Source organism: Aegilops tauschii, chromosome 1 (genome assembly GCF_002575655.3).
Source record: "Aegilops tauschii subsp. strangulata cultivar AL8/78 chromosome 1, Aet v6.0, whole genome shotgun sequence".
Lineage (NCBI taxonomy): Eukaryota > Viridiplantae > Streptophyta > Magnoliopsida > Poales > Poaceae > Aegilops > Aegilops tauschii.
The window spans coordinates 8,647,010-8,719,098 of NC_053035.3; the positions used below are offsets into that span (position 1 = coordinate 8,647,010).

At 43.3% G+C, this 72,089-nt stretch overlaps 4 protein-coding genes and 1 pseudogene across 4 annotated transcripts; 4 read left to right on the forward strand and 1 right to left on the reverse strand.

Annotated features, from left to right (window-relative positions):
- Positions 1-1,296: 1,296 nt before the first annotated feature.
- LOC109780915 (UPF0481 protein At3g47200-like) lies at positions 1,297-3,397 on the forward strand. The gene has a single exon (XM_020339505.4). The coding sequence runs from the start codon at positions 1,353-1,355 to the stop codon at positions 2,877-2,879; it is 1,527 nt and encodes a 508-aa protein (XP_020195094.1). The 5' UTR covers positions 1,297-1,352; the 3' UTR covers positions 2,880-3,397.
- A 594-nt stretch (positions 3,398-3,991) lies between these two features.
- Positions 3,992-4,519, forward strand: LOC141026616 (uncharacterized). The gene is made up of 2 exons (XM_073503440.1): positions 3,992-4,066; positions 4,187-4,519. The coding sequence occupies exons 1-2, from the start codon at positions 3,992-3,994 to the stop codon at positions 4,517-4,519; spliced, it is 408 nt and encodes a 135-aa protein (XP_073359541.1).
- Positions 4,520-14,402: 9,883 nt separating this feature from the next.
- On the forward strand, positions 14,403-15,672 carry LOC120966806 (uncharacterized). The gene is made up of 2 exons (XM_040393352.3): positions 14,403-15,181; positions 15,289-15,672. The coding sequence occupies exons 1-2, from the start codon at positions 14,503-14,505 to the stop codon at positions 15,333-15,335; spliced, it is 726 nt and encodes a 241-aa protein (XP_040249286.1). The 5' UTR covers positions 14,403-14,502; the 3' UTR covers positions 15,336-15,672.
- Positions 15,673-27,363: 11,691 nt separating this feature from the next.
- Positions 27,364-28,968, forward strand: LOC109780916 (UPF0481 protein At3g47200-like). The gene has a single exon (XM_020339506.2). It carries the CDS (start codon positions 27,377-27,379, stop codon positions 28,850-28,852), a length of 1,476 nt encoding a protein of 491 aa, XP_020195095.1. The 5' UTR covers positions 27,364-27,376; the 3' UTR covers positions 28,853-28,968.
- Positions 28,969-56,059: 27,091 nt separating this feature from the next.
- Positions 56,060-59,539, reverse strand: LOC109780917 (wall-associated receptor kinase 2-like; annotated as a pseudogene).
- Between the last annotated feature and the right edge of the window lie 12,550 nt (positions 59,540-72,089).

Sequence of the window (72,089 nt, forward strand, 5' to 3'; positions counted from 1 at the left end):
CTTTGGGATGCGGAAGACGGACATAAAGTAGGTAAGAAGAGAGTCGAGGACCGCTGAGATAAGAATGAGCCGATCGCCTCTGTCCAAAAGCTTGGCTCCAGTTGGACATTGATTGAAACAGGATTTTTTATATATACAATATCATAGTTGAAACAGTTATTTATATAATATGGCACATCGAAACCCAGGTTAATTGTTCATGAATTCTAGAGTAATCAAATGCTCCCCACTTTAGGACTTGGTAAACGAGACATATGAGTATTTTACAAACATGCATGCACGAAGTAAGAAAACTAATAATTTTATCCACGTGAAAAATAATGTGAATGTTTTTATTAGGCAGCAAGACAAATGCTTGCAATACTGTTCCTGTAATCGTATCAGTAGTAGTACACTACCTATTTTTTCAGTGATGTATAGTTTCCTTGGTAAGGTAACTTATATCGATGTTGGTTCTCAAAAGGACAAATTGAAAATCTATGTTGGTTCTCAAAAGGACAATTTGGGAAATGTCCCGTGTAAATATCTGGCTATGTAGGAAGGATGCGACTGCCCAACTCATTCCACCAGTCAGCAGGATGCCTTGATAAGGAAAACGGACGGCATCTAATTGTCGACGGCTTCAAACATGATTATTGGTCGCTAGTGATAAAAGCACAGCTTGTTCTAGCAAGTATAACCATACAATATATCATATGATAACCATTCGTACCATATATATATCACATCAATCAAACAACCATATTATATGGAACTCAGCTGATCTAGAGCATCAAATTTGGCTAGTTTCCAGAGACGTCACACCAACCGGACGCAATATTTAGTGGTTTCTTCCTAGTACATCCAAATTTTATCTCTTGAAAAGACAAACACAATTTGAATATAGCTGGTTGTCACATGCATGCCAGATCAATCAGCTAACTATATTATATAGCATCAAATGAGGATGGTCTCTGATGCTCTCTTGACAAAAGATGCTTAAGCTTCTAGAGTTAGAGCATGTGAAGACACCGACCGTGGCAACGTAGGACCGAGGTACATTGACCAATAAATAATACCATCAAGCAACACCATTTGCAGACAAAATTACCAATTTGCGCATCGATATATTCTGGACCCCGGCCGAGCCATGTGTGTACTGCATAGATAGATTCCGAGACACACATGCATCCAGCAGCCGGGAAATTGTCCGGCATGGGCGACGTGGCTAGCTGGTTGGTCTATAATAAGAGGAGCTACAAGGCCGTGTGCTTCTTTGTTCATCAGCAGTTCATTCATCTCTGCCACTCAGCTGTGTTTGTATTTAGGTAGGTAGCTAGTCCACTCCTTGGGTACTCTTGGGCAGCCGGGCGATGAGCATGGAACCATCGTCATGGGTGGTACCTTGCTACTCGGGCTGGTCCATGGAAGAAGCAGCTGCGTGGAGTAGTGAAGATAGGATTAGCTTCCAAACATCCTTGCCTAGCCATAGTGATAGCGGAATGCAGCTGCAGGTGGTTGAGTATGCAGCCCCAGCCACAGCCACACACAATACCTGCAGTGATCCGATCCAGGTGTTTGAGGAAGCAGCGCGAGTGTTCAATGATGACTACTTCCTCATTATGGAAAATAAGATGCACAGGTTCCCTCCGAGCCTGGTAGATGTCGGCACACGGTACAGGGAGCCGGTGACTGTGGCCATCGGTCCTTACCACCATGGTAAATCCGGCCTGCTGGAGGCAGAGCAGGTAAAGCATGCGGCTGCCAACCAATGCATCAGGGACTCAAGCGGCTCGCTCCAGGAGATGTACACTAAGGTCTCCTCCGTCTCAGACGTCGCCCGCAGACTCTACCACCACGATGGTGTGGTGATATTCGGCCACCACGACGACTTTGTGCCTATGATGTTCCTTGATGCTTGCTTCTTGGTGCAGTTCATGCTTAGTTATGTGGACGACTACGTCGAAGGCATGGATATGGCGCTGAACAGGTATTTCTGCGCCAACTTCGAGCGCATCTCCACCGACATCATGATGCTTGAGAACCAGATCCCGTGGGTGGTGGTTGATGCCATCTTCCACTTCATGCATCTAGCGCCCTCGCCCTGGCCTTGGGAGGACTTCGTCGCTGCGATGAGAAGCGGCCTGAACAACCGAATTGATCCTGGTGTTGACCAAGGCATCGTCGTAGTTCCTACCTATGAACCTCCGCATCTCCTCGCCCTTGTCCGGTACTACATCGTGGGGAACAACGACGACATCAAAGTCGATCGCCCCACCGCTCCGGGCGGAGACAAGCCTATGTCATTATCCATCAGCGTCGCCGAGCTTGCCGACGTCGGTATCACACTCGTACCCGAGACAGAAAAGACAGGGTTAGTTCACATGACCCTCCAAAAGAAAAGGTTAGTGGACATGGGCCTCGGCGGGAAAAAGTTTGGCTTCTTGTTTGGCGATCTCCGCGTGCCACCCCTGTTCCCAACCGACGCAAATGCGACTTGGCTCGTCAACATGGCGGCCTTCGAGTTATGCAAGACCCCAAACTTCGACGATGTTAATGATGAAGAATCCGCTGTCTGCTCCTACCTCCACCTCTTCGCCATGCTGCTGGACCAGAAGGAACACGTGCATGACCTGCGGAAAAGTAAGGTCATCGAAGGAGGAGGACTCACCAGCCAGGAGACACTCGACCTGTTCACTGGCATTGGCAAGAACATGCGCCTAGGAAAGTGCTACATCGACATAATGATAGATATTGAGAACTTCAAGGACAGAATGTCATGGGGGCTCACATCTTACCTCTTCCTTGACAAGCACTGGCCTAAAATCGTGGCGGTGGTCACGGTCATTGGTGCAATTATCGGCATCTTGTCGTCGCTCCAAGCTCTCAAGCCAAGCTAAGACATACCGGACCTGATTGTACTAGCATTAGCTTGCATGTTCTACTTGTATGCCTCTTACTATTCACATTGTAAAATTCCTTGTATCCCAATCCTACTTCAAGTGAAAATCATTGTATCTGTATGTATCACGACAAGCTGCGTCAAGCAATCTGCATGAATTATTTGCAAGCAAGTAGACGTAGTTTGATATGTCGGTGCTCGAGCATTAACTAGCCGCCAGGCCCTAATTAAATAACCACTTGATACATATAGTAGTATAATCTAACGATTTAATAGGTTATAATATGGTTTGTGTTATATTAACTCTTGTCGCGAGTGAGATCCATCTGGCTACTAATTAAACCAAACGTATAAACGACCGAGGTGATAAACTTAGTTCGTTCGGCAATATTAGATGCCACTCGTATTCCATATATACGGTAACACAGTGGTAAAATAGGAATCACTATTTGTCAAGTTTTGGAGCATCTACAGCCGAGCACCCAAGCCCGCCTCAAACATCTGGGCAACCAGCAAGGTCACTGACCGGTAAAAAAAAAAACAAACCGAGACGGGCGCCTCAAGCGAGCCTCGAACGCCCGCGTTGACCAACACTCCTCATATCCATCCCAAATGTAGGACGGATATGAGGGTGCCCGGGCGCGTCCGCCACGTTGAACCCAACAGGCCTACCCCACAACAACTTACACTAAATTCACCCCTCGATCTACCAGATCCATTTGCTCTCCTCTCCATTCTTCCTCCTCTGCACCGGACTTGTCGCAGCTCCGCCGCCACCCTTTGCTCCGCAGCCGTTTGAGCCTCTGCGTCGTCAGCACTAGCATAACAGCCCTCTTTCCCGTGCTTGCCGACGCAGACATCATAGTCAGCCCGGGTGCCACCGCGGTATGTCCGGCAACTACCGGGCTGCCCCTTGCGCTCTATGTGTTTGACACATTGTACGGCCCAGTTTTTTGACTTATTCGTAGGAAAAGCGATGAATTCTGATACTTTGTCGGACGAGGAGTATGGACCAAATGAGCTTAATAAATCATTGAAGATGAGTTATTTGATTCGTCGGATTCGGATGAAGAAGTGGACATGATCATGCCCATGAATATGCAGGCGGAAATGGACCAGCAGGTGGAGCATATTCTCAACTTTAAGGGCTCAATCGAAAGAAGAAGAGTGGTCATTTGGGATAGGGTCTCCAAAGCACGGCTACTGTACAAGGACTACTTTGCTCTGGACCCAACTTTACCGGATGATCCATAGTTTCATTGTTGTTTTCCTATGCGCAATCCATAATTTTTGCACATTGTGAAGGGAGTGGAGGCAGACCATGACTACTTCAAGCTCACAAGGGATTATTGTGTCCAAATTTCTTTCTGTGCTAAGCATAACTGCACGGTTGTTCTGAGGATGCTTTCACTTGGTACTATCGTAGATGCCGTTGGTGAGATGGTCCGGATGGGGGAGAGTACATGCCTGAAGACTACTGTGAAGTTTGCCAGTGCCGTGCTGCAGGTGTTGGGAGCAGAGTATCCGAGAGAACCAAATGTGCAGGACATAGAAAAATTGTTGGCTATTGGAGATGCGAGAGGGTTTTCAGAAATGTTTGGATCAATTGATTGCATGCATTGGCAATGGAAGAACTGACCCAAAAATTTGTGGGGAATGCATCATGGTCATATGAAAAAGGCCACCATCATACTGGAAGAAGTGACATCACATGACTTATTGATTTGGCATGCTTTCTTTGAAATGTCGGATTCTCACAACGATATCAACATGCTTCAACGATCTCCCATGTTTAGGAGGCTTTGCAATGGGGAATCACCACCGTGCAACTACACTGTCAATGATCGTGACTGCAACATGGGATACTATCTTGCTGATGACATCTATCCTCAGTAGGAAGCATTTGTGAAGACCATATCCGAGCCACGCAGTAACAAACAAAGCCACTTTGCAGGAAGCAACAATGAAGGATGTGGAGAGGGTATTCGGAGTGCATCAAGCTCGTAGAGGAATTGTTCGTGGAGCTGTAATGATGTGGGAATCGGAAACTTTTGTGGCGGCTGATGACATGTTGTGTTATTTTGCACAATTTAATTGTTGAGGATGAGAGAGATGGTGTTGTTCAAACCAATGATTTTTAACTGCTTGGAGAACAAGTTCAAATCCTAGAAGATCAAGATGCAAATCAGCTTATGAACTTTCTGTTGATGCATCCGAATTTTTGAGATCATCAGGTGCATATGAAGGTACTCAGTGATCTTGTGGAGCATATGTGGGCCCAGAATGAAAACCAAAGAGCTAATGTTTGAGTTGTGCACTTAAAAATAAAATTTATGTAAGTACTATGTATTTTCATTACCAAAATTTATTACTTACGTACGACATTAGCGTGCATGATGGATGTGCATGGATTTGCATGTATTTGAGGGTCCAGATTTGAGGTATGTGGCTTCCGGCACAAGATATGAGGGGTGGTCCGGATGCATCGCGGGCGTGCCCGGGCGCATCCGCAGATGTATAGGGGGCCGAATTTGCCATGTCTGGCTATAGATGCTCTTAGATCGTAGTTACCCAAAAACCAATATCATATTAAACTGATTTGAATTAAAAATCTACTGGTACACAATTTGTACTAACATATGCATATGTACTATGAATTTCTTTGGTCAAACTTTATGCAATTTGACTTCTCCAAATCAAAATATAAAATCTAATGAAAACAAAGGGGTTGCTTCTTTTGAAATGAGGCATGAAGGAAACATAAATGCAAAGAAATGTAGATGAAACCTTAGGAGGATATGCACCATTACTATACTAATGGGTGTGTCTAGGGCACATCTAGATGTGCTTAGTTATGGCACATCTAGCTAAGTGAGTGTATCAAGTATAAAGAGGAAAAGAAAATATCCATACGAATCTCAACGTAAGATCAATAACATAGGACTTAGATGTACAATACTTATGGCACATCGAGATGTGCTTTATCCAAACCTTATACTAATTATAGATTCTAAAGAAAATCCCTCGTTAATAAAAAAGGAAAAATCCTAGCCATCTATCTTCTATGGGATCATATTATAACGGTCTAAGTTAATAAAAAATAGCTCGAGCAATTTATTTTTTGGTTGTTTTTCCCATTTAAGAGGTGGACGAGCTGCGCTGTTGAATAAAAATGTAAGTTTTCTTTAAAGGAGGGAAAAAACTATGTAGACAAATTAAATAAAAAGAAGAAGAAAAAGAGAAGAAACAGGATAAAATGTCGATGGGTATTTTGGTTGGCGGTAAAGGGGCAAGACATGTCGGCTAGCTAGATTTGAAGCCTAATTTATTTTCAAGGAGAAACACATTTTTAATTAAATAAAATATGATCAAAGCATATATAGTCTGAAAAATACCTACTCCCTCCGTCTAGGTGTGCAAGTCACATTAAGAAGAGCACCGCGACCTAGGTGGATTGAGATTGGACGAGAAGGAGCACGGCAAGCAGGGAATCTTCCAATCACAGCGCTGGTTTAAAACGGAAATAAACTCAACATTGAATACGTGAGTGCATGCAAAACCGCCATCAATCTCTTGCCTAATCAAAGTCCAGCAGCGATGCATGCACTGGCTGGCACCTCCTCTTCCCCCTGCACTTATTCTACGTGGGTAGTAGTACGAGGCTGGGAGAGGAACGAGAAAGAAATTTAATGCAATGCGCCGAGGACTTTTGGGAATATCTGATTTTCGTAAAATGACTTTACACACCTAGACGGAGGGAGTAGTCAATCCCTCAAGGTGCATAATGAATACATTTTTTTAATATAAATATTTCCAAATCCCGACTTTTGATTTCAAGAGGTGCATTAATGGAAAATAGGCTCCAAACCAAATTCTGAATTATGTCAAAAAAGCAATAAAATACCATAGGCAATAAAAAATAAATACGAAAGTTCCTTCCAGCATATTATCAAAAGTTCAAAGTCTGAAGAGATGAAATGTTGTTAGGCGAAGTTCTTTTATGGATTCTATCACATAGGCAATAAAAATTAAAGAATTCGAATTTTCAAGAAATATTGCAATAACATATCTGGTACAGAAACACAAAAAAAAATTCCAAAAAGGAAAGTAATATAAAATTATGAGTGTGTAATTTAGGAACTAAGGTACAAAAAATTTCGTTATATGTTTTCAAATCTTGAGCTAGGATTTAACATATTACACATGAAAAATAAAATCTGAAGTATAAACTAGCCCGTACGAATATACAGGTTTATGACTAGTCAGATAAATTTCGGAGGTTCAGTTTTACCACACGAATCACTTTCTTTGTGCTCATGTTAATATTTTGAAATTTCTCTGGTATTTTTACCTAATCCATTTAGTCCTATTACTATGATCAGGAAAACGTCACCATACTTGATTCTTTTTTGAATAGAGTACTGACACAGACGCTCATACATATGCACATACACTCATCCCTATAAACGCACGCACGCACGCAGTCGCTACCCATATGAGCATTTCGGAGTCACAAACGCCTTCGTAGTCGATGAGAACGTCTCCTCTCACTAAACGCACATCGCCAGAAGGCCTGAAATAAATTCAGGAAAATGCAAGCCCCATGTCAAGTCTGGAACATGAACTCTAGTGGGTAGGGGATACCACTATCCTCCTAACCATCTAACCACGGGTTGGTTCGTGACCGTACTATATTCAAATCACATCTTCACACGACAAGATAAAGTAGTGCACTCCCTGGTTCCCACATAAACAAAGATCAGTATCTTCCGAGAAAACATAAGAAAAGCTAGAACTTTGAACAGATGGAAATACATTGACATATCAAGGAAGAAGAAGCCGACAATGTAAATAAACTTATAAGATGCACTTATCAAAATTACTAGATTATAAATAGAAACCCAATGCTATACACAGTTCACTAGATTTGAACAAATGAAGACTGTTCCTGTAATCATGCCAGTAGTAGTATATTACCTAAGTTTTCAATGATGTGTTTTCTTTTTGTGAAGGTAACATCTGTTTATGGTATGCACTTCTACATATGTCGGTTCTCAAAAGGAGAATTTGGATATGTCACATATAATTTTGCAAATGTCCAGTGTATCTGCAGGACTAGCTAGGTACGAAGAAGCAATTGTTTACCTGGTGCCGCCAGAGGGCAGGATGATTTTGAAAAGGAAAACAGCCGGCATCTAATTTCCATTGCTTGAAACATGATTACTTGCGATGAGTGACAAAAGAACAGCTCGCTCTTGGAAGTATAACCATACAATATATGATATGGAAGCCATTCATAACATATATGTATACCTCATCGATCCAACAACCATACTATATGGAACCTGAGCTGATCTAGAGCCTCAAATTTGGCTGGTTTCCAGAAAAGTCACACCAACCGGACGCGATCGATAGCTGGCCGTCACATGCCTATTCAATCAGGTAACCATATTACATAGCATCAAATGAGGTTGTTCCAAAGTTGCTGCCCTATTTTGATTCATTATAAAGTTACTAGAGTAGAACATGTGAAGACGAAACTTGAACATCTAAACGACCAGCCAGCCTGTTTGGCGTATGTGGCGGCCAGGAGCTAGCTAAGGTATAATGGACCGGGTGTGAAGTGTGATTAGTTATTATTTCAGTTGTCATTACTTGCTTGGTTTGACGCTAGCTCCACGCTCATGGTAGTTGGTAATCATGCAAGGTCCATGCTAGCTCCATCCACCCACACCCCAGCCACAAATGCCCGTTTGGGGTTGGTCCATTAAGATGAACAGGAATAAAGTCATGGCAGTGATCTCGGTGTCATTGTTGCATTTGTCAGCATCTTATCGTCGCTCGAAGCTCTCAAGACATGCTATGATGTACCGGACCGGATTGTACATGCATGCATGTTCTACTTGTACACCTTATTATTCTCATTGTAAAATTCCTTGCATCTCAATCCTAATTCAAGTGAAATTTGTATCTAGAGCACGACAAGCTGCATCAAGCAATTATCATGAATTATTTGCAAGCAAGTAGATGTAGTATGATATTGTGGGTACTCGAGCATTAATTAATCGCCATGCCCTAATTAAACAACCACTGGGTAGGAGTAGTACTATAGTCCAACGGGTTAATAGGATATAATATGGTTGGTGTATAGTGAGAGGCAGCTAGCTTAGTACGACCAACAGAACCTGCATGCATCTGGACCAACGTATAAACAACCGAGGTGATAAACTTATGACGCGTTTGGTTCCGAGAAAATAGCGCGGTCTCCGATTGCAGCGTTTCCTGAAACGGTAGCGGGCGTTTGTTTCGCGTACGATGTTTTCCGTCGCTGCGCTTTCCGATACTCCGTTTCGTAAAGTTGAAACCGCCCGAACCGAAGTGAATCAGAAAACGGCACTCTCAACCCGAACCAAACAAAGGCTGTCTTAGGTAAAAACGATTGGAAACGGTGCTTTCCGATACGAGAAAACGAATATATTACGGGAGCTGAACCAAACGCGTCGTTAGTTCGTCGGGCAATGTTAGATGCCAGTGGTACTCCATATATATCTGTGATGGGCCAGGTGTTTTTATGGCTTAAATCAACATTTTACTTACTCCTATTTTAATCTAACATTTAGATACCCTATTTAACCATATCATACACTGAGTCCAGTGACCTATAAAAAACCAAATCGGAAACTGGGAGGAATCGAAAATGTAAGCAGTGGTGTGGCGCACTAGTACCTCTTGATCTTGGACGTGGGGCGATGGTCGGGGATCAGCTCTCGGCCGGACGCAGTTGCTGCTGCTGGTACTTGGTTGGGGTGACCTGTACATGCTTGCCGCCGTTGGTAGCGGATGGGGGCGGGCCTGGGGGAGGCGGCTGGCGTCATCGTCGGTTGCGGTGGGACGAGAACTGGCGATCAACGGCTTGGACGGAACCCGAGTGCGTAAAAGGCCCCCCATTTCCCTTTGATTTTCCCATTTTATTTTTAGGCAATGGAATTCTATCGCTTAATTACAATTGGGGGCTTACAACACTATCAAATGTCAGCTTTCAACTAAGAAAAATGAAGTGTCTGGCCCCCTCCCCTCCCCTCCCCTCGCGTCGTCCTCCCCGGGGCGACCCGAGGGCCCCTAGTGTTTCCCTAGGCGCCGCTCCCTCCACCCCTCCTCCCCTGCCATCACCCGAGGGAGTCGTCGGGCTTCGCCTGGGCGACTGCTGATGACGGTGGCGGCGGGGCTTCGTCGCTTCGCTCGCTTGCGTCGGACCCCGGAAGCCGGGCGACGGCCCGGTTGGTGAGGCGGCGTCGTCCTTCGGCTGGCGGCGCGCGCGGGAGGTGCGGGCCGGATCCCTCGGCTGCTCGGGCAGCGAGGTCCTGGCGGGCAGTGGTCGCGGCGCGGCGAGGTTCTCCTTCCTCTGCTCCAGATCTGAAGGACCGGTTCTCCCTCTCTTTGCTCTCCCTTGCTGGATTCGCCTGATTCCGGGCCTCGGATCCCCGGATCCTGTGCCGGCGGGGTGCTCCCTGAGCTGGTGGTGCTGGACGAGCCCGGGGGAAACCCCTGTTGGTATTCCCAACACGGCGGTGGCGGCGCCCCTTTTGCGTCGGTCTGCTCGTTGGAGTCGCAGCCGTGGGCTCCCATCCACACCCCGGCCATGCCTCCCGGGCGAAAGCTCAAATCCCGACGTGGGATGGGCGGCGGCGGCGCCTGGTGCGTTGTGTCCTCCTTGGAGGCGCCGTCTGGGGAAGGTTGGTGCTTTTGGGGCGTGTAGCAGCTGCAGGTGGGCGCCTGGCGTCTGTAGAGTCGATGGCGTATATATTCGGTGCAGGTTTCAGATCCAGCCACAAGTTGCTCAGTGGCGGTGTTTTGCAATGCCCCGGCGGGTCGGCGCCCTCGAGACAGGGCGGAAGGGGATCGGGTTCCCCTTCCTGGCAGCAGCAGCGCCGTTGGTGCCGATTCGGCTGGTTCTTGAGTTCCTCGGACCTAATCTTCGCCATGGGGCTTGACAGCTTCTTCCTTTCGGCGACTCTCCCGGCGGCTTACCCTCTTCCATCGGTTCCCTACGGCGTCTGCATCGCAGCCTCCGTGTGTGTGCTCCGGCGTGATGTTGGTTGTGATCCATGGCTGGCCCGGACTTGAGGCCAACCTTGCTTTAGCTCTCGGGTGAGCGTCTCTACACTTTGACGGTTCGGCGCCTTCGAGCCTAGGCGAGGGGAAGGGTTCCCCTTCGGTGTTAGAGAAAGCATGTGTTATGTCATCTCCAGTTCCTGGTTTCAGTCATGTGCCCGACCTATTCTAGCAGCTGCAGATCCTCGTGGCTTCTTCCGTAGTCGTTCAGGGCCTTTGTGTAGTGGGCTTATCCTCAATTAGCTGCACTTCAATGTAATTTTCCGTTCGCTGGTTGTAGGTGTAGCGTTGTAAGCTATTCTGGTTTCTCCCTTGTATCTTTAGCCGTTGCTTTGTTCGTGGTCTGCTCTTGTACTCCTGGCCAGTTGATGGCTTTGTTAATTCAAAGTCGGGCTTCTCTGGAGCCTCCGTTCCAAAAAAAAGTGTCTAGTAATATTACGGTGCCTACTACACGACTCCTTTTCACCTTCGTCTTATAAAATTTTCATAAGCATCTTGAAGGAGGAGGGGGGGGGGGGGGGGGGGGGCAAAGCTCGAAGCGTGTGTTGGTCATGATAACCTTGTCACAACAAAGCCTACGGTGCAGCTCCTACTTGCCTCGGCCTCGTTAAATTTTCATAAACATCGATGGGGGTTATAGGTAGAAACACATGTTGGTCGTAATAACCTCGTGGCAACGGTGCCTATGGCGTGGCTCTTGCTCGCCTATGTCTTGTTAACATCATCTTTTTCAAGAACTAGCAAAGTGGCCCGCTCTTCGCGCGGGCTAGTATTGAATATAGTTTGGCTGAAATAAGTTCGTATTTACCAATTCTTTGGGCTGTTCGTTGATTTTAAGGATATAAGAGTTACCCCCTTTAATGTTTTGGGGAAATATCTGTATGGTATGTTGTCGTTGAATTTTTTTAGTGCTATGTGCTCAAATATACGAGTTTGCCTAATGCCGTTGAAGTGACGTGCATATCATGTGTGGCTGGCTTGACATTCCTGTTTAGACGTATTAAATGTTCTTATTTTTAGTATATAATGTTTCCCTCAGAAGTATCATATGCACCAAATTCGAGACAATATGGGTGATTTTGTAACAATTATATCTTTTTGTTTATTCCCACGAGGTTTATGTTAGCATGGATTCATTTTTTAAAAAGGTTGCATCACCAAAAATACATAATTTACGCTTTAAATAAATACATGCTCTATACTTTTTTTCCCTAGATGATATACATTAATCATAGGTGTTTTTTTTGTAACTCCGGCGGCAACAACCTTGCGACCAAGATCGAGGAAGTTGGTGGATCACAGGCTTGTACGTCCGGTGGCAACAACCTGGGTGCCAGGATTTATGAAGCTAGTGGATCGGAGGCTCGGACATGGAGTAAGAATAGTGGCCGGGAGAAGAGTTTTTTTTACCCCGGAGAAGGAGATCGGGAATTGATACCTCGAACATAGATTTTGTTTCTATAAAAAGGGATCAGGAGTTGATAGTTTTCTTCGTAGCTAGGCGGCAGCAAAGAATTGGATCCTGAAGCAAGACCGGCAGCGCTAGTGCAAAGACTCATTGTGAGACTGATTAAGACGGTCGCTACGTGAGGTCAAGGACGCAGGGGACGGTGGCTGCGTGTGTTTTTTGTTTTCTTAGGGACGGTGGCTGTGATCTATATTGTAGGACTGAGCCACACACATGTGTCTATGTTTTCTGAAGGATAGCGACAGTTTCTTTCTCTTTTTAGGATGGAACAATTTTTTTTTTCCTTTTTGAGATAGAGCGCTCTTATATAGATCTAACAATCCATTAATTACGTATGTACATGCTAAGGATAGCTCTTTTTTTCTTTTTGAGATGAAACATACGTACATGCTAAGGATAGCTGCAGTTGTTTTTTTGAGATGGAGCGCTATTAGATCTAATCCATTAATTACGTTTTTTAAGTTATGGGTCCACCAAATCAACGACCAGATGTTTCAATTTACTGTGGCCCGGTTGATGCGTGGGCTAGATTGTCCATTTGTCAACATGTGTCTAACTAAGTTATATTGCTACCCCCCCCCCCCCCCCCCCCCTCCCCTAATGATTGAAAAAAAAGAAGTTATATTGCTACCTTGCTTCTTTTATTGATATTGCGTGCAATGCAAATATTCGACAGTTAGAAATTGAATGCTTATTGAAGCATACACATTAGCCACTGAACACAAATATTAGTTTTAATATATTATACTTTTTGGTCTTGAATACTTCCTGACTTGTTAGTCATAATTAACTCACTACAATGATAATGAACTAAATTTCTCGTTGGTCTTTTGAGCACACACGCGTCTCACACAAATTACATAATTTTTTCCTTTCCTGATGTATCAAATATTTTGTTGCATTGCAACATTGGGAAGTTTTGTAGATGGCTGCAAAGTTAAAGGTGCCTCTCATGTGTTACTTATATCATGATTATTTTCCATAGATGGATGCAAAGATAAAGATGCCTACAAAGTTAAATGTGCAAAAGTTTAAGTATTTTTCATTAGGGCAATGCATTTGAGATGAGAATCCATTATTAATCGGGCGCAGATGCCGGGCCGCCATGGCCGGCGCTCCTCCAGCCGCCGTGGTGCCACCGCTCTCTTCGCGAGCGTGAGATGCGGGGGGGGGGGGGGGGTCGGGGGAACTGAACTAGGGTTCTGGATCGGGCGGCTGTTTTGTTCCGATCGGGAGCGATACGGACCGTATGATTCAATCGAACGGCTGTAAGCGACACGCGGCTCCCAGCCGGGCCGTCGGGTGTTTAACGGGCCATATCCGGCCGCGGGCTTTAGCCCAGGTAGTTTCAGTCCAGCCAAAAAAGAAATTTACGCTACTGGACTGAGCTGCATTTCGGACAGCCGTTGGATTTTTGGGCCAAAATCACTGTCGCGATTTTCTGGTTTTCCAGTGCGTTTAAGTTAATAGTTATTATGTTTTTGCACCGTTTAAAACAGAAAATGCCTAAAAATATAATGAACACATTATTATTCTGGGTAAAATTGAACCAACGAGATATTTTATTCAGGATTTATTATGTGTTTTGCATGATGAACTTATTTAAGCATCAAATAATGATATTGTTTTTTATGTTGATGCTTAAATTGATAATGACATGACTCTAATTTTATTTCGGACCAACGTTGTTTTATTATTATGAGTCATCACTTATGATATTTTAATTCCATGTTTTTTCTGCCCAACGGTGTTTTGACATGGAGTTGAAATTAAATCCTTGGCATGTTTGTTCATTTACCAACGTAAATTTAGAATCATGCAAGTTTAGTTATGAATTTTTATGATAATTTCAGCTTCCGCTCCATTCCGGTCCGACACGATCGAACCACTTACGGGGAGTAACTTCCCTCGTTGGAAGTCCCAAGTCGAATTATGTTTAGGTTGTAATGAGTTTGACTGTGCCTTGAGGGAAGAAAAACCTGTGACACCTGTGGCAGGTGCTACAGGGTATGCAGAACTCAAGAAAGACTATGATGTTAAGATGGAAAAGTGGAACAAGTCCAACCATATTGCGCTTCTCATCATGAAAGCGACAATATCGCCGGACATTTCTGAAGCACTCCCTAAGAAAGACACTGCTAAAGAATTCCTCACTGAAATGGAGGAGCAATTTAAAGGCTCCGACAAAGTGTATGCTCATGAGCTTTTTGCTAAGCTTCTTCAGAAATACACTATTGATGGAAACGTTAGGCAACACATATTGAGGGTGGTAAATGCTTACACCAAACTTAAGGCTTTGGAGTGTTCTTTAAGTGAAGCCCTTCTTGTCATAATTATTCTTGAGTCTCTTCTAGAAGAGTTTGAACAATTTAAGGTCAACTATAACTCTCTAAAGGAAAAATGGCAACTCTCTGAGATGACCGCAAGGATCGTCCAGGAGGAAGAGAGGATCATGAGGCAGAAGAAAGACCATGTTTTTCATGTTGGCTCTCACAAGAGAAAGCATGACAGGCAAGGTTTTCCCAAGCCTCAGAAAAAGCAAGTCAAGAAAGAAGGCACTAAGCCATTCAACCCTAAGGCATTCAAGGGTAAAGAAGCCGGCAGTTCTTCTTCTGCTCCTAGCAGCTCCACTGTTGGAGAAAATGCTTGTAACTTCTGCAAAGAGGAGGGACACTATCAAAGGGACTGCCCAGGCTTTCTAAAATGGATGAACAAAAGAGGTATTGATGAAATTACTTTTGTAGATGAATCTCTTTATGTCGATTTTTCTATAAAGTCATGGTGGATTGATTCAGGGGCAACCACTCACGTTGCTAACTCTATGCAGGGATTCGATACGATCCAAACTATAAGAGGAGGAACAAGAAAGCTTAAGGTTGCGAATGGAGTTGAGGCCGATGTTGAAGCTGTGGGATCTCTCACGTTGGAGCTACACACTGGCCACACTCTTAGATTGAATAATGTTATTTATGTGCCTACCTTAAGTAGTAATTTGATTTCAGTTTCTCGTTTAGATGATGATATGTATGAGTGCCATTTTGGCTAGAAACAATTTGCTTTGATCAAATGTAATAAGAATGTAGGCATCGGTGTTAGACGAGGCCAACTATACATCTTATCTCTTAATAATGATTCAATTATGCATGTGAGTGATGAAATTAATGTTGAGAAGAAATGGAAAGGAGTTAGTAATTCTTCGAAATTGTGGCATTGTCGTTTGGGCCACATTTTGAGGGGGAGAATGGAGCGCTTAGTAAAAATGAAATACTCCTCCCATTAGACTTCTCAGATGCAGACAAATGTGTCGACTGCAATAAAGGAAAATTCGCAAAAACAATTAAGAAAGGAGCAGTAAGAGCCACATGGGTTTTAGAATTAATTCACACCGACATATGTGGACCCCTTAATGTTAAGTCTGTAGATGGTTTTGATTCATTCATTACATTCACGGACGAATTTTCCAGCTATGGATATATTTATCCCATACGTGACCGCAGGGAAGCTTTGGAGAAATTCAAAGTCTATAAAGCGGAGGTTGAAAATCAAATGAACGCAAAAATCAAAGTTGTACGGTCTGATCGCGGGGGAGAGTATTATGGTAGGCATGCTCCTTATGGGCAGATTCCTGGACCTTTTGCCAAGTTATTATCTGAAAATGGAATCATTGCTCAATACTCAATGCCTGGTGAACCACAACAAAATGGTGTGGCCGAGCGTCGCAACCACACCCTTACAGATATGGTGCGAAGCATGCTTAGTCACTCGAGTTTACCAGTAAGCCTTTGGATAGAGGCATTAAAGACAGCTGCACACATACTAAATCTTGCTCCAACTAAGTCAGCACCGAACACACCTTACGAGATGTGGGCGGGAAAGAAACCGAGCTTGAATTACTTACGGGTGTGGGGTTGCCCTGCTGAAGCTAAAGTTTTCAATCCACAACTTAAGAAATTGGATCCAAAAACAGTTAGTTTTTTTTGTTGGATACCCTCATAGGGGAAAGGGATATCGTTTTTGTTGTCCAAGTCACACCACCAAATTTGTGGAGACTAGACAAGCGGTATTTTTTGAGGATAATGAGGTCACAAATTTAAGGGAGATCGATCTTGAGGAGAAGCGGGTTTGTGTGCCATCCCCGACTATCCAAGAGATTGTTTTTCCAATACGAAGAAATGTGACATCTAATGATCCTGAATCTCACGGTTCAGTCTCTCAGTCGAATGGTGATCCAGAAACTAATAATGAGAATCCAAACACAAATGAGGATCTCCAAGAAAATAATGAAAATGATGATGTTCCACCACCACCTCTGCCCATGGGTAGACCACGGCGTGAGAGGAAGAAAGCCATATCAGATGATTATATCACTTTTCTAATGGAGGACATGAATGATATGGGAAAGGTGGAGGATCCAACCTCCTATAAGGAAGCCATTAAAAGCGAAAATTTGTCCAAATGGTTGGTTGCCATGGAAGACGAGTTGAAATCTATGGGCTCAAACGACGCACGGGACTTAGTAGAAGTTCCCGATGGAGCTAAGAAAGTAGGCTGCAAGTGGGTCTACAAAACCAAGTATGATTCTAAAGGGAATGTCGAACGGTTCAAGGCAAGGCTAGTGGCAAAAGGGTATACACAGAGAGAAGGCATTGATTATAAGCAAACCTTCTCTCCTGTGTCAACCAAGGATTCTTTCAGAATCATAATGGCATTAGCAGCTCGTTACGACCTAGAACTACACCAAATGGATGTTAAAACGGCATTTCTAAATGGTGACTTAGAAGAAAATGTTTACATGGCTCAGCCAGAAGGCTTTGTTGTGGAAGGGAAGGAACATTTAGCATGTCGTCTATAGAAATCAATTTATGGCTTGAAGCAAGCTTCAAGAGAGTGGTACCTCAAGTTTGATAAAATTATCAAAACTTTTGGTTTCACCGAAAATGTTGTGGACAACTGCATATACGTTAAGTTTAAAGGCAGTAGGTTCACATTTTTAGTCCTATACGTTGATGATATATTGTTGGCATGTAGCGATAAGGATGCGCTGCATGAGACCAAGAATTTTCTGTCATCTAGTTTTGAGATGAAAGATCTTGGTGAAGCCTCATATGTCCTGGGCATCGAGATTCATCGAGATAGGTCCAGAGGAACGTTAGGACTATCTCAAAAAGCATACTTTGAGAGAGTACTGAAAAAATTCAATATGCATAAGTGCTCACCCTCACCTGCTCCTATAGTTAAGGGCGATAAGTTTGGGACATTTCAATGCCCGAGGAACCAATATGAAACTGATCAGATGAAGTCGGTTCCTTATGCTTCAGCTGTCAGAAACATCATGTATGCTTAAGTGTGTACACGCCCAGATTTTTGTTCTGTAACCGGGATGCTTGGCAGATGCCAATCAAATCCAAGACCGGACCACTGGAAGGCCGCAAAGAAAGTCTTGCGTTATATGCAAGGAACTAAGGATTTCATGCTTACATATAAAATAACTGATAACCTAGAAATTGTTGGTTATTCAGACTCTGATTTTGCCGGGTGTGTGGATAGTAAGAGATCCACGTCAGGTTATATATTCACACTCACGGGAGGAGCTATATCGTGGAAAAGCTCCAAACAAACATTAACTGCTGGATCTACGATGCAAGCAGAATTTGTAGCATGTTATGAGGCCACCGGGCAGGCTGTATGGCTAAAGAATTTTATTCCCGGACTTAAAGTGGTTGACAGCATATCTAAACCAATTTTATTGTACTGCGATAATGAACCAGCAGTTTTCTATACGAGTAACAACAGGTCAAGTAATGCTGCCAGGCACATTGACATAAAGTATCGTGTTTTGAAAGATAGAATCCAGGATCAAACAGTTGATGTTAAACACATAAGAACGAAGCATATGCTTGCGGATCCGCTAACAAAAGGCTTACCACCCAGTATTTTTCGTGAGCATGTTGCCGGCATGGGACTACTGGAAGCCTTATGATTCTGGAATAAGAGGACCATTAAAATAAACCACTCCCCAATTAGCAAAATGTTGTCCATTTCGAAATAGGAGGGTGTGCTATAAGTGTTGAGGTTCTATAGCGTTTCGAGCTGTAGTAACACCTCAGTTTGGTACATCATTCCTATGCAGAATGGGCGAATAAAGTTAAGCCTAATGATCAAGGGGGAGAATGTTGGTTTTGATCTGACGGCTTAAACAGGCCAGTTAGATCTATTAGTCTAACAGAAAAAAATGAAGGGATAACGAAGTGAAGGGGTCCACGTACCAACGTACGTGAGCCTTGATCAGAACTAACACGCCCTGATCGGGGGCGCCCAAAAACCAACTCAGGTTTTGGGTCCCCTGTCGCTAGCGCCATATTAAAAAGGATACGGGGGAGAGCTGGCCACCTGCGAGATCACAATTCACGTAAGGTTTACTCTTCTCCCGATATTCTCTCACCCCATCCGATTAGGGGGAGTGCTGCAGCGACGGGAAGGCCTAAGCCAGCCGCCGCCACTGTCCCTGGGCAGTGCCGGTGGCGTCCTGAAGGAATCAGGACGTCGAGGAGAACCTCTACCTCGACTACATCACCCCTGCATCAAGCCTGCACCAAGCAGGCGATCATGTCCACTGCCGTGACATGTAATGATCCCCTAAACCCTTCTCTATTCATGCTTTTAGGTGATCTATATGCAATCAGTTCCTGCTAATGGTATCCCAGAGATGCATAATTAATCCAACAAACTATACTGCAGGTACTTGATTGTAATTGATGATATATGGCATATGTCAACATGGAATTTTTTTTGGAATGCATTTTTGTCAAGAGTAGTCGTGGCAGTAGAGTAATGAGCACAACACGCAAGTATGATCTAGCAAAATCATGCTGCTCTTATGACACGAATCTTGTCTACAAAATCAAACCACTTAAAGCTATACTTTGACCTTCCACTCCATCTAAGAAGTTGCCTACTGTACTTGAATCCAAAGGAAGAAGCTAGTACATAGATGGATTTCTGAGTGTTTTATCCATGACAAAGACGGAAAGATCTTGTTGAATTAGGAGATACATATTTCCATGAGCTTGTTAACGGAATTTTAATACATCCGGTGACCTTAAGTTACAATGGTAACATATCATGTTGGGTTGGGGGAGGGGGACAATTGCCTCCCCCCCCCCCCCCCCCCCCTCGCAGCCATAGCATAATTGGTGAAGAATTTGTATAGATGCTTAAATTAAGGAGAGTGCAGTCATTTAACATGTCTGAAAAAAGAACTCCTCTACATTGTTAAACAATAAAGCAATGGTAGATCATAAGATGCCGACTCTCTCTAAAGGAAATGAGGATCAAGGAATTGTCAAGCAATTGGACTTATCAGATGCTTGGACACTTAGTGTCTTTATGCCTACCAATCAACCGCCTTCCCTTGTGAAGTCAGATGCTTTGCATGCGGTAGGCCTTAGCTGTTGTGAAGGATTGGGAAATCATCATGTCAAAGATATTAGAAGACTTATTCAGTTGAGACACATGAACATAGATGAGATGCTTGCTACAGATTCCACAAATTTCTCCGTGCTACTTAAATCAGTTAGTCAGCTAAAAATCTGGTAACATTTCAGTGAAGGAGAAAAAAGCCCGTAGTAAACAAGCCCACTAGCGGCCATATATTGGCAACGTAGCCTCCAACCTAATCTCCTGAGATGCATCTTTCGTCCATGATTGGCCTGCAGTTGGTTGGATTAGATGCTGCTGCAGCCGCCGTGTGCCCTTGCCGCCATCTGCCTTTGATCTCCTTGCCCTAAGTACTGCTCATGATCTGATTCATACGGCCACTCGGTGGCTCGACAACGCAACAGACTTCGCTGTTTCTGCCGACGAATTAGCAGGTTAACACATCATACTATGCCTAATCTCTCTCAATTCTCATCTCGTATCAGTGTTGAAATTATACATTAGATTTTAGTTGTTTTGCTTTGAGATTTGAAATTCTATCAAGAATTCATATTTTGTACGTGTCCCAAAAATTATCCTGATCCAAATTATCTTGTACCAGTTCTTATTTATGATGCAAAATTTTCCTATCTCGACTGTATACAGTATAGCTAATTATGAAATTGAAATTCCTCAATTACGAAGAGAAAAAAAGCCCTGCCAAATACCATTAAATTTAATTTGGTTTCTAAACCCGTTCCTTCTGAAATTAAATTCCTCAACTATGAAGCCAAACACCTTTAAGAACAATTATTTGCTAAGCTGGTTGCTTCGAATTTTCAGCATACTAAAATTGTTAAGGAGGCTGATGTGCAAGTTCTCAACCTGTTCTCTATAATTATCACTGGATTTTTTTTCTACTATGTAATTGTCATGATTTTTTTCTACTTCGCTTGGCCCCCCTATACCTAAATCCTGACTCCACCCTGAGCTCGACTAACTCTTCATCTATCCTTGCAAAAAACAAAAAAAGTGCATGTTTCCCAATCAAACAGTACGTTGCAAAATCGCCATCCTTTTAAACGATAGAAGCGTATGCCACTGACGAATTTACATGTTGATATTCATGCGTAATTTTCTTTCTTACCTCCCAAATGAAAATGAATTTTAACTTCATTTTTCACATCTTTATCATGTTTCTATCGTACCATTTTCTTTTGAGAAAAAAATAAAAACCTTCAAACGTGTTTTTTGTGAAACTTTAAGTGTAATTGATTTCACCGGATACTTAATTTCTCATAGAAAATCACTCCACAGCAATATAGTTGTGAAATAAAAAGCACATGCTTCTGGTTCAAAATAGATAGAGTAATTTTCTTGCGAGGTGAAAAATGGAAACATTTGTGGTATCACCCTAGAAAAAATATATTGCCATACAAGAATTGCTTAGTTGAGAAATCTACAGGCTGGCTTCCAGCTACAAGCATGACATATTGCATATTCTAATCTGTTACATGTTATAAGTAGGAACCAAGTATATGAATAAAAGAGAGAAAATACTAGATGGCTAGTTTATTAGAAGGATTTTCAGAGTAGCCACACAATTATTAGATGTGTGTTTCATCAATTTACAAAGAAGTTAGCACATGGTAGGAAAAGTGGACGTACAATCCCGCCAGCGTGTTCAAATCCTCATGTACACGAATTTATCTTATGATATAATAATTATTCTTAAAAAAACACATATTGTCTGCAGCTAAAGAAATCTGATGATTATTGTAGATCACAAAATTAGAGGAAGATATGTATCACGACAGGATGATCGGTGGGGTGGACACAAACACTTATCATTCTACTCCTATCATTGTGGTTGCACAAGACGAAATGTGAAGATTTTTCTATCCAGATGTTGCTTTCATGATCAAATCACTAACCACATTATTGCAAATCATGTGCGCTTGCCATCTATTTTCTGTTTTGCAAAAGTTGACTTGCAAGGCTTGTTTGGCCTTCGTATCGCCTTCCTTTATCTTTTACGCCAATACTTTTGATCTATCAAGCCTTCTCTTACACATCATGTTTTCCTGTTAAGATTGATGCCAAGAAAATGACCCTGCAAAACCAACATGAAAACAACCATGATGACTGGCATAATTTTGTATTCCAAAAGTAAAAAAAAATCATGGATATATCTCACATCAACCTATGTTCTGATGGACCTTGTGTCATATCCCATTGAACCGACGTGCCCACACATCACCTTGTTTCACGTCCGGTAGGCACCAGTGACTGCAAGATCAACCTTATCGGCCACTGCCATCGCCACCACCGGAGACATGGCCATGGACAAACAAAGATACTAACTGAAAAAACCTAGACTATTGCACAGATGCGGGACAAGATCTCAGGGTTCCCCTTCCCACTGCCGCCGTTAGAGCAGCCCCCAGAGGTGAGGGAACCCCGGTGATCTCGGGCCGCCTTCTCTTTTCTCCTTCTTTAGGAAGGTTAATTGTCCATGGACACATCAAATATGAACTGCATCACATGTCACATGTAAAACATGAATTGCATTACATTTCCCGGTTGGCATCACATTGCAAACATGTTTTTCCTGTAGTAATGTCACATAATGTTAATATCCATAAAAATGTAAATATCACGGACTTTCTCCTTTCACCTAATGAGAGAGTTTTGTAGAGCAGATTTCCATAGCTGGCCATCAGATAGATTTTGGATCACCTATCCAGGCTGAGCCATTTGTGGGCCGTGATGGACTACATAGATTAATTCGGAGACACACATCCAGCTGGGATTTAGGGCAGGTCTTTTGCGGCTTATGAGTGGTTGTCCAAATAAGCCACCCTTTACCCAGCTTAGTCTGGCAGCCCAACCTAAAATTTTCTTTTAGAGGCCTACTAGTTAAGGGTTAATTAGTATACTTTTAGAAGAAATATTTAGGTTGGTCTGCTAGAATAAGCTTGATAGGGGCAGCTTATTTTGGAAACCACTCATAAGCCTCAAAAGAACGGGTCCTTAATCAATCGTCTGTGTCAAGTGGAAATCGTACGTGGAGTGAATGAAGAGACCGGCATGGGCAACGTGGCTGGCTGGTTGGTCTATAAATGGCGCTACAAGGCTATGTGCTTATTTGTTCCATTGGTAGTTCATCTCTGCCACTCTGCTATGTTTGTGTTAAGGTAGACGATGAGCATGGAACCATCATCACGGTTGGTACCTTGCGACTCGGTTTGGTCAGAGAAAGAAGCAATTGATAATTACAAACTATCAAGTTTTTATATGAGGCGATTGCCCACAGCAAGGTTCCTGTTGCTAACTAAAAAAATTGGAAGCTCAAAATTCCTCTTTGTGTGAAGCTATTCATTTGGTTTCTAAACAGAGGTGTGATCTTGACCAAAAATAACCTGTCACGCTGTAGTTGGAAAGGGAGCAAGACGTGTGTCTTCTGCCAACATGACGAGTGTATTAAACACCTTTTTTCGTGTAAGTTTTCTTGTTCAATGTGGGTCGTAGTTGAAGTAGCTTCAAATATTTACCCCCACATTGTGCGCGTAATATAATCGGCAATTGGTTGCGGGATATTGATAAATACTTTTCTTCACATATCTTGTGGGGGCGTCAACATTATGTTGGGCTTTGTGGCTTTCTAGAGATGATGGGATTTTTAACAAAAAAATGTGCTTCATTGCTGTGCAAGTTACACATTCACTCATGTATGTGATGGCTCTGTACTTGGTCTATCTTGGAGAGGCCGGACGACGATGACGACTTCTGTATGATGGCGTGTACCTGTCTGGAGCATACGACTAGGGAGGTTTTCTCCCATCTTAGATGGCGGTGTAATCTCCGGATAGAATATGCCCAACCTTAGGCTGAACCATTTCAGTTTTCTATAAAATGATATTTTGTTTTTGGTTGTGTCAGACGTGTTGACTGTGTGCAACGTGTTATGCAGAGCCCAGGTATTCGCTCAATGCGGTTGCATCATCTTGATATTTTTTTCTGAGAGCTAGTGTCCAGACTCAGGCAGGGTTACAATCAGAATGTACTAGATGTGTTAACCTATCCGGAACATTTGCAATGATCAACTGGTCTCCACTTTGTGTCGCTTCAGCCGCAAGTTCATGAGCAAGCTGGTTGCACACACGGGTAGCAAAGCGGACTTTGTATTCTGAGAAGACGGCGAGCGCAACTTTTATGTCCCCGGAGAATGCCATAGCACGGGAAGTGGATTTTCACATCTGCAGTGGCCACTGGCCGTCCACTGCATGCGCCGTTCGATGGGCGTACGAGGCTTTAGACTGGCCAGTATTTGTACTGTCTTGCCGAACTCCGACAGCACATTCAGAGCAGCATTTCTCCACTCCTCTTCGTACCTTTGCAGAAATAGCACCAAACCCAAGATTGATTCTTTGCCGGCTCCAGGCACGCAGTCCTCTCTCATATGCCAGCATCGCTAGAGCAGAAGCAAAATTTTAGCACGCAAATCCTGAGAACCGAATCCAACAACACCTGCAGCCAATCACAAGTTCACAACTCGTGTACGGGAATTCCCTTTCAGGTGGAATCCTCTAATCATCTCTCAACGCATGTCTTAGGGCTCTGCTTTTGGAACATGCCATCACCGCATGGAATTCGTCTTCCTCCCCGTTACCGTAATTCACCTTGATATATTGATTGAGTGAAATCCCCTTTATCGAAAAAGACATAGTTCACTAGATTGGAACAGCCGAAGATTGTCCCTGTAATCATATCAGTATACTACCAATATTTTCGATGATGTATTTTTTTTCTTGGTAAGGCAACATCTATCAGTGATATGTATGCACATCTACATTTGTTGCTTCTCAAAAGGACAATTTGGAAATGTCACCTGCAATTTTGGATTTGTCCAATGTATTTGAAGGACTAGCTATGTAGGAAGTTGCGACTGTTCAACATGCCACCAGTCGACAGGATGCCTCGAAAAGGAACACGACCAGCATCTAGTTGTTGATTGCATGAAACATGATTATCGGCCATGAGTGATAAAAGCACAGCTCACTCTAGCAACTAGTATAACCTAACCATACAATAGCCCTTCATACCATATATATCGCATCGATCAAACAACCATACTATATGTAACCTCAGCTAATCTAGAGCATCAAATTCTGCTGGTTTCCAGAAACGTCACACCAACCGGACGCAATATTTACTAGTTTCTTATGAATAACACTAACATCAACTCCCTCCGTTAACAATTATAAGCTGTTTGTTTTTCTCAGAATCAAACATATATAAACACATTTTAGTATATTTATTTACTCATTTCAATCCATATGCTGTCCAGTCCATATTGAAATACCCAGAACATCTTATAATTGTGAACCGAGGGAGTAGTAAACTTCATCTTTTGAAAATTCAACGTAATTGGGATAGCTGGTCGTCACATGCCAATCAGCTAACCTTATTATATAGCATCAAATGAGGTTTGTGTCTTATATTGTCTTGACCAAATGCTGCCGTACTGTGATTCATTAAGCTTACTAGAGTTGAACATGTGAAGACCAACCGTGAAGAAGCTTCATCTGAACGACCGGCCCGCCTGTTTGGCGTCGTGTTTCGGCCAGGAGCTAGCTAAGGTATACTCGACCGGGTGTGATTAGTTATTATTTCAGTTGTCGTTACTTGCTTGGTTTTTTTGTTTGACGGTAGCTCCAGCTAGCATGGCTACACCGGCAGGACGCGACATGAAATGAATCTGGAAGGCATAAATAGCTTCCTATATTTGTTCCTCGTATATTAGGTCAATGTGCTGCAGCCACGGTGGACATCACTTAATTTGTCTGTTTTACAACTTTTTATAAGTATAGTTCCTTCACTACTCTAATTAGTTTCTGTTTATCTCATTTCTTTCTTGGTATTTGCAGGTTCACGTATCAATGTCATTGCAGGTATTTCTCAAACCAAGTCTTTTTAACTTCCAAATATGAAGGGAAAATAAAAGCCTTGTGTTGTACAACTTCTTATAGTTGGCGACTATGACTCTTGACATCCTCTTATCATAACAAATACTCCCTCCGTTCCAAAGAACAAGTTGTTCTTAAAAAATTCTAAAAAAATGTATATAGACACATTTTAGTTTATTTGTTCACCCATTTCACTACTTATGCAGTACATATTTAAATATTCAAAACATCTTATAATTCGGAAGCAGAGAGAGTACCTAAGTAACAAATTTTAAATCCCTATATAATATGTTGATGACATATTATTTGTTTATTCAGCTACATCACGGGTGGCCGCATTTTTCGTTCTTTTGGTGACGGTGGCCCCTTCACTTTATCTTTCACCCAAGACAAGATATGATGAGGCCCTGCGAAAAAAAAGACAGGAGATAATGAGGAGATAAATTTGAAGGTCGAAATGTTTCTCAAGACATACTTCCTCTTTAGTACTTGGGAAAAAAGACACGATATAATATGGCACATTGAAACCCATGATTAATTGTTCATGATTCTAGAGTAATCAAATGCTTCCCTCTTTATGACTTGGTAAACAAGACATATGAGTATTTTACAAACATGCATGCACGAAGTATGAAAACTAATTGAATGTTGTTATTAGGCAGCAAGACAAATGCTTGGAATACTGTCCCTGAAATCGTATCAATAGTAGTATACTTAGAAAAAAGCACAGCTTGCTCTAGTATAATTGTCAACAGCTTGGAATATGATTATTGGCCACTAGTGATAAAGCACAGCTTGCTCTAGCAAGTATTACCATACAATATATCATAGCCATATGTAGCATATATATATATATATACCACATCGATCAAACAAACATATTATATGGAACTTAGCAGATCTAGAGCATCAAATTTGTCAGGTTTCCCAAAACGTCACACCAACCAGATGCAATATTTAGTCGTTTCTTCCTAGTACATCCAAATTCTATCTCTTGAAAATGCAACAGAATTTGGATACAGCTGGTTGTCACACATGCATGCCAGTTCAATCAGCTAACCATATTATATAGCATCAAATGAAGTTGGCCTCTGATATTCTCTTGACCAAAGATGGTTAAGCTTACTAGAGTTGAACATGTGAAGACCGACCATACCAACGTAGGACAGAGGTATATTGACCAATAAATAATACCATCAAGCAACACCATTTGCAGACAAAATGACCAATTTGCACATGGATAGCTTATGGACCCAGGCTGAGCCATGTGTGGACTGCATAGATAGATTCCCAGACACACATGCATCCAGCCGGGAAATGGTCTATGGCAGGTGGAAATCGTAAGCGGAGTGGAGTAAAGTGGAGTGAACCAAGAAGAGAAATCAGCATGTGCGGACGTGGCTATAAGAGGAGCGACAAGGCTGTGTGCTTCTTTGTACCATCATTAGGTCATTCATCCCTGCCACCAGCTGTGTTTATATTTAGGTAGGTAGCCAGTCCACTCCTTGAGTACTCTTGGGCAGAGGGGCGATGAGCATGGAACCATCCTGGGTTGTAACTTGCGACTCAGGTTGTTCCATGGAAGAAGCAGCTGCGTGGAGTGATGATAGGATTAGTTTCCAAACATCATTGACTAGCCATAGTGATAGCGTGCAGCTGCAGGTGGTTGAGTATGCATCCCCAGCACTAACCCCAGCCCCAACCACACATGATACCTGTAGTGATCAGGACCAGGTGTTCAAGGAAGCAGTGGAAGAGGTCCATGCTAACTATTTAGAAATTATGCAAAAGAAGATGCACAAGTTCCCTCCAAGCCTGGCAGATGTCGACGGACGGTACAGGGTCCCGGTGAGTGTGGCCATCGGGCCTTACCACAACGGTCGTCCTGGCATGGCGGAGGCGGAGAAGATGAAGAATGTGGCTGCCAACCAATGCGTCAGGGATTCGACCGGCTCACTCCAGGAGATGTACAATGCGGTCTCCTTCGTGTCACCCGACGCCCGCAACCTCTGCTACCAGGACGAGTCGGCAAAATTCCGCGATGATGCCTTTTTGCCGATGATGTTCCTTGATGCTTGCTTCTTGGTGCAGTTCATGCTTTGGTATCAGGTCGAGGACGGCGTCATTGATCTGGCGCTGGACAGCTATTTCTACGCCAACTTCGAGCGCATCTACACCGACATCATGATGCTTGAGAACCAGATCCCTTGGGTGGTCGTTCAAGCTATCTTGGACTTCATGCCGCCAGGACCCTCCTGGCCCTTGAAGAAGTTCATCATTGCGATGAGAAACTGCCTGAAAAACCAAAAGGATGACGACGACGACGACGAATCCATCGACGTAGTTACTGACAATGAACCGCCGCATCTCCTCGGCCTTGTCTGGTACTACATCGTGGGAGAAAACAAGAAGGGTGAGATACCCCCTGGATTCCGGCCCATGTCATTATCTATGAGCGTCGCCGAGCTTGCCGATGTTGGTATCACGCTCGCACCCATGGCGAAAACAGAAGGAGGGCTAGTTGACATGGGCCTAGAAAGGAAACTCCCCTTGTCCGGCGTTATCTCCGTGCGGCCCCTGTGCCTGACTGACGCAAATGCGACCTGGCTCGTCAACATGGCGGCCTTCGAGTTATGCAGGGACTATTGTTTCGATGATATTTCTGATGGAAATTCTGCTGTCTGCTCCTACCTCCAACTCTTCGTCATGCTGCTGGACAAGAAGGAGCACGTGCATGACCTGCGAGAAAAAGGTGTCATCCAAGGAGGTGGACTCACCAGCGAAGAGACGCTCGTATTCTTCATTTACATTGGCAAGAACATGCGGGTCGGAAGGAACTACCTCAAGATAATGATAGAGGTCGAGGACTTCAAGCAGAAGATGACATGTTATCTCAAGCTGTGGCTCTCCATTAAGAAGAACAGAACTAGAATCATGACGGTGATTTCAGCCATTGGTGTAGTTATCGGCATCTTGTCGTCCCTCCCAGCTCTCAAGCCACGCTAAGACGTACCGGACATGATTCTAGTACCATTAATTAGCATGCATGTTCTACTTGTACACCTTACTATTCACATTGTAAAATTTCTTGTATCTCAATCCTATTTCAATTGAAATTCCTTGTATCTGAATGACTACAAGATGCATGAAGCAATTAGCATGAATAATTTGCAAGTAAGTAGATGTAGTATGATATGTGGGTGCTCGAGCATGAATTAGCCGCCAGGCCCTAATTTAACAACCACTTGGTACATAGTAGTATTAACAGGTTGTAATATGGTTGGTGTTATATTACCTCTTGTCGTGAGAAATGACAAGAAGATATTGGAACATTAATTTGAAAGAGATAATAGAAGCAGGAGTTCATTTTGGTCATGGTATTAAGAAATGGAATCCTAAAATGGCCCCTTACATTTCGGCATGTATGAGGAGGTTATTTGGGCTCAGGCCGTACCTCTACATTATCAAGCACCGGACTAAAATCATAGCGGCGGTCTCAATTAAAATCATGGCAGCGACCTAGATGTATGAGGATGTCTTATTTACGCCTATTACTGTTCACATTGTAAACTTCCCAATTTCAATTGAAATTTGTATCTGAACCACAACAAGCTGCATCAAGCAATTAGCATCCTCTTATGACCTGGATAAACGAAGATCTGTATCTTGAGAAAAAACATAACAAAAGCTACAACTTTGAACTGATGGAAGTAGATTGACATATCAAGGAAGAAGAAGCCAACGATGTAAATAAACTTATAAAATGCACTTATCAAGATTACTGGATTATAACTAGGATCCACTGCTATATTTAGTTCAATAGATATGAACAAATGAAAAAACTGTCCCTGTAATCATATCAGTACTACTATACTACCTAAGTATTCAATGATGTATATTTTTGTTGTTAAGGCAACATCTGGTAGTGGTATGCACTTCTACATATGTTTGTTCTCAAAAGGATAATTTGGATATGTCATGTATATATTTTTGGAAATGTCCAGTATGTGTATTTGAAGAACTAGCTAGGTAGGAAGATGCAACTGTTTAACTAGCCATCTGATCGGCAGGAGGCCTTGGAAAAGGAATACGGCCGGCATCTAATTGTCGATGGCTTGAAACATGATTACGGGCGACGAGGACAAAACAACAGCTCGCTCTTGCAAGTATAACCATACAATATATCATATGCCAGCCATTCATAAAATATATATATCTCATCGATCCAACAACCATACTATATGCAACCTCAGCTGATCTAGAGCCTCAATACTGTCTGGTTTCCAGAAAAGTCACACCAACCGGACACGATCAATAGCTGGCCGTCAGATGCCTGTTCAATCAGCTAACCATATTATATAGCATCAAATGAGGTTGGTCCAAAGATGCTGCCGTATTGTGATTCATTATAAGGTTACTAGAGTTGAACATGTGAAGACCGACTGTGAAGGAACTTGAAGATCTGAACGACCAGCCAGCCTGTTTGCGGTCTGTGGCGGCCAGTAGCTAGCTATGTATAATGGACCGGGTGTGATTACACTAGTAGAAAAAGGGGCTTTTACCCCGGTTTGTAAAGGTCTTTTGTCCCGGTTTTCGAACCGGGACTAAAGGGTCGTTACTAATGCCCTAACCCTTTAGTCCCGCTTCTTACACAAACCGGGACAGAAGGTGCTCCACGTGGCCGCCGCTGCCAGCCCAGGCAGGGGGGCCTTTGGTCCCGGTTGGTGACACCAACCGGGACCAAAGGCCCTGCCTATTGGTCCCGGTTGGTGTCACCAACCGGGACCAATAGGCATCCACGTGTCAGCATTTCAGGGGCTGGAGTTTTTGTTTTTGTTTTGAAGGGGGGGGGGGGGGGTTGGGGGGTTTTGGGGGGTTAATTTAGGTGTTCCATATATTGTGTTAGCTAGCTAATTAATAGAGAGAAGTGTCCTCTCTTATCTCCGTGCTTGGTCGACACTACGTACTATATACGTATGGAGAGGACTAGACACGCTAGCTAGTAAGCAAATGAAGGAAACAGAAGATCGTCATGAACATATGCATACAGAGAGAAGTGATATCGACCACCTCTCCTTCTCCGAGAGATTGGTCGAACAACAAGTTCTCGTATATCTATCTGACACTACCGGCTACATATATACAATAATTATCTCTTACAATATATTCTCCTAATTAAATTGTAAGAACACAGGGTCCACATAGTATTCTCCGTTTTCAGCGATCACGTGGTCAAGGAAGAATGCCGCCAATTCTTCTTGAATTGCTCGCATACGATCTGGTCCTAGGAGTTCATCCCGCATCCGAAAGATCTAATTTGAAGAAGGGGGTCAATACATATATATATGAATAAATGAAACTCGACACAAATGATGGTAATAAAATAAAATTGTGAATATTATTGCTTACGCACTTCATATTGTTCGTCAGAGTAGCCCCGCTCACAGGTCGTGTGGCGGATAGACTCTCAAACGTAGTATCCACAGAAATCATTTCCTTGTTCCTGCCACAACCACTTTACAAGAAATAGAGGTCAATCTAACTGATAGGCAAGCATGCTAAATGGTATTGATGAAACTAGCGCTTGAATCACTAAGAGATGTGCGGAACATGCTACTATAGTACTTACTTTCGAGTGTCTAAATTGCAGCTTCTTCGGCAGTCCCGGAGCTTTTGTGGTGAATTTTCTCCAAACCCTGCGAGACAAAGAAAACAATTACTTGATATCAGGAAATGAAAAAATTAAAGTTGCTGATATGGTGGATAATGATCGATTTAACTTACTTCTCGAGCACTTGAGTCATGTCCGCATAGTCCTGGGGATCTTTTCGTCTCGAGTCTAAGATGGTTACTACTCCCTGCTCAAGCTTAATCTCTAGGAGAATATAGTGGAAGCTGCGCATGCATGCATAAGTCATCAATTACATTACCATAACCTGGACTAATAAGGGAAACCGAATATGCACAAGACAGTAACACTCACTTGAAGTTGTAGCAAGTTGGCCTCGTCTTCTTTGGCATGTTTTTCAACCGTATACGCATCTATGAGATTTGTGTTAATGAACCCAATATCACCGATTTGTCTTTTCTTCAATTCGGCGATCTTCAATCTGCATAATATAGTGAGGATAATTATAAATACATGCAATGAAAGAGCTGACCTATATAGAGAGACTTAATGACAGAAGTAGTACTACTTACAGACAGTAGCAAGTGATCGTTGATTTATCGAGGGCCTTTTGATTGAAAAACTGGAGGAACTCCTCAAATGGAACATTCAGCAGTTCAATTCCAACGAGGTCATGCTCCGGTTTAACTCTCAGCATCAAAGTATTCATCCCATCAGACTCTCTGCAGGTTTTCATGTACCAATCATGTAATCTTCGCATCATCGTTGTTAGAATAGTTCCATCTTTGACGAGAGGCTTCCCGTAATGGTATTTGTGTTCGTCCACCTCCATGATTTCATAATGTACATCGTCGGGCAAGTAATCTCCAATATTGCTATAACTGGGCAAAATCCTCGGATGATTAGCGACGATGTCGCTAGACACCTTGAGTGGGGGCACGATTGGTTCGCTTGTTCGCCGAGCTGGGCAATTTTTTCCCACCTCGTTGTTCTTTTAACCTTTGATCACTGACAGTACTTCCCGACCGCTCTGCTTCGGCAAATGTCTTTGCAAGAATGCGCTCATAGTTGCCTCTCGGCGGAGACTTTGGTGGTTTTGTCAGGGCAGCCAGAGTGCGCTTTGCTTTCACCGGATCTACCTTCTCCTCCGGAGGTGGATGTTTCTTTGCTTTCACCCCTTCAAAGAAGTTCGTCACTTCGGCTCGCACGATCTTCGCGGTTTCCTCCTCGGTCCTCTCGTATGGTAACTTCTCTGGAGTCTTCAGAGAAGGACCGAATCTGTATTGCCTCCCGCCTCTGGCAGCTATACTGCTAGACGCCGGCAGAGCAGACGGAGCGGCTGCGGCTGTCTTCTTTCCTTGCTTACGAGGCGGAGAGAAGGACTACGACGCGCCGGAGCGCCGGCGGGTCTCTTCCGCCCTTGCTGACGAGGCGGAGAAGGAGGAGGCTGGCTGCTCTGGCACGCCGGCGCAGGAGGAGAAGGAGGCGGAGTGCCGCCACACGCCGGAGAAGGAGGCTGAGTGCCCTGATCACTCGCCGGAGGAGGAGGCGGAGTGCCGCCACACGCCGGAGAAGGAGGCTGAGTGCCCTGATCACTCGCCGGAGGAGGAGGCGGCGGAGTGCCCTTACTCGCCGGAGGCGTCCAGTTCGGAAGGTTAATGAGCTCCTTCCGCCATAGGCACGAGTCTTCAGAGCTAAACCCAGCCGAGTCTCCCCTTCACCGGTAGGGTGGTCAAGCTGGAGGTCCTCCAATCCCTCCGTTATTTCATCCACCATCACCCTAGCATATCTTTCTGGAATCGGCCGGCAGTGGTAGGTTGCGCCGGGTTTAGGAGGTAAAACAGAGCCAACAATCGCCTTGACTTTGAAGTTCTGCCATTGCGCCATAAGGTGCCAATGTTGAGACTCCGTGATAGCATCCACGGGGTAGCTAGCAGGAGCCGTCAAGACATTCTCCGGCTGAAGCAGCTCGGTGGAAGCCACACTGCTTCTCCGCTGAGACGGCGGGGTAGCTTCGGGGGTAGTTTCGGCATGTCGATTGCCGTCTCGTTCCTCTAGCGCTTGAACCCTTTCGTGCAGCTTCTGAATTTGGATCTGCTCCATTTTTTTCCTCCTCTCCGGGCTTTTGTAACCGTCTGCGTCCGGAAAACCAGCCTTCCACGGAACGGAGCCTGGCGTGCCTCGTGTCCGTCCAGGGTGCTCAGGATTCCCGAGGGCCATTGTGAGCTCGTCGTTCTCTCTGTCTGGAACGAACGTCCCTTCCTGCGCCGCATCGATATATTGCTGAATCTTCTTGACTGGTATTCTCAAAAGCTCGTTCGTCCAAACGCACCTCCCTGATACAGGGTCCAATTTTCCGCCAGCCCCGAAGAACCAAGTCCGGCAACGGTCTGGCCAGTTCATTGTCTGTGGTTCGATCCCTTTTTCAAGCAGATCATTCTCAGCCTTGGCCCACTTAGGCCGGGCTTTGAGGTAGCCACCTGACCCCGTGCGATGGTGAAGCTTCTTCTTCGCAGCATTCTGCTTGTTTGTCGCTGACATCTTCTTACTCTTTTCCGATGTCTTGTGGGCCACAAATGCGGGCCAGTGATCTCTGATCTTCTCATACCGGCCGATGAATTCTGGTGTCTCTTCTTTGTCGACAAACGTTTTCAGCTCATTCTTCCACCTCCTCAATAGGTCTGCCATCTTCTTAAGAGCATGAGACTTGATTAATTGCTCTTTAACTGGCTTCTCCGGATCCTCCTCTTGCGGTAGGGTGAAATTTGCCTTCAGCTCAGTCCAAAGATCATCTTTCTGCATATCATTGACATAAGACACCTCAGGATCTTCCTTCTTAGGCTTATACCATTGGTGGATGCTGATCGGGATCTTGTCCCTAACAAGAACCCCGCACTGAGCAGCAAATGCTTCCTTTGTCCGGATGGGTTCAATCGGTTGGCCGTCGTGCGCGATTGCTGTGATCTCAAACCTTTCATCCGAGCGCAACTTTCTCTTCGGGCCTTGTCTCTTTACGGAAGTTGTGCTTGATCCGGAGGGCTAGAAAAAAGAAGAAAGACGAGAGTTAATTAATATGTGTACATACCAAAACAATGAATGCATTAATTAGCTAGTCAGCACAGGCTTAACTAATATATTTACCTGGCCGGACTCTGTTCGGTCACCGGAGCCGTCACCATGGGCTCCTTCTTGCACTAACATTGGGTCATCGGAGCCATCATAATCATGTCTTTCCTCCTCCACTCTTCGCTCACCGTAGCCTGCTTCTTCACCCTGTTCTTCCAGACCATCATTGTCGTTCAGATACGACAAGATATCACCTTCGGCTAAGATTATGTCCCCCAACACCTCTTCTGTTTGCTCGTCTCGTCCGTGCTCCATTGTTTCTGCAAATATTACAACATGGCAATTATTACACAAACATGACAGCAGGTGGATATATTAGTGCAAACGTAGACCTAGCTTATTCCGGGTTTGGGGTGGCCTCGGCAACACTTCACGGGTAGGGGAGCGGCGGGAGGGGGTAGGAGACCGACATCTTTTTTTTCTAGGGTTTGGGTGTCCTTGAGAGTTTTGGTCGAGCGAGAGGGCCCGGGGGTGCTCCCGTGGTATAAGTTATCATGGTCGAAGTTATCCGGGAGGGGTTTATCCGGGAGGGGGAGGCAACTGGCGATGAAAACTAAAACTTTTCACAAGTGTTTGTTATATAGTCCGACGTCCCCCCTCATGTCGAAGTTATCGGGGAGGGCCTGGGTAGATCGACAACGACGACGCTCTTTTTCTAGGGTTTGGGTGGCCTCGATAGTTGGTCGGGCAAGCGGACCGCCTCTCTCTCATGCATGTCCGACGTCCCCCCTCATGTCAAAGTTATCGGGGAGGGGGTAAATTTTACAAAGTTTTCATACAATCAAAGAACTCTATATATATCATCATCTTCTATCATCACAATCAAAGAACTCTATATATCATCATCATCATTTACAGAAAAATTCGAAAGAAAAAATAATCTATGAAAAAATAATCTATGAAGTAAAATTTTACAAAGTTTCACAAAGTAGTATTGCTTGTTTTTTTAAAAAAAATGTTCAAATAGAAAATTTAGAAAAAAGTAAAGGTTTTGCCTAATGCATTGTTCATCTGAATATACAAACATTTGCATATTCTACAATAATTAATATCACCAAAAAAATCTATGAATAGAAAAAAATCCTAACTTTTCTAAAAATCTATCCTTTGCATACATGAACATATATATACACAGAGAACATACATACATATATACATTTTTATAAAAATGCAAAAAACAAGAAATCTAAAAAAAGGACATATAAACATATATATACACATACATATACTCACACATATACATATAATCAGGAAAAAAACATCGTGAAAAAAAACAGGGAGGGAAGGGGGCGGTGCCGGCCGGCCTGACCAAAGGAGAGGTGCGGCGTGGTCGGGGTAGGGGCAGAGGCACGGCGCGCGTCGAGGTAGAGGTGACCGCGGCGTCGTTGGGACAGGGGCGTGGGCTCGGGAGCGGCGACGACGACGGCGGGGGCGGGCCAGGGCGCGGGCTCGGGGGCGGTGATGGTGACGATGACGGCAGGGGCGGGGCAGGGCGCGGGCTCAGTGACGGCTACGACGACAGCGGTGGCGGGGCAGGGGCGCGGGCTCGGGGGCGGTGACGTCGACAGCGACGGCGGGGCCGGGCCAGGCGCGGGCTCGGGCAGCCTGGCGGCGACGAGGGGCGGCGACGGCGTCGGGGTGGCACGGTGAGGTGACGGAGACGACGCGGGGCGGCGCGGGGCGCTGGCGGCGACGGGGGCGGCGACGACGGGCGCGAGCGACGGGGCAGAGGGCGGCGTCGGCGGGGGCAGAATGAGGAACTGAACGAAAATTTTCACAAGTCCAGCTTATATACACAGAGCATTGGTCCCGGTTCGTGGCACCAACCGGGACCAATGCCCCCTTTAGTCCCGGTTGGTGCCACCAACCGGGACCAAAGGCCTCTTTTCAGCAGCCCAAAGGGCGGGAAGCGGTGGCCTTTGGTCCCGGTTGGTGGCACCAACCGGGACTAAAGGGGGGGCATTGGTACCGGTTAGTGCCACCAACTGGTACGAATGCACCCCTTTAGTCCCGGTTGGTGCCACCAACCGGGACCAAAGGCCTCTTGCTGCCCGTGTCACGACCAAATGTTTAGTCCCACCTTGCTAGTTGAGAGGGCTCGAGAGTGGTTTATAAGCGCTGCTGCGCCCACCCTCTCGAGCTCCTCTCAACTGCAGGCTTTCGGGCCTAATCTGTCACTATGTGCTTGTGGGCCTACTGGGCCTTCTGCGGGCCTGAATCCTGGCCCATGGATGTGTTGGAGATAGTTGCAGAAATTAAAAAAAATTCTACGCATCACCAAGAACAATCTATGAAGTCTTCTAGCAACGAGTGGGAAAAGAGTGCATCTACATACCCTTGTAGATCGCGCGCGGTAGCGTTCAAGAGAATGGGGTTGATGGAGTCGTACTCGTCGTGATCCAAATCACCGATGATCCTTGCGCCGAACTGACGGCACCTCCGTGTTCAACACACGTACGGAGCGGGGACGTCTCCTCCTTCTTGATCCAGCAAGGGGGGAGGAGAAGTTGATGGAGATCCAGCAGCACGACGGCGTGGTGGTGGAAGTAGCGGGATCCCGGCAGGGCTTCGCCAAGCGCAAGCGGGGAGGAAGAGGTGTCACGGGAGGGAGGGAGGCGCCAGGGCTTGGGGTGCTGCTCCCATGCGCCTCCCCACTATATATAGGGGTGGAGGGGGCTGGTTTCTTGCCCTCCAAGTCCATTGGGGCGTTGGCAAAGGTGGGGGAAAGAAATCCCATCATTTCCCTTCCCCACCGATTGTTATCCCCCTTTTTAGGGATCTTGATCTTATCCCTTCGGGATATGATCTTATTCCTTCTGAGGTGGGATCTTGGTGCGCCTTGACCAGGGGTGTTGGGCCTTGCCCCCACTACCCACGTTCATGTGGGTCCCCCATGCAGGTGGGCCCCACTTCGGAACCTTCTAGAACCTTCCCGGTACAATACCGAAAAATCCCGAACATTTTCCGGTGGCCAAAATAGGACTTCCCATATATAAATCTTTACCTCCGGACCATTCCGGAACTCCTTGTGACGTCCGGGATCTCATCCGGGACTCCGAACAACTTTCTATTAACCGCATACTAATATCTCTACAACTCTAGCGTCATCGAACCTTAAGTGTGTAGACCCTACGGGTTCGGGAGACATGCAGACATGACCGAGACAACTCTCCGGTCAATAACCAACAGCGGGATCTGGATACCCATGTTGGCTCCCACATATTCCACGATGATCTCATCGGATGAACCACGATGTCGAGGATTCAATCAATCCCGTATACAATTCCCTTTGTCAATCAGTACGTTACTTGCCCGAGATTCGATCGTCGGTATCCCAATACCTTGTTCAATCTCGTTACCGGAAGGTCACTTTACTCAAACCGTAATGCATGATCCCCTGACCAAACACTTGGTCACATTGAGCTCATTATGATGATGCATTACTGAGTGGGCCCAGAGATACCTCTCCGTCATACGGAGTGACAAATCCCAGTCTCGATTCGTGCCAACCCAACAGACACTTTCGGAGATACCCGTAGTGCACGTTTATAGCCACCCAGTTACGTTGTGACGTTTGGCACACCCAAAGCACTCCTATGGTATCCGGGAGTTGCACAATCTCATGGTCTAAGGAAATGATACTTGACATTTGGAAAAGCTCTAGCAGACGAACTACACGATCTTGTGCTATGCTTAGGATTGGGTCTTGTCCATCACATCATTCTCCTAATGATGTGATCCCGTTATCAATGACATCCAATGTCCATAGTCAGGAAACCGTAACCATCTAGTGATCAACGAGCTAGTCAACTAGAGGCTCACTAGGGACATGTTGTGGTCTATGTATTCACACATGTATTACGGTTTCCGGATAACACAATTATAGCATGAACAATAGACAATTATCATGAACAAGGAAATATAATAATAACCATTTTATTATTGCCTCTAGGGCATATTTCCAATAGTCTCCCACTTGCACTAGAGTCAATAATCTAGTTCACATCGCCATGTGATTAACACTCATAGTCCACATCGCCATGTGACTACACCCAAAGAGTTTACTAGAGTCAATAATCTAGTTCACATCATCATGTGATTAAGACTCAATGAGTTCTAGGGTTTGATCATGTTCTGCTTGTGAGAGAGGTTTTAGTCAACGGGTCTGCAACATTCAGATCCGTGTGTACTTCGCAAATCTCTATTTCATATTGTAGATGTTGCTACTATGCTCCACTTGGAGCTATTCCAACTGGTTGCTCCATTATACGTATCCGGTTTGCTACTCAGAGTCATCCGGCTTGGTGTTAAAGCTTGCAACGACGTAACCCTTTACACCGAATTCTTCATCACCTCCACAATCGAGAAAACATTTCCTTATTCCCAAGGACAATTTTGACCGCTGTCCAATGATCCACTCCTGGATCATTCTTATACCCCCTTGCCAGACACGTGGCAAGGCACATCGCGGTACACAGCATGGCATATCGTATAGAGCCTATGGCTAAGGCATAAGGGACGACCTTCATCCTTTCTCTTTCTTCTGCCGTGGTCGAGCTTTAAGTCTTAACTTCACACCTTACAACTCAGGCAAGAACTCCTTCTTTGACTGATCCATCTTGAACTCCTTCAAGATCATGTCAAGGTATGTGTTCTGTGAAAGTCTTATCAGGCGTCTTCATCTATCTCTATAGATCTTGATACCCAATATGTAAGCTGTTTTACCAAGGTCTTCCTTTGAAAAACTCCATTCAAACAACCCTTTTTGTTTTCCAGAAATTCTACAACATTTCCGATCAACAATATGTCATCCACATATACTTATCAGAAATGTTCTAGTGCTCCCACTCACTTTCTTGTAAATACAAGTTTCTTGCAAACTTTGTATAAACCCAAAAACTTTGATCACCTCATCAAAGCGTATGTTCCAACTCCGAGATGCTTGCTCCAATCCATAGAGGGATAGCTGGAGCTTGCATACCTTTTAGCATCCTTAGGATCGACAAAAACTTTCTGGTTGTATCAGATACAGCCTGGTTGTATCACATACAACCTTTCCTCACGGAAACCGTCAAGGAATCTTTTGTTTTGACATCCATCTGCCAGATTTCGTAAATGAAAATTCAGGAACTGCTAACATAATTCTAACAAACTTTAGCATCGCTATGATTGAGAGAGTCTCATCACAGTCAACTCCTTGAACTTGTCGGAAACTTCTTCGAGACAAGTCGAGCTTCATAAATGGTGACATTACCATCAGCGTCTGTCTTCTTCTTAAAGATCCATTTATTCTTAATGGCTTGCCGATCATTGGGCAAGTCCACCAAAGTCCATACTTTGTTCTCATACATGGATCCTATCTCGGATTTCATGGCTCCTAGCCATTTGTTGGAATCTAGGCCCACCATCGCTTCTCCATAGCTCATAGGTTCATCATTGTCCAACAACATGACCTTTAAGACAGGGTGACCACTCAGAAGTTGTATACACCCTTGTCGACCTACGAGGTTTGATAGTAACTTGATCTGAAGCTCCATGATCATCATCATTAGCTTTCTCTTCAACTGAGGCAAGTGCCACAGAAACATCTCTCTGTGCTGCGCTACTCTCTGATTGATGTGAAGGTTCAACAACCTCATCAAGTTCTATCTTCCTCCCACTCAATTCTTTCGAGAGAAAATCTTTCTCGACAAAGGACCTGTTCATAGCGACAAACAATTTGCCCTCAGATCTGAGATAGAAGGTATACCCAATCGTCTTGTTTGGGTATTCTATGAAGACACAATTTTCCGCTTTGGGTTCGAGCTTTTCTGGCCGAAGCCTATCGACATAAGCATCGTAGCCCCAAACCTTAAGAAACAACAACTTAGGTTTCTTGCCAAACCATAGTTCATACGGTGTCGTCTCCACGGACTTAGATGGTGCCCTATTTAAAGTGAATGTAGCTGTCTCTAATGCATAACCCCAAAACGATAGCGGTAGATCGGTAAGAGATATCATAGATCGCACCATAACCAATAGGGTGCGACTACGACGCTCGGACACACCATTACGCTATGGTGTTCCAGGTTGCGTCAACTATGAAACGATTCCACCTTGTCTTTAGTGATTGCCAAAGTCACAACTCAGATACTTTTCCCTTGATCAGATCGCAGGAACTTGATCTTCTTGTTATGATGATTCTCAACTTCACTCTGAAATTGCTTGAACTTTTCAAACGTTTCAGACTTATGCTTCATTAAGTAAATATACCCATATCTACTCAATTCATTGGTGAAGGTGAGAAAATAACGATATCCACCGCACGCGTCAACACTCATCGGATCGCACACATCAGCATGTATGATTTCCAACAAGTCACTTGCCCGTTCCATTGTTCCAGAAAACGGGGTTTTAGTCATCTTGCCAATGAGGCATGGCTCGCATGTGTCAAGTGATTCAAAATCAAGTGACTCCAAAACTCCATCGGCATGGAGGTTCTTCATGCACTTTACACCAATATGACCTTAAGCGGCAGTGCCACAAAAGTGGTACTATCATTATCAACTCTACATATTTTGGCATCAATGTTATGAACATGTGTATCACCACGATCGAGATTCAATAAACCATTCACATGGGGTGCATGACCATAGAAGGTGTTATTCATGTAAACAGAATAACCATTATTCTCTGACTTAAATGGATAACCGCATTGCAATAAACATGATCTAATCATGTTCATGCTCAACGCAGACACCAATGCAAACAACATTTATCTAGGTTCAACACTAATCTCGAAGGTAGAGGGAGCGTGCGATGGTGATCACATCAACCTTGGAAACACTTCCAACACGCATCATCACCACGCCCCTAGCTAGTCTCCGTTTATTCCGTAGCTTTTGTTTCGAGTTACCAATCTTAGCAACTGAACCGGTATCTAATACCCATGTGCTACTAGGAGTACTAGTAAGGTACACATCAATAACACATATATCAAATATACTTTTGTTGAAGTTGCCAGCCTTCTTATCTACCAAGTATTTGAGGCAGTTCCGCTACGAGTGACAGTTCCCCTAATAGAAGCACTTCGTCTCGGGTTTGGGTTCTTGGGTTTCTTCATTGGAGAGGCAACTGGCTTGCCATTCATGAAGTTTCCATACTTGCCCTTTCCCTTCTTTGAAACTATTGGTCTTGTTAACCATCAACACTTGATGCTCCTTCTTCATTTCTACTTCCGCGGCCTACCGCGAACTGTTCCGGGATTATCTCCATCCGCTGCATGTTATAGTTCGTCACGAAGTTCTAGTAGCTTGGTGATAGCGACTGGAGAACTTTGTCAATCAATCTCTTAACTGGAAGATTAACTCCCACTTGATTCAAGCGATTGAAGTACCTAGACATTCTGAGCACATGCTCACTGGCTGAGCTATTCTCCTCCATCTTGTAGGCAAAGATCTTGTCAGAGGTCTCAAACCTCTCAACATGGGGCATGAGCCTGAAATACCAATTTCAGCTCTTGGAATATCTCATATGTTCCATGGCGTTCAAAACGCTTTTGGAGCCCCGACTCTAAGCCGTAAAGGATGGCGCACTAAACTATCAAGTAGTCATCAGAACGTGTCTGCCAGATGTTCACAACATCCACAGACGACGCTAGAGGGGTTGGCACACCGAGCGGTGCATCTAGGACAGAAGCCTTCTATGTAGCAGTGAGGACAATCCTCAGACTACGGCCCTAGTCCGCACAATTGCTCACAATAACTTTCAACTTAGTCTTTCTCTAGGAACGTATTAAAACAGGGAGCTTAAGCACGAGCTATTGATCTGCAACTTAATTTGCAAAGACAATTTAGACTATGTTCATGACAATGAGTTCAATTAATCAAATTATTTAAAGAACTCCCACTTAGATAGACATCCCTCTAGTCATCTAAGTGATGCATGATCCGAATCGACTAGGCCATGTCCGATCATCACGTGAGACGGACTAGTCATCAACGGTGAACATCTCCATGTTGATCGCATCTACTATACGACTCATGTTCGACCTTTCGATCTCTTGTGTTCCGAGGCCATGTCTGTACATGCTAGGCTCGTCAAGTCAACCTAAGTGTTTCGCATGTGTTCCGAGGCCATGTATGTACATGCTAGGCTCGTCAACACCCATTGTATGCGAATGTTAGAATCTATCACACCCGATCATCACGTGGTGCTTCGAAACAACGAACCTTCGCAATAGTGCACAGTTAGGGGGAACACATTTCTTGAAATTACAGTGAGGGATCATCTTATTTATGCTACCGTCGTTCTAAGCAAATGAGATGTAAACATGACAGACATCACATGCAAATCATAAAGTGACATGATATGTCCAATATCATCCTGCGCCTTTTGATCTCCACCTTCGAGGCACGGCATGATCACCTTCGTCACCGGCATGACACCATGATCTCCATCATCATGATCTCCATCATCGTGTCTTCATGAAGTTGTCTCGCCAACTATTACTTCTACTACTATGGCTAACGGTTTGCAATAAAGTAAAGTAATTACATGGCGTTTTCATTGACACGCAGGTCACACAATAAATTAAGACAACTCCTATGGCTCCTGCCGGTTGTCATACTCATCGACATGCAAGTCGTGATTCCTATTACAAGAACATGATCAATCTCATACATCACATATATCATTCATCACATCCTTTTGGCCATATCACATCACATAGCATACCCTGCAAAAACAAGTTAGACGTCCTCTAATTGTTGTTGCATGTTTTACGTGGCTGCTATGGGTTTCTAGCAAGAACGTTTCTTACCTATGCAAAAGCCACAACGGTGATATGCCAATTGCTATTTACCCTTCATAAGGACCCTTTTCATCGAATTCGATCCGACTAAATTGGGAGATACAGACACCCGCTAGCCACCTTATGCATCAAGTGCATGTCAGTCGGTGGAACCTGTCTCACGTAAGAGTACGTGTAAGGTCGGTCCAGGCCGCTTCCTCCCACAATGCCGCCGAATCAATATAAGACTAGTAACGGTAAGCAAATTGAACAAATCGTAGCCCACAACTACGTTGTGTTCTACTCGTGCATAGAATCTACGCATAAACCTGGCTCATGATGCCACTGTTGGAGAACGTTGCAGAAATTAAAAAAAATTCTACGCATCACCAAGAACAATCTATGGAGTCTTCTAGCAACGAGAGGGAAAAGAGTGCATCTACATACCCTTGTAGATCGAGCGCGGAAGCATTCAAGAGAACGGGGTTGATGGAGTCGTACTCGTCGTGATCCAAATCACCGATGATCCTAGCGCCGAACGGACGGCACCTCCGCGTTCAACACACGTACGGAGCGGGGACGTCTCCTCCTTCTTGATACATCAAGGGGGGAGGAGAAGTTGATGGAGATCCAGCAGCACGACGACGTGGTGGTGGAAGTAGCGGGATCCCGGCAGGGCTTCGCCAAGCGCAAGCGGGGAGGAAGAGGTGTCACGGGAGGGAGGGAGGCGCCAGGGCTTGGGGTGCTGCTCCCATGCGCCTCCCCACTATATATAGGGGTGGAGGGGGCTGGTTTCTTGCCCTCCAAGTCCATTGGGGCGTTGGCAAAGGTGGGGGAAAGAAATCCCATCATTTCCCTTCCCCACCGATTGTTATCCCCCTTTTTAGGGATCTTGATCTTATCCCTTCGGGATATGATCTTATTTCTTCTAAGGTGGGATCTTGGTGTGCCTTGACCAGGGGTGTGGGGCCTTGCCCCCACTATCCACGTTCATGTGGGTCCCCCCATGGAGGTGGGCCCCACTTTGGAACCTTCTAGAACCTTCCCGGTACAATACCGAAAAATCCCGAACATTTTCCGGTGGCCAAAATAGGACTTCCCATATATAAATCTTTACCTCCGGACCATTCCGGAACTCCTTGTGACGTCCGGGATCTCATCCGGGACTCCGAACAACTTTCGGTTAACCGCATACTAATATCTCTACAACTCTAGCGTCATCGAACCTTAAGTGTGTAGACCCTACGGGTTCGGGAGACATGCAGACATGACCGAGACAACTCTCCGGTCAATAACCAACAGCGCGATCTGGATACCCATGTTGGCTCCCACATGTTCCACGATGATCTCATCGGATGAACCACGATGTCGAGGATTCAATCAATCCCGTATACAATTCCCTTTCTCAATCAGTACGTTACTTGCCCGAGATTCGATCGTCGGTATCCCAATACCTTGTTCAATCTCGTTACCGGCAAGTCACTTTACTCGTACCATAATGCATGATCCCGTGACCAAACACTTGGTCACATTGAGCTCATTATGATGATGCATTACCGAGTGGGCCCAGAGATACCTCTCCGTCATACGGAGTGACAAATCCCAGTCTCGATTCGTGCCAACCCAACAGACATTTTCGGAGATACCCGTAGTGCACCTTTATAGCCACCCAGTTACGTTGTGACGTTTGGCACACCCAAAGCACTCCTACGGTATCCGGGAGTTGCACAATCTCATGGTCTAAGGAAATGATACTTGACATTTGGAAAAGCTCTAGCAGACGAACTACACGATCTTGTGCTATGCTTAGGATTGGGTCTTGTCCATCACATCATTCTCCTAATGATGTGATCCCGTTATCAATGACATCCAATGTCCATAGTCAGGAAACCGTAACCATCTATTGATCAACGAGCTAGTCAACTAGAGGCTCACTAGGGACATGTTGTGGTCTATCTATTCACACATGTATTACTTTCCGGATAACACAATTATAGCATGAACAATAGACAATTATCATGAACAAGGAAATATAATAATAACCATTTTATTATTGCCTCTAGGGCATATTTCCAACAGGATGGGTTTCCATTCGTATTCAGGCCGTGGTGGCCCAGTAGGTGGCACTTTTTTTTGCTTTATTTATTTTGTTTTTGTTTCTACTTACTGTTGTTATTTTTATTTATTTTACTTTATTAAATTTTATTTATTTTCTACTTATTTATTAAAGTTTATTTTGTTTGTACTTATTTATTTTATTTTCTTTTTTGCTTTTTTATTTATTCTATGAAAATTCTTTTGCTTTTAATGTTTTGAACAGAAAATACTTTGATAATTTTAGTTGCATAAATTTTATATAATTTTAGTTTCAATAATATTTTGAAAATACTTTTTTTTCTTTGTTGCTTTATTTTTTTTATTTTTTTCTACTTACAACAAAATACTTACTGTTGCTATTTTTATTTATTTTATTAAAGTTTATTTTTTAATACTTTTTGCTTTTAGGTCACAAAAATTATAAACTTTCTGTTAGTGCCATTAGTTTTCAAATTTGAATAGTTTAAATTTGAATTCTTTGAAATTTGTGTGACTCACTAGTTTGTGATTAACTTTACTATAAAAATAGATTTTGGAGTGATTCTTTTTCCTGCTATTTGATATTACTCTGTTTTATGATTCTATTCAAAAACAGATTTTGTTATTTTTGTTTCTAACAAAAAAATCTTTATGATAATGCTTTTTGCTATTAAAGTTTCTAACAAAAACATTCTTTATGAAAATTCCTTTTGCTATTGGAGTTTTATAAAAGCTTTTTAGTTGATTCTTTTGGCTATTGAAGAATATTATAGTTTTGTTTTAGTTGATCATAACAGCATATTTTAATTGATTATTTTTAGTTCATTCTTTTTGCTATTAGTTCATGAGCTATAAATGACCCTTAAATTGAAAAGCACTACAAATGAACTCTGAAAAGGTTGAAAGTTGGCATGGTATCATCATTTCACCCACATATATAGCATGTGCTAAAAAGTTGAGAGGGTTACGGCAAAAACTGGATGCACTTCGTGTACAAAATGGACAATATCTTCCGAAGTATCAGGGTTTCGAACGAAAACTCATCAGTTACAAAGGGATTTCATTTTTTGAACTTATTTGAACTCCAGACATTTTGTGTGTTCAAAATGCACCATTCAAAGCCACATCATCAATTTTCAACCCTTTCTGACTTCATTTGTTATTTTTCATGCATTTACTGATTTTCATGAGCTATATGACCGTGAAATTGAAAAGCACTACAAATGAACTCTGAAAAAGTTGAAAGTTGGCATGGTGTCATCATTTCACCCGCATAGCATGTGCTAAAAAGTTGAGAGGGTTACGACAAAAACTGGATGCACTTCGTGTACAAAATGGACAATCTCTTCCGAAGTATCAGGGTTTCGAACGAAAACTCATCAGTTACAAAGGGATTTCATTTTTTTGAACTTATTTGAACTCCAGACTTTTTGTGTGTTCAAAATGCACCATTCAAAGCCACATCATCAATTTTCAACCATTTCTGACTTCATTTGTTATTTTTCATGCATTTACTGATTTTCATGAGCTATATGACCCTTAAATTGAAAAGCACTACAAATGAACTCTGAAAAGGTTGAAATTGGCATGGTGTCATCATTTCACCCACATAGCATGTGCTAAAAAGTTCAGAGGGTTACGGAAAAAACTGGATGCACTTCCTGTACAAAATGGACAATCTCTTCCGAAGTATCAGGGTTTCGAACGAAAACTCATCAGTTATAAAGGGATTTCATTTTTTTAACTTATTTGAACTCCAGACTTTTTGTGTGTTCAAAATGCACCATTCAAAGCCACATCATCAATTTTTAACCCTTTCTGACTTCATTTGTTATTTTTCATGCATTTACTGTTTTTCATGAGCTATATGACCGTGAAATTGAAAACCACTACAAATGAACTCTGAAAAGGTTGAAAGTTGGCATGGTATCATCATTTCACCCACATAGCATGTGCTAAAAATTTGAGAGGGTTACCACAAAAACTGGATGCACTTCGTGTACAAAATGGACAATCTCTTCCGAAGTATCAGGGATTCGAACGAAAACTCATCAGTTACAAAGGGATTTCATTTTTTTGAACTCATTTGAACTCCAGACTTTTTGTGTGTTCAAAATGCACCATTCAAAGCCACATCATCAATTTTCAACCCTTTCTGACTTCATTTGTTATTTTTCATGCATTTACTGATTTTCATGAGCTATATGATCGTGAAATTGAAAAGCACTACAAATGAACTCTGAAAAGGTTGAAAGTTGGCATGGTGTCATCATTTCACCCACATAGCATGTGCTAAAAAGTTGAGAGGGTTACGGAAAAACTGGATGCACTTCGTGTACAAAATGGACAATCTCTTTCGAAGTATCAGGATTTCGGACGAAAACTCATCTGTTACAACAGGCATTTCAAATGAACTACAAAAAAGGTTAAAAGTTGGCATGGTATCATCATAATAGTTGTGGAGAGAAAGTCTTCACTTTTTCTTCGCTTGTGTCCTTTGCTTATTGCGCCGTAACCATGGATAATCTTCACCGTTTATCAGGATGCTTGGATCAGCCTTGACTTTGAAGGGAGGAATTTCATGAAACTTTTCATAATCTTCAGACATGTCTGTCTTGCCCTCCACTCCCACGATGTCCCTTTTTCCTGAAAGAACTATGGGGCGCTTTGGCTCATCGTATGATGTATTCGCTTCCTTATCTTTTCTTTTTCTCGGTCTGGTAGACATGTCCTTCACATAGATAACCTGTGCCACATCATTGGCTAGGACGAACAGTTCGTCAGTGTACCCAAGATTGTTCAGATCCACTGTTGTCATTCCGTACTGTGGGTCTACCTGTACCCTGCCTCCTGACAGATTGACCCATTTGCACTTAAACAAAGGGACATTAAAATCATGTCCGTAGTCAAGTTCCCATATGTCCACTATGTAACCATAATATGTGTGTCCTTTCCCCTCTCGGTTGCTGCATCAAAGCGAACACCGCTGTTTTGGTTGGTGCTCTTTTGATCTTGGGCGATCGTGTAAAATGTATTCCCATTTATCTTGTATCCTTTGTAAGTCAATACAGTCAAAGATGGTCCCCTCGACAACGAGTACAACTCATCACAAACAGTGTTGTCACCTCTTAGACGTGTTTCCAACCAACTGCTGAAAGTCCTGATGTGTTCACATGTAATCCAGTCATCGCACTGCTCCGGGTGTTTGGAGCGCAGACTGTTCTTGTGTTCATCGACATACGGGGTCACCAAGGTAGAGTTCTGTAGAACTGTGTAGTGTGCTGTTGAGACCAATAATATCCGTCCCTGCATATTATTGAGTCCCCTACAAGCGTGCCTTTTCCAGCCAGTCTCCCCTCATACCGCGATTTAGGGAGACCTATCTTCTTAAGGCCAGGAATGAAGTCAACACAAAACCCAATGACATCCTCTGTTTGATGGCCCATGGAGATGCTTCCTTCTGGCCTAGCGCGGTTACTGACATATTTCTTTAGGACTCCCATGAACCTCTCAAAGGGGAACATATTGTGTAGAAATAAGGGCCCCAGAATGACAATCTCGTCGACTATATGAACTAGGACGTGCGTCATGATATTGAAGAAGGATGGTGGGAACACCAGCTCGAAACTGACAAGACATTGCACCACATCACTCCTTAGCCTTGGTATGATTTCTGGATCGATCACCTTCTGAGAGATTGCATTGAGGAATGCACATAGCTTCACAATGGCTAATCGGACGTTTTCCGGTACAAGCCCCCTCAATGCCACCGGAAGCAGTTGCGTCATAATCACGTGGCAGTCATGAGACTTTAGGTTCTGGAACTTTTTCTCTCGCATATTTATTATTCCCTTTATATTCGACGAGAAGCCTGTCGGGACCTTCATACTGAGCAGGCATTCAAAGAAGATTTCTTTCTCTTCTTTCGTAAGAGCGTAGCTGGCAGGACCTTCATACTGCTTCGGAGGCATGCCGTCCTTTTCGTGCAAACGTTGCAGGTCCTCCCATGCCTCAGGTGTATCTTTTCTCTTCCCATACATGCCCAAGAAGCCTAGCAGGTTCACGCAAAGGTTCTTCGTCACGTGCATCACGTCGATTGAAGAGCGGACCTCTAGCTCTTTCCAGTAGGATAGGTCCCAAAATATAGATTTCTTCTTCCACATGGGTGCGTGTCCCTCAGCTTCATTCGGAACAGCTAGTCCACCGGGACCCTTCCCAAAGATTACGTGTAAATCATTGACCATAGCAAGTACGTGATCACCGGTACGCATGGCGGGCTTCTTTCGGTGATCTGCCTCGCCTTTGAAATGCTTGCCTTTCTTTCGACATTGATGGTTGGTCGGAAGAAATCGACGATGGCCCAGGTACACATTCTTCCTGCATTTGTCCAGGTATATACTTTCAGTGTCATCTAAACAGTGCGTGCATGCGTGGTATCCCTTGTTTGTCTGTCCTGAAAGGTTACTGAGAGCGGGCCAATCGTTGATGGTTACAAACAGCAACGTGTGCAGGTTAAATTCCTCCTGTTTGTGATCATCCCACGTACGTACACCGTTTTCATTCCACAACTGTAAAAGTTCTTCAACTAATGGCCTTAGGTACACATCAATGTCGTTGCCGGGTTGCTTAGGGCCTTGGATGAGAACTGGCATCATAATGAACTTCCGCTTCATGCACATCCAAGGAGGAAGGTTATACATACATAGAGTCACGGGCCAGGTGCTGTGATTGCTGCTCTGCTCCCCGAAAGGATTAGTGCCATCCGCGCTTAAACCAAACCATACGTTCCTTGGGTCAGCTGCAAACTCAGCCCAGTACTTTCTCTCGATTTTTCTCCACTGCGACCCGTCAGCGGGTGCTCTCAACTTCCCGTCTTTCTTCGGTCCTCACTGTGCCATCGCATCAACTTGGCATGCTCTTCGTTTCCGAACAGACGTTTCAACCGTGGTATTATAGGAGCATACCACATCACCTTCGCAGGAACCCTCTTCCTGGGGGGCTCGCCGTCAACATCACCAGGGTCATCTAGTCTGATCTTATACCACAATGCACCGCATACCGGGCATGCGTTCAGATCCTTGTACGCACCGCGGTAGAGGATGCAGTCATTAGGGCATGCATGTATCTTCTGCACCTCCAATCCTAGAGGGCATATGACCTTCTTTGCTGCGTATGTACTGTCGGGCATTTCGTTATCCTTTGGAAGCTTCTTCTTCAATATTTTCAATAGCTTCTCAAATCCTTTGTCAGGCACAGCATTCTCTGCCTTCCACTGCAGCAATTCCAGTACGGTACCGAGCTTTGTGTTGCCATCTTCGCAATTGGGGTACAACCCTTTTTCGTGATCCTCTAACATGCGATCGAACTTCAGCTTCTCCTTTTGACTTTCGCATTGCAGCTGGTTCCTCTTGATCTTCAGCAGCTTCCCCCGTTGCAGCATCATTGGGCACATCGTCTGGTTCCTCTTGATCTTCACCAGCTTCCTCGGTTGCAGCATCACCGTATTCAGGGGGCACATAGTTGTCATCGTCCTCTTCTTCTTCGCCGTCTTCCATCATAACCCCTATTTCTCCGCGCCTCGTCCAAACATTATAGTGTGGCATGAAACCCTGGTAAAGCAGGTGGGTGTGAAGGATTTTCCGGTCAGAGTAAGACTTCGTATTCCCACATGTAGGGCATGGACAACACATAAAACCATTATGCTTGTTTGCCTCAGCCACATCGAGAAAATCATGCACGCCCTTAATGTACTCGGAGGTGTGTCTGTCACCGTACATCCATTGCCGGTTCATCTGCGTGCATTCCGCTAAACCGTACAAATCTCAAGGAAAATGGAGCTTTGAGGTCGAGCTTCGAGAGGAGAAAGCTTAACTACTGTGGCTCGGGCATTTCATCGAACACCTCATGTGCATAGGAGGTGAGCTAGAGCACCACAAAGCCCTCCCCTCGCTGGCCACAGAAAAACAGAGCACTCCACTGCTCTGCTCGTGGGCGAGGGGTATATATAGGCACCTCATTGGTCCCGGTTCGTGGCATGAACCGGGACTAAAGGGCAGCCTTTGGTCCCGGTTGGTGGCACCAACCGGGACTAATGGGGGGGCATTGGTCCGGGTTGGTGGCACCAACCGGGACCAAAGGTCCCGTGCTGCCCACGCCGCGGCCAAAACTTTAGTCCCACCTCGCTAGTTGAGAGGGGCTCGGAGTGGTTTATAAGCCCCGCTGCGGCTGCCCTCTCGCGCTCCTCTCAAACGCAGGCTTACGGACCTAATCTCACACTATACTGTCTGTGGGCCTATCGGGCCTTCTGCGGGCCTGAATCCTGGCCCAGGTTGGGTTTCTAGTCGTATTCAGGCCGTGGTGGCCCAATAGGTGGCAGTTTTTTTTCCATTTTCTTCTTTTGTTTTTTGTTTTATTTATTTTCTTTTGTTTTTTGCTTTATTTTTTAATTCTTTTTGCTTTTAGGTCACAAAAATTATAAACTATCTGTTATTGCCATTAGTTTTCAAATTTGAATAGATTAAATTTGAATTCTTTGAAATTTGTGTGAATCACTAGTTTGTGATTAACTTTACTATAAAAATAGATTTTGGAGTGATTCTTTTTCCCGCTATTCAATATTACTGTGTTTTATGATTCTATTCAAAAACAGATTTTGTTTTGCTTTTTTTCTCTTTTGCTTTATGATAATGCTTTTATTTTTTCCCTGTTTCTTGTTTTCTCTTTTGCTTTATTTATTTTGTTTTGTTTTGTTTTATTTATTTTTATTTTATTTATTTTATTCCATTTTGTTTCTAGTTACTTATGTATTTTATTTTATTTATTTTATTTTTATTTATTTTACTGCTGCAATTTTTATTTATTTTATTAAGGTTTGTTTATTTTATTTACTATAGTTTATTTTATTTTATTAAGGTTTATTTATTTTTATTTATTTTCTTAAGGTTTATTTATTTTATTTACTATAGTTTATTTTATTTTATTTTATTAAGGTTTATTTATTTTTATTTATTTTATTAAGGTTTATTTATTTTTACTTATTTTATTAAGGTTTATTTATTTTATTTACTATAGTTTATTTTATTTTATTTTATTAAGGTTTATTTATTTTTATTTATTTTATTTACTATAAGAAATGAACATAGATGCACCTACAGAGAACATTCGACCTAAATTCATAATAAATTTCTATGAATTTCAAAGAAATTTACTCTGGATTTAGGTCAAATTCCCTGTATAGGGGCATGTATTTTCACTTTGAGAGGAGCTCAACAAGGCAGAGAGGGACGGGCTTATAAACAGGTGTGAGCGCCCTTCGGTTGGGGAGGTGAGACTAAACTCTGACCGCAACTAGGACTAACCCTTTAGTCCCGGTTTGTGGCATGAACCGGGACTAAAGGGTGAGCCTCTGGTCCCGGTTCAAGCCATCAACCGGACCAATGGTGGTGGGCCAGGAGCGAGGACCATTGGTCCCGTTTCGTCCCACCAACCGGGACCAAAGGGACCAGACGGACCGGGACCAATGCCCCCACGAGGCCCGGCAGGCCCCTGGCCTCACGAACCGGGACAATGCTCACATTAGTCCCGGTTCGTGACTGAACCGGGACTAATGTGAATGTTGCCCTGTGACTAAAGCCATGTTTTCTACTAGTGTTAGTTATTATTTCAGTTGTTATTACTTGCTTGGTTTTACGCTAGCTCTACTCTATGCTCATGGTAATTCGTAATCATGCAAGGTTTAGGCTCCCTCCATCCACCCACAACCCAGCCACAAATGCTCGTTTGGGGTTGGTTCATTAAGATGAACAGGAATAAAATCATGGCCGTGATCTCGGTCATTGTTGCAGTTGTCGGCATCTTATTGTCGCTCGAAGGTCTCAAGACAAGCAATGATGTACTGGATCGGATTGTACTTGCATGCATGTTCAACTCGCACGCCTTATTATCCGCGTTGTAAAATTCCTTGCATCTCAATCCTAATTCAAGTGAAATTTGTATCTAGAGCACGACAAGCTGCATTAAGCAACTTGCATAAATTATTTGCAAGTCAGTAGATGTGTGATATGTCAGTACTCGAGCATTAATTAGCTGCCATGCCCTAATTAAACAATCACTTAGGTTGGTCGTAATGGCGAGTATCATATACTAGTATCATGCATATGATATTAGTGTATGATACTACATCCGTAGTGCATAGTATCATAAGTTAGTATCATAGCTAATTTCATGTATTGACATGCATGACACATAGTAGCACATCATTTAATATGATACGGTATCATGATATGATACTGTACCCTCTCTTTCTTCATTTGATTCTATGCCACCTCATTAAATTTATCTAGTTGGCACTCATGATACTACCTATGATATTACCATTACGACCAGCCTTAGTACGTAGAATAATGTAACGGGTTAATAGGATATAATATGGTTGGTGTTTACCCAAAAAAATAAACTCTTGTCGTGAGAGCACCCGCAAAAAAAAAACTCTTGTCGTGAGTAGAGGCAGCTACATAGCTAATACAATGAACTGAACTTGCATGCGTCCGGACTGACGTATAAACAAGCGAGGTGATAAACTTTAGTACGATTGGGCAATCCTAGATGCCAGTCGTATTCCATATACTGGTGATGGGCCAAGTAATTTTATGCTTAAATCCCATAGGCAATAAAAATTAAACAATTCCAATTTTCAAAAAATATTGTAATAAGTAGCATATCTGGTATAGATAAACAAAAATAAATTCCGAAAAAAAGAAATAAAATAAAATCATGAGTGTATAATTGGCCAAAAAAGGTAGATGCGACTGTTCAACACATGCCATCAGTCGGCAGGATGCCTTTGAAAAGGAAAACGGACGGCATCTAATTGTCGATGGCTTGAACTATGATTAATTACTGGCCATGAGTGACAAAAGAACAGCTCGCTCTTGCAAGTTACTCCCTCCGTTCCAAATTACTCGTCGTGGTTTTAGTTCAAATTTAATTACTGGCCATGAGTGACAAAAGAACAGCTCGCTCTTGCAAGTTACTCCCTCCGTTCCAAATTACTCGTCGTGGTTTTAGTTCAAATTTGAACTAAAACCACGACGAGTAATTTGGAATGGAGGGAGTATTGATAGACTTACTGGATCGACTAGGAGTAGATCAGTGGGATATTGTCTGTATTTGGGTGTTTACCTTAGCGTTTCGGCCATCGCTGGTTCGTCGATGAAGGTCTGCGCATGGGCAGCGACGGTCGGTGTAGAGGTCGACGGTGAAGTGCGTGAGTGGCGGTGGCGGTGCTTCCCGTCAGCACTGCACTAACTCTAGATCGGTAGGGGATATAGGTGGGGTGTACAGCGTCGCGAAGAATCTCGTGATGCGAGCCCCAGCCCCCATCTCTTTATATAGTGCAGGTGACAGGGGCCCGTCAACCATAGTGGGTTGAGCGCCCCCGATCAGGGCGCAGATCTAAGGGCCCGATGGGCCGTTGGGCCCACACGGTGGAGATCATCCTAACAAGTATATCATATGGCAGCCATTCATACCATATAGGAGTATATATTTCATCGATCCAACAACCATACTATACGGAACCTCTGCTGATCTAGAGCTTCAAATTTGGCTGGTTTCCAGAAAAGTCACACCAACCGGATGCACTATTTCTCGGTAATAATAGCATCTAAACTGCATCTCTTGAAAATGCAACATAATTTAGATCCATAGCTCGCCGTCACATGCCTGTTCAATCAGGTAATAATATTATCTAGTACTCCCTCCGTCTCACAATGTAAGACGCTTTTTGACATTACACTAATGTCAAAAAACGTCTTACTTTATGGGCCGGAGGGAGTAGCATCGGATAAGGTTGGTCTCTGATATTGTCTTGACCAGAGATGATGCCATATTGTGGTTCATTAAGCTTACTTGAGTTGAACATGTGAAGACTGACCGTAAAGAAGTTAATATCGGAACGACCAACCAGCCTGTTTGTCGTCATGTGTCGGCCAGGAACCAGGTAATTAAGGTATGATAGAACAAAATCATGGCCGTGATCTCTGTCATTGGTGTAGTTGCCCACATCTTGTTGTCGCTCCAAGCTCTTAAGCCAGGCTAAGACGTACCGGACCTGATTGTACTAGCAAGCATGTTCAGCTTTTCTCTTCTTGGTCACACCTTAATAGCCTCACACCTTAATAACTCCTCGATAGTTGCCGTACCAACCTCGACATAAGAAGTCGACAGTAGGAGCCAAAGAATAATTATTCCGAGTGTGGTGTGGTCTCCTCTGAATGACATCTTAGCTCCAGTGAATCGGATGAGGAGAGGGTGTTTTGTATCTATTACCTCGTGTAGACCTAAATTATCCCAAGGAGAACGGACAAGATCGAATGGAACCCACACACACGCATAATTAGATCTTCATGGAATCAGATGGGTTTTTCATTGGAAGAGTTTTGAACTAATACATACATTTGGTCACATGAACAGACAGATACTCACTAGCACAGTAGTACAAATTGTCATTGAACAGCAAATACAACAAAGGATGCACTTCTATAGTTACGTATCTTATTCGACGGAACTAACATACATGCTATTGAAACTTAAATCCGACCAGGAAACTAACCTACAGCTTACGGGACCTATGCAGTATGAGAAGGCGCTCTGCAACCTCTGTCATTGATGGTCTTTGATCCACATCAAGATGAAGACACTCCATAGCAATCTTTGCTAGCTTGTCAAGAATTTCGAAATTGCTTGTTGTTGCAATTTCTGGATCAAACAACTTCAGCGCTGTCTCCCCTCTTTGGTGACACTCTTGGAACCTGCCCACTAGGCTATTATTGTCAGAATGAGTGGCCTTCTTCCTGCTAATGAGTTCTAAGATGACAACCCCAAAACTATAGACATCACTTCTATCGGTCAATCGGCCTGTCTTTAGGTATACTGGATCCATATAAGTCATGTCACCTATGATGTTTGCAGTTTGTTCTTTATCTTTTGCAATCAACCTTGATATGCCAAAATCTGAGATCTTCGGCGTCAATTTTTCATCCAAGAGAATGTTTGCTGGTTTAACATCACCATGCAAGATTGTGGCATATAAGCTAGACCATGTGCTGATTCTTGAAGAATACTCAGACGTACATCCAAGTTGAGAAGCTTGCTTTTATCCTTGTGAAGAATGTCTTCCAAGCTTCCATTGGAGATGAATTCGTACACTAGCATGGGGGTATCCACTTCAAGGCAACAACCTCTAAGCCTTACAATGTTCCTATGCATTACTTGAGACTGGATAATGACTTCATTTGGGAATTGCTTGTTCTCGTGCACATTATCACCAATTGGTTTCTTTATTGCAACTAGAGCTCCATCAATATCACCCTTGTAAACTTCACCAAAGGAACCTTTACCAATTAAATTGTGACTCTTTAAAATTGCTTTGAGCTCGCCCCTTTTGAAAATCTTAATATTTGCAGCATCCTTTAATGTAAGACCACCATTCTTTCTGTAAAAGTCCCTGGCCTCCCGCCTCTCTTTGCGAAGAACATAAATGAATATTATAAGTGCCAAGACGAGAATGCTACTTATTGCACCTACAATGGAAAGAATAAAACATTAACTATGTAGTTGTCCATAAAAGATATAAACTTTATTACGAAGAGGAGTTGTGTAGCATGGACTATGGACACCCTCACATTTGAGATGTCTTCACGGACTCGGATCTAACTTATCATTCTATCCCTCACACCTACCACACCATCGGTAGCCTTGGTCATTTGTCAAGGTACCCTCCCATATGTAAAGCCCCCAATAGGTAAGTACTCTCATTCACTTTCACTTCAAAAAACTTAAGGGGAAAGGGCAGTAGGGCTCTTGGACCTATTTAGACTATTCATAGTGAGTAACACATGCCGTAGTTACATGCATGCAACATATGCACACAAAAAAGATTGATAAGTAATTAAAGAGGAGAGAGACAAATGAAGTAACACAACATTTTATCATCAAATAACATTTCCCAATTAAAAAATGTTTCTATAAAGTAATAAAGGAAGGTTCCTATCTTAAACATCATTCCCAGAAACAATTTCAAAATCATCTTTAAAAAATAGTACCAAGCGCGAGAAGTTCGAAACTTCCGCTACTACCGTTTGGTGTTTCTGTGCTGTAGTTTATAATTAGTTGGAGAAGGGTTGTAGAATATATAGGTAAAATTGTGTCTATCTTAGCTTGCCACATAACTTGTTAAGGCTTAGTATGCTTTTAACGGTATAAATTTATCAAAAGATATAAAATAAATAGTGGAACATCACTCTAATGTAAAAAGATGATCCAACGGAGCTATTGTGAAAATATGCATTTATGCGTCCTTGAAAAAAAACAATCATTCCAGGCAACTGAAAGAGATCAATTTTGAGTGGTTGTATTTGCTGGTCATCATCAGGTGGTTGAACTTACATTGAATTCATGTCACTGCACCAACAGTCTCGAACTATACAAACTAGATATTCGAGAAATAAGAAGTTTTAGCATACTTTAATTAGTTTGTATAAGTATGTTTAGGCTACTGAGAGAGATCAATTTATACAATGTAATCATCGAAAGCGATGGAATTAATACATAGATGTGTGGTAGGAGTATGCTGTTAGTTAACCAGCAAAAAGAAGAGTATGATGTCAATTACCTATGGAAATCTGTGCGGCAAGTGGGAACTTTTCAGTACATCGTTTGGTTTTTGGGTCATGGCTTCGATAACCTATACGACAGTTGCAGTCGTATGATCCTTGGGTGTTGGTGCATACACCGTAGCAAGGATATTTGGCACGATGTGCACATTCATCTACATCTGTTTGTCCCGGCCGCAAATTCAAAAATAAAAATTAATTAGGGGCATTTAAATATTTGAAGTTTTAAGTTTGTCCTAAATCAAGCATCTCTATATTTTACCATATGTTTATAGGAAAATACATCAAGATGTAAATATCAAGCAACTGCATATCACATGGAAATATACTTTATAACGAATTTAAATAAACTAATATGTTTGATGTAGGAAACAAGATTGGAACATGAAGTATTTTGAAGCCGAGGAAGTACTAATTAAGCAGGGCCTCTTACTAGTGCATCCGTTGGGCAAGTAAGCATCGCCCTCGTAGCCATTGGAGCACTTGCAGTTGTAGCCAGGCCACTCGCTGTGAGCGCTGACGCAGGCGTACTGCTCGGTCTTGGCCACTTGCTTGCACGACAGTATACTGTCGCCGTTGCCGCGAATGGCCCAGTCCAGCCACACGGGCGAGGTCCGTTTTGTGTCCATCTTGAGGTGGGACCGTCGGAAGGTTTAGTTGTTCCTGTCGACGAGGAAGGCGTAGTCGCACGGGCTGTAGTCCATCATGGCGGAGTGGTCATACTCCCGGAAGTTGAAGAAGTTGTGGGTGAGCCCCGGCGGGATGTTGACATGGCAGCACCCGACGCCGTGGCAGAGGCCGTCCTGTGCACTGGCCGAGTTGTTGCAGTAGGACATGCAGCCGGTGTAGTACGTGTGAGTGGCGGTGCCACCCTCGGTCCTCTTGCTTGCGGTGAAGCCGAGGGTGTTGCAGCCGACGACGACGAGCATGTTGTGCGTGTTGGAGATGCGGTAGACGCCGTCCTTGTTCATCGTCGTCTCTCCATAGTCCCAGTTGCTGTAGGTGTCACCCGGGTCGGAGGCGTTATAGCACTGCCACCCCATGGGCAGCCTTCTAAAAGGATGCGTCATCCCCGGCCCATCTCCAGTGAAAAAAGTTAATAATGTACTCCCTCCGTCCCATAATATAAGATCGTTTCACGAATTATTTAGCTTGCGACAAGATCTTACATTATGAGAAGAAATGAGTAATATTCATTACAGCCTTGGAAAAACACATTGCATCCCTTAAAGTCTGCTATAGCAGGACATGGAGTATGTGAGCTCGAGCTCACATGCATCCTTTGCTACACAGTAAAATAAAAAAATTACTAAAAAATTCAAAACAATCTGAATTTTTTTGGCAACAAACATTGATAAGTGCTTCACATGCATGCCAACTTCCGTGATGAAATGATATTTGTGGAGATCTTGACAAAAAAGAAAAGAAATCATGCTAAATAAGAACTGTTTTTGGAAGCATTAATTTTTCCGAGACCTGCATGAAAGCCATTTTGTCACGAAATTTTGCACACATGTGAAAAAAACATCAATATTTGTTGGCAAAAAAATATTTTTTATAGATATTTTTTGGATTATTTTGTAGCAAAGGGTGCATGTGAGCTTGGGCTCACAAGAGCACTTTCAGCTATAGCGAAGCTATATCGAATGATTGCCCTGATTTCATTTAACGAGACAATTTCTCAGAACATTGTAGCGTGCTATTAGCCGTGCTGTAGCAAACTATTTTTCGAGTGATTAATTACAATATGCATGACAACGCGTGCTAATCAATGATCATATATGCCGACAAGCTCAACTGCTCACTGTATTATTGTGGCGCAAGTTGCGTTATCAAATGACTTGCACTCCTGTTGCTTCCTCCATTTTGCCGGCCCAACCTAATTAATCAGCTGCAACCATTCTTTAATTAGCATGTAAGGACAAGCCTGGCTTTGGTCTCATTGCAACGACGTCTCTCCCTACGTTCATCCTCTATTGAATTGTTTTTTTTACAAAAAAATGACTTGTTTACTTTCATGCATTTCAGAAAGAAAAACAGAATAAGCATTTCAACTCTAAACTTTGTCTGCAGTGTTCAGTGTGTTCTGTGTTCAGAATGTTACAAAAAGCTCATCCAAGATTACTAATGTTTGTCATAAAAGGTTCAGCAAGCTCAAGACCTGTTGGTGCCTAAAAATGTAAGACGTAATAAATATGACAAATTTTCTCAAGAAACTGTGGCAAAAAAGAGTCAATGTCTAGATCAAACTCTTCATCAACCGGTGCGACTATCATGACCTTGGTAGGTCCTTTAATCAACCATAATCCGAAACTCACAAATATCGTTGAACACACTGTCTATTTTTTCAGCTAATATATCCCATCATACATGACACAAACAGGTTTTGTCATGATAATGTGTGCACATTTAACTGCTCAATAATTGCATTTGTTGTGTACGCTGAATATGCAAGTTGCATTTTCAAACTACTTGCACTCCTCTTTGACCTCGCTTTCAATCCAAACTAATTAATGTGTTTGGAGCCACACTTTACAGGTCAAGACAAGTGCGGATTTGGCCTCATTGCGTTAATGTCTCTTCCTCCGTCCATCCTCTATTATATTATCCCTTATGATAATTTGAATTATTTATTGACACACATTAAAAAAAACACATATGGCAACTATAAGCTTTTCTGATGTGTTACCGAAAAAGGCTTCCGCCCCGATTTATATATAGAGCATCACAACCAAACTGATCCAAGGTGACGAGGAAAACTTCTTACAAAGCAGATCAAAGGAAAACAAAAAATACAGAAGAATCCACACCCTACCACAAAGCAACCTAGACTACCGACAAGGAAGTTGACTTGCCACCAGGGGAAATCGCCGGAACGCGTTCCGCCACTCACACCAAGTTGTCGCCAGAGATGACCCCTGCCCTCCCACTCCGGATCGGACAACGAGGACCTAGAGTGGCACCAATGAGTACCCGTGTAGAAGATACGGAGGCAAGAGCAACCGTCCAACACTAGAGTCGAGGAGACCTCAAGCCAGGATATGAAAATGTCCGCCGATGACGGTGCTGCGCGCCGGAGGAAAACTGAGCTCTATGAGGACGTCCTCAGGAGGAAAACGACATGCTACGTCGACGTCATCGAGACCGAGCGGATGGTCATGGGTTTTCACTCGGAGCCCTGGCACGATGAGAGGTACCACAGTGGCGCTCCCAAGAAGGACATGACACCCACAAGCATCACCAATGCTGGCGCCGGAGCACAAGGCTTTCACCCGGAATCTCTCACCTGCACCACCCGAGGAACTCCGCAGACCTGTCCACCCTACAGGAAGACATGTCGCCACCAAACGAGACCTCTAGAGCACGATCCGGGAACCGCCGCTGCCAAGGCACCACCGATACTAGGATCACCAAATGTTACACCCACCTCTACCCACACGGCCAAAGGATGCAACCATCACCGCCGCCAAGATGCCTGTTGGGAAGCCAATATGAACAACCACCGCCCGGGGCCGCCGCCCCGGCGTCCATGCTCCCTACCTTCCACACGCACCCGGGCTCCAACCCCCGCGCACCTCACTCACCGGCGGCGGGACTAGGCCCCTCCTTTATAGTCCGATGGCACACCTAGGACGAAGGGAGCCCCACGCCGGCACCACCACCACACCTGCGGCGGCGACCAGCGAACCCTAGTCGGTCGCCAAAGGCCAGATATGGCCGGGAGCAACCATCCCCATCTTCCCTCACCATGCCACGAAGAGCACTGGTGACCACCCCGGTGCTGCCCTGCCATCGGATGATGGAGGAGGAGGCAGCAACAAGCCCCTAGCCATGGCCGCGTCCTCCTAGGTAGATGCCCCCCACAGGGCAAGGAGTCCATACCGGTGCACCACCAGGCCCCACGAGCCGGTGCGGATGCCGCCAGCGCTGTCCGCCGCCGAGACGGCTTGATCTGGAGACCAGCCATCCGTAATCATGTAGGGAAGCCAAGGGAAGAAGTGAGAGACGATGGGGGAGAAGGAGAACCTCACCGCCGCATAGCGGCCGCCCAATCCGGCCACCGGCGCGACCATACGCAGCCCCGCCACCAAGCCCTGCGCCAGAACGAGGCGTGCCCGCCGAGTTGGCGCGCTCGTGCCGCAGCCGACGCCGGCCAGGCTTCGCCCCACGGCGCGCCCTGGCGGTGGCGAGGGGAAGGTGGATAAGCGAGGGCGCGGGGGTGTCGGCGCGTAGGGTCTTGCCCCATCTCCTGCGGGAGAGACTCGACGAAACGAGAGCGATACTGTTCAATGTTAAAATTGCAAAAAAAAACTCATCCAAGAACACTGTTTATCATAAAAGGTTCAACAAGCACAAGACATTCAAGTAACAAGTACCGTACTTTGAGTTTCTGCTCCTGGGTGCACATGCACCAGTATGAACAACAAAATAAAAAATAGAAAAAACTCAAAATATTCTGAAACGTATTTTAGGTAAACATTGAGGAGTGTATCACATGCATGCAAAATTTCATGATGAAACGAACATTTGTGGAGGTCTAAACAAAAAGTAGAATCAATGCACTGATTTTTTTATTTTTTAATTTAACTTTTCATACCATGTGCATCTGAAACACAATTCTGGCTAGTAGCTAGCACTCCTACACAGGTGAACAGGAACCATGTGTGCCTGTCCGCCATGAGAGTCAATATAATACATTTGGAGCAAGGAAAAAAATCGTAGTGAACATTTTGTCTTAAACAAGACAAGCTTTTTTTAAAACCCAAAAAATGGTGCGCAAATCTCAAAGTGATGTCGGACGGTGGATGCATGCATGTACGGTGCAATGTCATTTATCTGGCCGACATCCACATCACATATTAATACTCCAATTAAGCTACTATTATCTATTTTTCCATATATCACAAATAAGTGAAGTTTTGGACATTGGTATGCTATTCAACTACATCTTTGACTACTAATTTCAGTTAAATATATGTATATAGACTAGTGTTCTAGAAAGACTTCTCGGGATACATCTATATGTATGATTTTCAAATTTCCAACCTAAATAATTAAAATAATATTTATAGTCGTATGACATATATTCAAAATAACACTTATTTGTGATAATACACCATTACTACCAGCAGGAAAACATATTGGATATGTCCATAAAAGATGCAAGTTGCATTTTCAAATGACTTGCACTCTTGCTTGACCTCCGTAATTGTAACCCAAACTAATTAATTCAGTGGGAACCACACTTTTCATGTCAAGACAATTCATATCAAGGACGTGCTAGGTCCTCTCATCAATCATCATTCACAAGTCAAATATCGGTAGTATACACCATATATTTTTGCTAATATATCATGTCCAATGGCTTGTGCCAACACCTTTTCTACTGAAATAAAAATGCAATAATATAGCCATTATGACATACCGGACATAGAAATGTTCACTGTGATTATGCGTACACACGTAACTGCTCAAAGTACCGCGGATGCTCTGTACGCACCATACGCAAGTGCATTATCAGATGACTTCCACTGCTTGACCCAAATTCATTAATGCAGCTGGAGCCACACTTTCCATGTGAATACAAGTTTTACTTCGAACTCATTGTAGTGATGCCCCTGCCTAGGTCCATCCTCGATTGAATTATTGTTTATGAAAAATCAAATAGTTCATTTACATGAGTTTCAAAAGGAGAATAAAATAAAACTTTCAACTCTAAACTATCTCTAAAATGTTCAGTGTTTGGATTATTACAGAAACACTCATCTATCCAAGGGTAATGTTTATCATAAAAGGCTCAACAAGCTCAAGACACATTGTGGTTACAAAATGAAAGAAAAATAACATGGTAATATCGTATGAGCAAACTACAGCGTAAAACTTATTGGCTAGATCAGGCTCTTCATCAAGGGGTGGGACTACCAAGGACTTTCTAGGTCCTCTTACCAATCATATTATATTTACTAATTAGATGCACCATGCGAGTCTTCACGTTAATCCACATCATTAAAATTAATTACACCGTTGATCTATATAAATAATAAATCTTAACCCCACAATTGATGTTATGCTCACCGCGAAAAAAGACCCGAAATACACGTGACAAAGACCAAAGCTAAACAACCCTACATGTATTGCTTCTTATTTTGAGGATTACACGTATTGCTTCTGCCCTACAGCCGTTTAATGGATTAGCTGATGGGAGAACTCTGAATCTCCCACGACTCCTCTCTTTCAGCTCTATAGTCCCGGAAAATAATTCCCTGGAAGATCCAATCTAGCCGCCGCCGCCTCGGCACCTCTTCGTGTTTGTCGCCGCTACCTCCTTCGTGCAATCGCCGGAAGCCACACCACGTGAACCATCTCCTCCTCTCCGACTCTCTGTATGTTTTCTAGCCTTGATTGTGTAGGACAAGAGCACACACCCGTACATGCAAAGGCATGCCATACAAAGCTAGATCGTTGAAGCAGCATGATCGATTTCATAGGCAGAGCTTGCCGGAATATCCAGTACGTGGACCTGTTTGGGCTAGCTTCGCCTGATCAATCGAGTCCAGCGCTTCGTATATGTACAAGTATGGCCGGAATCAGTTGAAGAGCAAACACACGTATATGGAAAGGCTTGCCGTACAAATCTAATGGTTGAAGCAGCCAGATGGATTTTATAGGCGGAGTTTGCCGGAGTATCCAGTACGTGCACCTGCTTGGGCTAGCTTAAGCGTCGTGTATGTACGTGTCTGGCCGGAATCAGTTAATAAGGTGTTTCCGAAGCTAGCTTTGCAGGTACTTCTGTTTTCTCCTTGCAGCATCAACCTCACTATACTCCCTCGCTTTTATACACTAAGGAGGCGTCCTGTGGATGTGACTTTCACCCGGCTAAATCCAGGCTGCCAGCTAGCATGTGTTTGATGAATTGCATAGGAGAACGACCATAGAATCACTTGCAGGTGCTTAATGTCGCTTTTTTCAGTACGACCTCATTTTCCTTTTTTTTGCAGGGTCCAAATTTTTATTTTGACCAACTGAGCTAATGGTTTTATGTAAGTAGTTGTTGAAGATTGGTCCGAAGTCCCAACAGGTTGACATCAAAATTTTCTAATGCAACAGGCATATCTGTTTGTCAGAAATCTTATTGTGCATCCCTTATGTTTTTATAAAGAATTAGTTCTCCTGGGCATTCTATGCCCTCTGACCTATAATTCTTCATAAGCTCTCTTCTGATATGTTTATGTCTTTCTCCCATAAAGTCACAAGTTATGTGACTGCAGCTGATGATTGCATGACATTGTCAGACATGATTGTAGGAACGGACCAATAGTCATGAGTTGATAATTACTGGATGTAATTGCAAAGGAGACTACTTGATTTGCAGATTTGAGAGATAATATAGCATTGCAATGTAATATTGTATATTGCATGTATAATGAGATTGATTCCCTTTAAGCACCAGTCATGCATGTAGTTTCCTGATGATGAAGTATTGACATTATGAACGTATTATTCCGCAAAAAAAGAGACATTATGAACGTATTGTGAGCAAATAAATCAGGTTTTCCTTCTGGTGTAGAAAACTCTTTGTATTCAGTGTTATTGAATAATATATTTATCTATTATGTGTAAAAACTTCTTTGCTTTCTATGGAAGACGTAAAAAAAAATCTAAACAAATAGGCATCCTTCCTATAAATCAGGTACATATACCATAGGACATAGGTTATTCATTGTGCTTTATATATGTTACAGTAGTATGGGACATTTGGTGCCTGAAACAGTGTGGTAAGAATTATGGACAGAGAACTATCGAAGAGAAGACAGATGCGATAACCTGCACACAAATGTATATGATGATGAATTGATCATTGTGAAGAATCTGAGTCCATCTATTAAGCACAAAAAATGCCGAAAAGAAGGCAAATGGTGATGTGTCTGATTCAATGAGCTGATGACTACTTCAACGGTATTTTTGCTACCTTTTTCTAGCGTCAATGTTTTATGAGTGGCAACCTATTTTAGGGTGTGTGTATATATTCCTTGCTTTCTATATCTGAATTTATATTTAGATAAATAGCCACGGTGACATGTCCATTAGTACTGTAGTATTTATATTTAGATAATTAATCATGGTGTGGCATGTCCATTAGTAGGTCCACGTACTGGATAATTAATGAGATCTTTGTCCACGTACGGCATGTCCATTAATCATGGTGGCTCATAGGGGCCATCATATTCATAATATTGCGACCATTCAAATGCAAAGTGCACTGTTGTAAATCAATTGGAAGTAGTTTGTTTTCTAAAGACAAAGACGTCATTAATTATAAACACAGACATTAAATCGTTCCAGCATAATTGAAGAAAAATAATTCTTCCATTTGCTGTGGTACCGGAGTTGTAATGACTTCCTTTTTTGTTGTAGTGTCTTTTATTGACCATTATGTACATAGTCCGTATAATTAATAAACTTTTGATATGTTTTTTATAAACAATAAGATGGTTACCAAATTTGTATAATACTCCTATATGCATGTCATCTTTTCTGTAGTTCATTCTGTTGCTGGGTGTCTCCGTCTAATATTGAGCTGCAATTTATTTGAACACTGTTTGCAGCTGGGGATGCCTCTGTCGTGGCCATTTATTTTTTGCCGTACTCATCCAAACAGCTCAATATATTTTTGATTTTCTTGAGATATGATATATAAATAACTAAATAAGTAGTGCATGCCCGTATTCTTTGGAAGTGATGCATATGTAATGTGATGTATGTCGCAGGAGTTACGTGTATGGTCAATATAAAGTAACTGGCAGCAAACTAATAGTATAAATGTATGTTTCTTATTGAACATTTTCTCCTGTATACTCATGTGTCTTAAAAATCCAGGAAAATCTAAATATTTTATCTTCCTTTTCAATAATAATTATAAAAAGGGAAACTACACTCATGTTTTGGTCTGACGCACAGTTTGCATTTGGGAAGTTGCATTTTCATGATTTGACGGTAGGAAAAGTTATACCATTAGTGCATCATAGTTGCTGACATGAAACTGTCACGGATGTCACACAATTCTGTAACATGATTGAAGCAGCATACCATTCAATCATGAATGAACGGATGGTACATAATCATTTTCATATTAATTAGTACCTAAGCAGCACAATTTTTTGTACTACATGTTTCAGTGATTCAAGTATATTTATAAGTCTATTTACTATATATTCTTTAAAACTTGGAGGACTCCATGTAAAATATATGTTATTCAAAAAGTATTTCTTTATTTATAAATTTACTAGCCCGTGCGTCTAAACGGGTTGATGACTAGTCATTCATAATTACAAATATCATTAATAAACAGCATGCTTTATTGTACAACTGATATACCCAATCGAAGGATGTGCCACAACCATCTTTTGAATAATAATAATAATAATAATAATAATAATAATAATAATAATATAGCCGTTAGAGCATATATGACATGATCATGTTAATCGTGATTATGTGTACACAATAAACTGTTCAACATATTGAAGTTGATGTGTACGTACATTATGCAACTTGCATTATCAAATGACTTGCACTCCTGATTGATCCCAATTTTCACTAAAACTAATTAATGCAGCTGGAGCCATGATTTTCATCTCCAGACGTGTTGTGTCATAGACTTGCTAGGTCCTTCAGTCAATCACCATTCACAAATGACAAATATTATCAACATGCACCAACTATTTTTTTGCAGTTCATATACCCAGAGTCGTCGCGGTGGTAGTTGGGCTGCAACTGCCGCAAGGTGCAGCAGCAACATCAATGACGTCCAATTTGTTGTATGCTAACCACTTTCCGGCAATTAGCGAGCACTCCTTTACAGCTAAGGAAGAAGCAAATGCCTGCCTCCTATCCACATCACTAGTTCTGGACAAAAGTCAATGGCTAGGGGCATGATTGGTATCTTCCAGCTGTTGACACCAGATTTTGGCATGGTCAAAAACATAATTAAAAAGGCCTCAAATTAAAAAGTGCTCAAAGTGAGAAAGTTTCTTATCATCGAAAAGAGAAATTTTGATATTTGGATCATAGCAATCCGATCTCATCTTTAAGGCCGAAGTTGTGTTCGAAGTAGTGAGATTTTGTATCCAGAACACTGTTCGGCTGATTATGCCCCCAAGACGTCCTCATATAGAAAACTAATCTACATGAATTCTTTGTCTCGTCGAAACGATCGATTCTGATATAAAGATTGTCCCAATACGAGGGCGTATGTAAAAGTTAGAGCCTGCACAGCGCGACCCTCCAGTGTGCAAAATATGACGCCCGGAACCAGAAACACATGTGAGTATGTCTGATGAGCTGCGGGAATAATTTGCTGTTTTGCGCGAGCGATTTGGCCCTGAAAATGGCCTTGAATTGAAAAACGTTGAACACGAAAGTTGTTCGTCTCGTCGAAACAAGTAAATATTCTTTTGGGCGCATTTTCATCGAAGGTCGGTTACTGCCACAAAAGTGACCCGCAAGGCGCAGCCAGGTTGTAAGCCGAACAGTTTTGGAAAGTTCAGATTCCGAGTTGGACCCAAACTAGGGTTTTGGACGTGAATTATAATTTTTCCTTGCACGGGAAGTCCAGCCGCCTGTTATATACATCAGTGGTTCCGGCCGATTGAAAAAACAACACACAATCGATCAATTCATCTACCACTTCTATCTTTACTTTTATCTCTCTCCCTTGTTCTTCTTCTTCCTCGTTCTTCGTTCAGTCTTCTTGTTGCAGGGCGGCGAACATCGAGGCCCTAGGAGCAATCAGGTCGACCTAGGGCAGCACATAGCCGCCATGAGCCCTGTCGGGGTCCCTCCCGGGCAAGCGGGGCTTCGGGTCTACAAAAGCATCCGCATGTTGTCCTGCGTATCGCGCCGCCAGTCGGATCTCCTTCGACGTGAGCTGCGGTGCACTACCCCCGGCGTCGAGGGTACACAGTGACGTGTTCGCGTGCGAACACACTTTTTGGCGACTCCGCTGGGACTGGAGATCAATCATCATCATCCACCATGTCCGATCTTCCCAAGCCATTTTAAGTAGACGCCGGTAACATCATTAAGCCCAGTCTTGACGAGATATCGGCCGATCATCGCCAAATCTATGAGGAGTACAAGAAGGCGCGCGAAGAGAAGGATTTGCTGGAGTTCCTTGCAAAATTCAAGAAGGATGGCCAAGGCAACATCACTCCGATTGAGGAAATCAAGTTTCCTTCTCTTCAAACCGAGCAGGTTAAACCCTTTGTGAGTACTACCTCTCACCTGAGTAGTGGGCTGAGATTGAGAGTCGTATTGCCGATTGTAACAATCCGGTCTATCAAACTTTCATAGAAAATACTAATGCTCAGAAAAATATATCTCAATCATCTAGTGGTAATGGTGGTATAGCTGCTAGCGTGCAAAACCCTAATCTGGCTTTACCTATTTCATCGGCACCTTCCATGCCGATGACCTATTACCCTACCCAAGCAAATCAGATTGTGGCTGCACCCAGTAATCCTATCATGAACATGCCAGGTTCGGTGGCAACACCGAACCAAACCCAACCTACAGGTGCAAACACTTGGCCATTACCGAACTATGATTCGGCATACATGCCACAGTTCCTACCTACAACTAGTAATCCTACTCCTCCTATGCCACTGCAACAAGCTTCATCGTCTACTACAGACGATGCCCTAGCTTATTTTAGAGAGGAGATGGTTATTATGCTTCGAGAGAATTTTGCAGTTGAGTTACCTCGGAATCGGATATGTGCTCGATTGTTACCTCGAGCTCTCAATTTTGGAGTTTTGTGCTCTCATAAACATTGTATATGTGTTGGACGCTTGGAGCATACCTACATAGTTTATCCTTCACCATTTACAAACTGACACTCTTTTTCTCTATTGCTTAATAGCTACAACCCAATAACGAATATCCTTTTCTGAGTCCAGACTCATCTGCGCCAGGTCAAGGAAAAATTCATAAAAAATCAAAACTATTCAATAAATTCCAAAAGAATGCATGATAGATAATTTGGTGCATGAGGTGCGCTCCAAATTTCAGATCAGTTGGACATGAGTAGCTCTTGGCGCGATAGACAAATTGGGTCAGTACAGTAGATGAACAATAAACTTTTTTACGGACGCCAAAATTGTCTTTTTGCCGAGAGCTACTAAAATGTCCAAATGATCTGAAATTTGGAGAGGACCTGACACACCAAATGGTCTGAAATTTAGAATTTTTCTAGTATTTGTTTTGATTTTTTTTTCTTCAGCGCTGGTGTAGATAAGCCTGGGCATCGAATCGCTGCTCTCTAATTTGCCTAGCTATACAACCATGCCGTATCAACAAGCCATGCATGTAAGTTATTGTTATATTTTTGTATATCGGTGCAACACTCCCATGCCACATTAAATTTGTTTCCATTAAGTGTGTGCTCTCATGGACACAATCTCGCTGTTGGCCACTTGGAGCATACCTATGTAGTTGATCATTTGCATTTTTTAATGTAAATAACACTGCTTTAACTGCACTCTAATTTTTTTTTATACATGGTTGTGTTAAATGCTTCACAGTTTTTAACGTTTCAAAGTGTATATGAAGAAATACTGTTGCATTTTAACCCCGGAGCCAGGGTGGAGCTCTTTGTGATGGCCGTCTTTTTTTGCGAGAAAACATCTAATCTATTCATCGTCAATCATTGTACTGCAATGAACACCAGAATAAAAAAATTACATTCAGATCTGTAGACCACCTAGCGAAGAATACAAGCATTTAAGCGGCCCGAAGATGCGCCGCTGTCATTGCCCCTCCCTTGCCGGAGCTTGGATTTTTTGTTGTTGTAGTAGACAGTTTGGAAGTCGTCGTGCTAAGGCCCCACAGGACCAATGCACTAGAACAACAACCACCGTCGATGAATAGTAGCGTAGATCATAAGGATCCAACCTGAAGACTGATGTATAATACATAATTTTATTCTTGTAGACTTGGTTGGGCCTCCATTTGCGTAGAGTTTTGTAGAACAATATCAAATTTCCCTTAAGTGGATGACCTAAGGTTTATCAATCTGTGGGAGGTGTGGGATGAAGATGGTCTCTCTCAAACAACCCTGCAATCGAATATAGGAAATCTCTTGTGTCCCCAACACACCCAATACAATGGTAAATTGTATAGGTGCACTAGTTCAGCGAAGAGATGGTGATACAAGTTTAGTATGGATAGTAGATATAGGCTTCTGTAATCCGAAACAATAAAAACCGCTAGGTAACAAGTGAGCACAAATGGTATTGAGTTGCTTGAAAACAAGGCCTAGGGTTCATACTTTCACTAGTGCAATCTCTTAATAATGCAATCCCTCAATGTGCGACAAAGAATCACTCGAAAGTTCCTATCAGAGAAAGTAGGGTGAAGACGTGTATCAACCTCTATGCCTAGATTACCATAATGTCACCATGGGAATCCACAAGTTGATTACCAAAACATATATCAAGTGACTCAATAGAATACCCATGTTACTACGGGTATCCACATGCAAGACAGACATCAAGTGATCTTAAATCTAAAATATTCAATCCGGTAACAATGAAACCCCAAAGAGCAAGCATACCCTCAGCCCCAGGGGTGAATTACTCCCGCCTCATCATGGAAGCAATGGGGATGATGAATATGGCGTCCAGTGATGACTACCCCCTCTGGCAAGGCACCGGAACAATGTTCCGGATGAGATCGCTTCGGAACCGAGGTTTGCGGCGGCGGAAAAACTCATCTAGGTTAAATTTTGGGTGTTTTTGTCTTAATAGGAATTTTCATCGTTGGAATCACGCCAAAAGGAGTCCAGAGGGTCCCACAAGCTCACATGGCATTCCCTAGAGGGAGGACGCGCGGTGTGAACTTGTGGTGTCCTTGTGGGTCTTCTGGTCCTTCATGGAAGGTTCGGGGGTCTCTTATGTTTCAGAAAAAAGC

Coding starts and splice junctions, on each gene's coding strand:
- LOC109780915 (XM_020339505.4), top strand. CDS start 1,353: ATGAGCATGGAACCATCGTCATGGGTGGTACCTTGCTACTCGGGCTGG.
- LOC120966806 (XM_040393352.3), top strand. CDS start 14,503: ATGGAAAAGTGGAACAAGTCCAACCATATTGCGCTTCTCATCATGAAA. Junction 15,182..15,288: donor AAAATGGATGAACAAAAGAG/GTATTGATGAAA, acceptor AACTCTATGCAG/GGATTCGATACGATCCAAAC.
- LOC109780916 (XM_020339506.2), top strand. CDS start 27,377: ATGAGCATGGAACCATCCTGGGTTGTAACTTGCGACTCAGGTTGTTCC.
- LOC141026616 (XM_073503440.1), top strand. CDS start 3,992: ATGGACCAGCAGGTGGAGCATATTCTCAACTTTAAGGGCTCAATCGAA. Junction 4,067..4,186: donor GAGTGGTCATTTGGGATAGG/GTCTCCAAAGCA, acceptor CACATTGTGAAG/GGAGTGGAGGCAGACCATGA.